This window comes from Lissotriton vulgaris, chromosome 3_1, assembly GCF_964263255.1.
Source record: "Lissotriton vulgaris chromosome 3_1, aLisVul1.2, whole genome shotgun sequence".
In the NCBI taxonomy this organism is placed as follows: domain Eukaryota; kingdom Metazoa; phylum Chordata; class Amphibia; order Caudata; family Salamandridae; genus Lissotriton; species Lissotriton vulgaris.
The window spans coordinates 1,794,891,879-1,794,963,967 of NC_141689.1; the positions used below are offsets into that span (position 1 = coordinate 1,794,891,879).

At 44.8% G+C, this 72,089-nt stretch overlaps 1 non-coding gene and 1 pseudogene across 1 annotated transcript; both read left to right on the forward strand.

The window, feature by feature from the left end:
- The first annotated feature begins 16,974 nt into the window (after positions 1-16,974).
- LOC147728455 (U6 spliceosomal RNA) lies at positions 16,975-17,046 on the forward strand (annotated as a pseudogene).
- Positions 17,047-19,169: 2,123 nt separating this feature from the next.
- On the forward strand, positions 19,170-19,276 carry LOC147728456 (U6 spliceosomal RNA). The gene has a single exon (XR_015309671.1). It is a non-coding gene; the product is annotated as a U6 spliceosomal RNA (small nuclear RNA).
- The last annotated feature ends 52,813 nt before the right edge of the window (positions 19,277-72,089 follow it).

The following is a 72,089-nucleotide window of genomic DNA, read 5'->3' on the forward strand; positions in this document are numbered from 1 at the left end:
TTTTCAAGGTTTTGTAAATGCAAATTCCTAACTATATATGGTCTATAACCTACGTTTTTTTCAGTGAATATATATATATATATATATATATTACCTACTGGCGGTCGCCAGTCTATACTACTATTATAAAGGAAGAACTTTGAACCTTTGAGGCGGGTAAACTCGGGAACCACAGCGCCGATCCACACACCCCATACATCGTTGTAATCGTCACGGTGTGCAGATGGACATAGGCTATATAAACTTAATAAATATACGTTATTTAAAAAACTTTACCGAAAAAAAAGTAGTCCCTTGGAAGAAGTGCCGGCCGCGACGTGCGTGCCCGACGTGAGGAGCGCGGGGAGGAGCGGCGTCCAGGAGCGCGAGGAGGACCGGCGGACAAGGAGCGGTGAGGAGCGGTGGACAGGCGGTGAGGAGCGGCAAACAGGTGGTGAGGAGCGGCGGACAGGCGGGGAGGATCAGTGAGCGGCGGATGAGGTAGGTTATGTATTTATTTATTTAGGAGCGGTGAGCGGCGGAAAAATGAAGCAAAAATGAAAATCGTGAGCAAGAGGAAACAAAACGGAGCATTACAAAAGTGAGCCAAACGGTGCATTACTGAAGGAAAAAGTTACGTGTGCAGGTTACAAAAGAGTACATCGTGAGCAAGAGGAAGCAAACGGAGCATTACAAAAGTGAGCAAACGGTGCATTACAGGAGGAAAAAGTTACATGTGCAAGTTACAAAAGCGTAGAAAGTAAACAGAGGTATAGGAGGAAAAAGTGACGTGTGCAGGTAGCAAGAGGAAGCAAACAGAGCATTAAAAAAGTGAGCCAAACGGTGCATTACAGGAGGAAAAAGTTACGTGTGCAGGTTACAAAAGCGTGCAAAGTAAACATAGAGGTATAATACTGCAATATATGGAGGAAGGCTCCGGGGGACCCACGGACAACGTCGGGGCGGGCGGAGGCCCTGAAGCCTAATTGCTCCCGGACAACGTCGGGACGGGGTGCTAGTAGGTATATATAGTTAGGATTTTTTTGAATAGAGATTTCTGAAAATTCTATGTTGAATAACTTTGGCGTTGAAGGACGAAATTGGCTGAAATGTTCAGGGAAATGGCACATTTTGTTTCTGAGCGTCCCCTGAAAGTTTGGGGGGGGATTCGTCAAGCGGGGGCCGAGATAAAAGGGGGGTCCCAAAACGTGTTTTCCCCATGTTAATTTCCATAGGGCGGTTGGACTCACTTTTAGCTCGAACGGCTGAATGGATTTTTATGAAACTTGGCAAAATTGTAGGGACTGGTAGCCCGATGTGCCTTTGCTAGGTCTCAAGATATGTGCTCCAGTGGATTTTGAGAAATTAACGTTCAAAAAAATATATATATCTGTGACAGCGTCCCGGTTAGCGTCCCGGTTCGCGTACCAGGCGCGTAACGGAACTTTGCGTGGAGAATCGGATTGGTTCTCTGGTGACTGTGAACATTCTAAACAGTTCGGAGCGGCCGCCATTTTGTCTCTCGGTAGGACCGAGAGACAAGAGGTGGAAATAATCAAAGGGGGAAATGAATGAAAGGGTGCAAGGTAGACCCCTCTTGACCCCCTAGGATTGATGTGGGGGCTATTGAAGGGCCACGCGGGCAAAAAAAAAAAAAATGATTTTTCGAGGTGGAAGCGCTACCCGGTACGGGAACCGGGTAGCTTACCGGTAGCGTAACGGGAGTCCGCCATCTTGCGTTAAGGTTTAATTTGGACACAAGATGGATGATAAACAATGCTGAGTTTGTGTAAAAGGGGGCAAGGGAGACATATCTTGACCCCCTAGGTTTTGTGAGGGTGGATGAAGAGGCCTATATATGCCTAAAAAAGAAAAGAAAAAATTCAAATTTTTGCGTGGTTAGCGTACAATGCGCGAACCGGGTAGCGCTCCGGAAAGCGTAAATCGTGAAAATTAGTAAAAAAAAAGTTACATTTAAAATGTATATAGAGTAATCATAGTTAGGGTAGCTCTGAAAAGAGGTTTTGGGTCTGTGGAAGATTTAGGTACTTATAAGTAGGTTCCAATACACAGTCTAAAATTCTGGATGAAAACTCTGTTCCCCTCATCTGTGAAGTGCACACCATCTCCTCCGTAGATATCTTGCATATAGTAACGCAAGTTATTGTTGTAGATGGCGCCCATTCCATGGTCTCTCATGTAAGCTGAAACAGACTTATTTACATGCTTCCTCGCTTTCTCAATTTGTGGACAAAATTGATTGGACCACCTCCATTTCTGTCTTTGGAATATATCGGAATATACCAAGGCAGTTTAAGGAAAAAGTGCCATCAATTGCTCAAAGGTGTCCTTTAAAAACATTTCCAGACCAACCCCAGTCAAAGTGCCCAAATCATTTCCTCCACAGTGCACTATTATGACGTCAGGGTTTGGCAGATGCAAAAAGGTTTTTACCAATGGTATCAATTGGTGACATTTCAATCCTCTTTGGCCAATCCATTTGATTTCCACATTTTGTAAATTGAGGTTGTGTAAATTTCTGTTATCAGCATACCTGTGAGCCCAGTGGATGTAGCTATGTCCAAGAATCCAGACATAAAACATGGTGAAAGGAGGTTCTGCTGCAGTCAGATGAAGTGTGGGAATGAAATGGCAGTTGGAACAGTAGGAGTTTGTAATGAAAAAAATTGTGGAGTTTTAGTGCTAATGATTCAGTAGCAGTGATTGGTGGTTTTAGTTTGCTGAAAACAGAAAGTTAGGGTGCATGGATGTGTTCTTTGAAAGATGTAATTCGAATGGTTAAGAAAAAATCATTTTAAGAAACATTGCACTGGATAAGCAGGTGTACTGAGAGTTCAGAGTTCATTTGAAACATTGTTGTGTGAACTTGTAAACATGAGAGGTCTTTCAGGAGGTAGTTGCTATGGAAAAAAGGCAGAAAGGGCAGAGGGGGGAAGGGTGTTGATTTGAAAAAAGTGAGGGAAGAGTTTTGATTGGGTGACATGAGAGATATGTCTGATGAATAACAGCATTTCTGTGCCATTGTTGGTTGCAGCCTCTGGAGTGCATACCCTTTGCTCTGCTAAAGAAAAATTGGTGTGTGTCAGAGACTGTTTTGAAATTCAAAAAGCATTTGCTAAGGTGAGAAAAGATTCATTTAATTTAGATAGAGACTAGTATGCTTTAGGGAGAAAATTAGGAAGAAAGTTGTGTATTTAAAATGTTGCTTTGTGTCAAATGTTTTACAACAAGATTTTGTTTCTTTGAGAAATTGTAATTGGAGATAATGTGAAGTATTAGTACTCTCAGGGTGTGCTTGTACATAGGAGCTGTGCTGTGTTTAGAAATTATGACTTGAAAATCGTTTTTATGGAAAAACAATGCTTTTTAAATTTAAGAGAAGGAAAAAATGGTGCCTGCTTCTTTAAACAAATATTTCACTTGTCCCATGATTCAGGGAGAATAATTTGCTTTGGGTGTAGAATGTAAACATCACAGTCGGACGTCCAGAAACAAGGAAAAGCAATTGTTTCCAGTTATATGAGGGTAAAAATGAACCCGGATTAAGGTTCAAGGACCCTGCGGAGTAAAACATTAAAAAAAGACACACAGTGGACATAGACATACATATACAGTGGGAAGAACGCCAGGATTCCTTTCCTACCACAGACTGTGAAGGAGAGGAAAGAGTTTAAATGGAGGCTTACTTATAGTTCAAGGGCCTAAGCATATAACTGGAAACAATTGCTTTTCCTTGTTCCTGGACGTCCGACTGTGATGTTTACTATGTTTTTTACCCAACAGGTTCTTCCAATGCCAATTGGGCGCAACGGAGCTTATTTACAACTAACACTGATAGGTACATTTCACCTAGTTTTTTTGGTAGAATATACTTTGACATTCTACACCCATGTGAGTAAGGTGAGGATAACGTGCATATCCTTGTCCTGAAGAAGGAGTCGCTGTACTCCGAAACATGTTGACTTTTTAGAGGTTGATATACCCTAATACGTATATTTGTCAACCTCACTTTGCACCTTTTTAACAATACCAGCCGAGGACATAATAAATAATTTTTTCCTACGAGCCAGGTATTTTTTAATTAAACCTTCACTTTTTTCACCTCACCTCACTACTCACACTCCTTCCCTAAACACACACCTACACATAGTTCACTATCAAGTGCTCCTATGTATCCGTGAGTCATAGCACGCCGCACCCCGTAGAGGGGTGCGAAGGCCCCGATGATGAAGCATGACACCAAGGGGCCTGTTGGTGTGTGAGGGGCATTTAAACAACACTGTGTGCTCCCCATCACTTTAGGGATCACTACCACTTTTTGAGTGGATTCCATTTTGTTATAAAAAAAATCATATACATAAAAATATATATATAAATACATATACATATATAAAAAGACGCAATCCAGTTACAAAAGGAAGAATATATGGTGTAGGAGGACAGATGCAGTGTAATAGACAGCCAGCTCACTAGCTCAACCTCGAAATAGGAACCCTAACTAGGAGGAAGTCAATAGAAAATGTAGTGCACAAGTCTGATCTAGGGAAAGAATAACAGAAAGTTTCTCCACTTCTATAAAAAGTGGTGCATTTCCTCAAAGTTATTCAATCCGTTAGGCCAACGGCTGTCGAGTTCAAGAATCATTCTGGTTTCAAGCTATCTCAATAATAATTACTGGTCTCCACCTCTTTTGAGATGGGGAATAGCACCAACCACAAAATATTTGAGACAAGATAGGTCGTTGTTTTGGACTCTCTTGAAATGGCGGGAAACCGGGTAGGCCGGATCATTATGCAAAATTGCACTTAAGTGCTGTAAAATCCTGACGTGCACCTGGAGCTTGGTGCTACCCGCATATCTTAACCCACAGGTGCACGTCAGGACATAAACAGCGTGATCAGTTTTGCAATTATAGTTAACATAGATCGGCCTAGGATCCGCAGCAAAAGGAGTGGAATAGTGCGAAGTATTGATGCCAAATTTAAAAGCACGGCAGCTTGAACACTTGAAAAAACCCCTAGACTGTTTTAGCCAAGGAATTTTGGATTTGAGTTCTGGGGCAGCTTTATCCAAAGTCATGCCCATACTCCTGGCTTGTCTAAAGGTGATGATAGGGTTGGCTGGTAATCTAGTGTTCAGAACATGATCACTTAGAACAATAGGCCAATTCTTTTTTAGTGTGGCTTTAAGTTTCCTGTTCTCACTACTGAATGCAGTAATCATACGTGGACACTCATCCAGCGGTCCAGTACTGATTTCCACATCAGAATCAGAAATAGCCTCCAGAAAGAGACTCTGCCTAGACCTAGACTTAGACTTCACAACAGCCTGGCTCAGGATGGTGTCAGAATATTCTCTGACCTCTGTATATATACACACACACACACACGAACATATGTAGTAGGGATTTACATTCGTCTTCTTTATTCATTGGTATGCTGTAGCGTCATTCACATTTTGCTTCCACCAACCACATCATATAGCATTGGCAATGGGTCATACCAATTCATGAATTGGCTCACTTCAGTGTGTGTGAGACTGTATTATGTCTGTTTGCATGTGTACAGTTGCCAAAAACGTAATCAACTTTGGAGCCAGGACTAGTGGGCAAATATCTTGAATTTCAGGCGATCGTGTTTTGTCTCTACATCTATGAACGTGTCTGGTTATATTTTCATTTATGTCACTGCTGCCATTCCTGTTTCAGCATTCAACAGGGGGCACAGTGACATTTTTTAAATCGCAGTCACAATGGCCATCAAACAGATGTCATGAAGGAGTATAATGAATGATTTTCCTGAGGCTATCTTTCTGCGCTTTGACTCTTCACGCACACACAAACATGAATTTCCCACAATTAAGACATCTAATTTAAAGTTTACATTTTAATCTCTGAATAAGTTTCGGTTTCATTGTAGGAAATTGAATGCACTTGTCTCATAGTTGTGGCTGCCGGCAGTTCTGCAATGCGCTCATGTGTACAGTACTGCATCTTTACAATTACTTTGACTGAGGACATTGTCACCATCCCGCAGCACATACCATATTTACAGAGCGACGTTGTCACTGCGGTGAAATCTTGCACATATTTGTAATGCAGATGCTGGCTAGATATCACAATGTCTTTTGCTTTCTTTCTTCCAAATCAGTGTTCACAGGCTATTTATTATTTTGCTGACAATGTACCATGTTAATGATAAATAGGGAAGAGCACTGAAAGAAAAGTGTGACATCCAACGTCCTTCTGGAAGTAGTCAAAGACTTTTCAGACATTGAAAGGTACACACTTCTTATCATTACAGTGACATTTAATTGTAAAGTAAACTGGCAGTTTGGCTAAGTTCCCTTCCTGATGACTGCCTTACTTTAGTTAAATATAGGGCAAACGGTCAAAATTAAGGGATGTTTGTGCCTTAATTTCTCTCTGACTGATTATTAGTATTTAGGTTTTCGAGATCTGGATTTACTTGATGTGAAAGATCTTGACCCACTTTTTTTTAACCAGAAAAATCATACAATGCATTACCCCCCAAAACACCCAAACCCTTTCTCACCCCTTACCCTATACACAGGTCCCCTTATAAATGTTCAACCTACTTACAACAGGTGGTAAATGTATGTGGCAAATCCACATGGAATATGGGGTTCCTTGTGATTTCATGGCTGGAAAAATCGACCTCACGCACTGAGGAGCATATTATCTAGGAACTGAGTTAAAATTATCGCCGCTTTAGCGGCAGAAAACTGCCCCTAAATCGGCAATAATGGGCTTGATAATACGCCCTTGATAATTCCAATAGAAGCCCATGTTCACAGCAGAACATGGGCTTCTATTGGAATTCTCAAGGGCGTATTATCAAGCCTCTTATCGCCACTTTAGTTTTCTGAATTTGGAATGGCCTAATTGCGGTGCCCTTTTGTTTAGATTTCTTTTTTGGGTGGACAGTGGTGCAACCTGGGGTTGGTGCATTAATCTGAGCCGGGGCAGAGACATGCTGTGGAAGCTGTACTGACCTTGGGTCAGTAAAACCACCCAGGGGATACTCCTGTAAGGCCACAGGTACTACTGCTAGTGTCACTGGGTAGTGGGCTTTGTCACTGTAACAGCCGCTTTTTTATTGCCTCAGTATACATTATCTCATTGTTTAAGGCTCCCATTGCCACCGTCCTCTGTCGTGGTGTGTTTCTTTTTACCTATTCCCACTGCGACCAGGGACCATGATCTTAGTTGACAAGAAAAGTGTATGCCCCCCCCCCCCAGGTAAAACAAGTCTTATTTACTCGTCTCTTCATTGGTCAAGGTCTCGAAAACAGTGACGAATAGTCAGGATCAGCCACAGCTACCAAGGGGGTTGACCACCCTGGCCTCCTCCAGTCACTGTCACGGTCTGCAAAGGAGAGAGCGTGGAGCTATGTAGTGCCCTAATGTCGGCGCTCCTCCCCTTCTTCCCCCTCTTCTGACACCTCCTAGTGCGGGATGTCCCAGGGACCTTGATTCCTGATGGGTGTCAGGGCAAAGTCGTTGGCAAAACAGCATCCTGTGTTGTGAGAGAGAGCACCACGCTATGCAGCGACCCGATGTCTGCGCTCCTCCCCTTCCCCTAAGGCCTCCTGGCGCAGGTGTCCCTGGGACCTGGGGTCCTGTTAGGCATGAGGACAAAGTCCTTGACAAAATAGTATCCCACGTTGTAGGAGAGAGCCCAATGCCAGGTAGCGCCAAGATGTCAGCGCTCCTTCTCTTCCTCTGGCGCCTCCTGGAGTGGGTGTCCTTTGGACCTGGGGTCCTGATGGGCCTGAGGGCAAGGTCCTTGGCAAAACAATGTTGTAGAAGAGAGCACAGCACTATTTATTTATTTATTTATTTATTTTTACCATTTGTTGAGCGCGCTGTTACCGGGCGGTGTCCTGGCGCTGAAACGATACATTATCTCCAAGAGGCAAAGAAAGTTACTGGAGGTTAAAAAGCCATGTTTTGATATTTTTCCTGAAGGTCAGGAGATCATTGCTTTGTTTTAGGGCGAGAGGCAATTCATTCCAGATGTTAGATGCTCCGTGGAAGAAGCTACGGCCTCCCCAACGGGCTTTCCTAATACGGTTAGTCATGACCAGGCTTTTATTAGCAGATCTTAGTTGTCGCCCTGGTTTGTACAGTTGGAGGTGTTCTTGAAGGAAGGATGGACCTATTCCATTTACTGCCTTAAATACCATACAAAGAGCCTTAAACATTATACGTTTCCGTATTGGAAGCCAGTGTAGATTTTTTAATTCCTGAGCTACCGATGCAAACTTAGGTAGACCGGTAATCAGTCGGGCAGCAGCATTTTGTAGCGTTTGCAATTTGTTCAGAACTCCCTGCTGGGCCTCCAGATACATGCTATTGCAGTAGTCAAGGCGAGACAGCACAAGTGCTGTCACCACCGTTTTCCTGCTATCACTGGAGAGGAAAGGAAGAATTTTCCTAATAGTTTTTATTATCCAGTGAATGGAGGATGATAAGGCATTAGCCTGTGCTTTAAAGGAGAGTTGGGAGTCAATAATTGCCCCCAGGTTTTTTACTGTAGTGGCTGGAATGGGTAGGGCTCCCATTTCGTGAGGCCACCAGTCAGGGGTCCAGAGATTGGTCACATTTCCAAAGAGAAGAACCTCAGTTTTAGAGGAATTCAATTTAAGGCAGTTCTTAGCCATCCATGAACTTACTGCCGTCATGCAATCCTGGAATCTGGCCGCAATTCCTTCCTCTCGCCCCGGGAGCAGAGATACCACAATTTGAGTATCATCTGCATACGATGTTAATTCGAAGCCAAAAGAACGAATCACCGGGGCGAGGGAGGTAACATAAACATTAAATAGGGTAGGGCTCAGGGAGGAGCCCTGAGGAACCCCTCCTGGAAGGGTAAAAGGGCTCGATTCAAAATCTCCCATGGCCACCACTTGTATCCTGTCTGCTAGGAAGGATTTCAGCATGGTCAATGCGACTCCTTGGATTCCGCAGCCCTCAAGACGGTCCAATAGAATGTCATGGTGGACCGTATCAAAGGCTGCGGATAGGTCCAGGAGCACCAGGACTGCCCGTCCTCCAGCATCCATCACCTTCCTGATTTCCTCAGTGGATGTAATGAGGGCGGACTCGGTGCTGTGACCTTCCCTAAACCCATGTTGAGCAGGGTCCAAGCCCCCAGAGGATCGGAGGAAGTCACAGAGCTGAACGTTCATGATCCTTTCAATAAGCTTGGCCGGTAGAGGGAGTCTGGATATAGGCCGATAGCTACTAGGGTCATAAATGTCTAGATTAGATTTTTTCAGCAGAGGAGCTATTGAAACTTGTTTCCAACATAGTGGATATGCTCCCTCTTTGAACATTTTATTGAACAAATCTGCTAGCAAGACAGATATAGGGGCGGCTGCCAGATGAGCCACTGAGACTGGGCAGGGATCCCGGGGGGAGCCAGATTTGGTTCTCAGAAGTAGTTTCTTTACTACTTCTGTTGTAACTGGCCCAAATTCCCTGAATTCCAATCTATGTGGATTTGTTGGCGTAGTCGTATGTGCTCCCTCGGTAAGAGTGAGCCCCACATGAGGTTCAAGGGCTGCGAAGATTTGCTCCACTTTATTAAAAAAGTACTTGGCAAGGGTCTCGCAAAGCTCCAGACTGGGAGGGACAGTGACAGAATTTGGACTGGACAAAGTGGTCACCGTCTGGAAAAGTTCTTTGGAGGAGTTTTTAGCTCCCTCAATTCTAGCAGAGAAATATTCAATTTTTGCTTTTTTGATCATTTCTTTGTATATCTTTTGGCTTGATTTGAGTTTTTGTTTATCTGCCTGTGAATATTCAGTACGCCATTGGCGTTCGAGTTTTTTGCAAGATACTTTGTAATCTCTTAATTCCAAGGTGAACCAAGGGGCAGATGGTATTGTACGTGTTGGACGAGATAGTTTGGGCTTAATTAGAGATGTGCATGCATCTTTTATCCAGTTGGTGTATCTCTCCGTAGCTTCGTTTACATCACTCGAAGGGGTAAAGGTGGAGGCTGCCAGACGTTCCTCCAATGCTTTCCCATCCAATTCCCTCCATGGCATATAGAGCTTGGCAGGTTTCCTTTCCTTCCTTGCTCTGACTGACTCAGACGGTTGAATTTTAAAAAGGACTGCTGAATGGTCTGTCCACGCTAAAGGCTCCGCATGGCTAAACTTCAGGTCAGGGTTATTTGTAAAAATCCCATCCAACGTATGTCCCTTTATATGTGTGGAACCCCTTACCATCTGAGTTAGTCCTGCTGTCAGCATGGAGTCTACCAGAATTGCCGTCTGAGGGTCTGAGTTTTCCTCTAGGTGAAAGTTGAAGTCACCAAGAATGGTGAATGATTTGGTGCAGAGGGCTTCTTCCAAGTAAGTACCTATTTCTACGAGAAATGAGGCTTTAGGACCAGGAGGTCTGTATAAAAGGCTATTTTACGCCCTGATGTCAGCACTCCTTCTCCTTCCTCTGGTGCCTCCTGGAGTGGGTGTCCTTTGGACCTGGAGTCCTGATGGGCGTGAGGGCAAGGTCCTTGGCCAAACAGTGTTGCGGTAGAGAGGGCGACGATATGTAGCGCCGTGATGTCAGTGCCCCTCCCCTTCATCTGGTGCTTCCTGGCACGGGCATCCTTGCGACATGGATTCCTGATGGGCGTGAGGGTAAAGTCCTTGGCAATACAGCGTCATATTTTGTTAAAAACACTGACCTGTTAAGAGTAGCTTTGCCATTGTCTATAACATTTTTATAAAAATACTATTAGCAAGGCTGATAGGTCTAGCCTTAATATGGAACGCAGTCAAACATAGGCTCGGACAAATTCTATTTATTTGTGTTAGCACAATAAAGATGAACATACTGGCTTTGCCACCTGTATTTGAATTATGAAAAGACAATGGCGAAACTACACTATAATCTGTGTCAACTTTTTATCATTACGTGTTTGTAAAGTGCATGTTCACCTCTTGGGGCATTTGAATTAGAGAAGTTTGTTGCTATCCAACTCAATGATACTCATCTTATCAACCTCAACAAGATTAAAGGTTGAATGGGCCCATCAGGACTAGCTGATGAAAATAATTTTATGACGCACATGAGTTTTTGCCTGAAGTATAACAAAGCTCAATGTCAGGTGGTGTATGAATCCATACACGTGCACACGTGGGTTTTAACATTTATATTTTTTATAGTACCATGGTCACAGCTCTTGCCCACTGGCTATTTTTTAACAACGATCTAATAATAACAATATTTACTCTTCAATTATTTTCTTCCCTTCACTCTTCGTTGCTAAAAGGACATAATTCTATAGCTGTACAATGGCTCTGTGGCCGTCACAGGTGCAGCAGTTGTGCCTCCAACAGCTGTTTGTAAAGCTATACAGTTTCACAATAGCTATCTATAAGTGCTAACATACTTGAAAACCCCATTCTGTAGCTTGTGCTTTGTTCCCCCCAACTTGAAAAGCACTTAGTATTGCCATTTGCAGTGACCCCTTCAGAGCTTGTATGCAATACTGTGTCCCTATGAAGATGAAATTTGTATTAGGTAGTTCAGTAGATCCTAAGCATTCCTCATCTTTTGTCAAAGTGGTTTAGCCCTGTTAACGTAAATACCTTACTTCTGATATCTGAATGCATCAATCTTAAGATTTTTAATGTCTTGTGTCACCACTTAATCTGCCACACACTTGAATTTTTTCTAACTGGTCATTTAGGCTGTACATTAACCCTTCAAACAAAGTAGTCTTGCACTTTTATTGCAACCAAAACTCTATGCTAGAGCTCCAAAGTCTTAATATGCAAAGTTTTGCTGTTGCTAAGGCCATTGTAAGCCTTACCATCCGCTTGGTACAGTGCAAAATCATGTAACAAGACTGCTTGTTTTGACAAAAGCCTTGCAATGGTTTCTTTCATTGTGCTCTACACTAACATCCGATAACAATTTAAAGTGGGGCAACACCAGAGTAGTTGTACAATAATATTGTACAATATCACTTTTATGGTACTTGAATTTCCAGCACATTTTCCCGGGGAGTACACTAACATCACTCCATTATTTTGGGGACCAGAGCCATTTATGTAGTATCTTGTAGTAACTCAGATGCAGCCATGCCTCCCTGAGTGTTCCGTCATGATGTGCCATGAGGTCTGACCACACTTTATCTGATGTATCAAGCTGCAGCCAGAGCGATCACCATTTTTTAGTTGTTAGGATACTGGATGTGAAGAAGCTGCCTGTCAAAGTTTTATAGATATGAGTTATAGATTTGGGAGTGCACTCCTGTTGAAACAGTATAATCCTGCTGTCCTGTTTTTTTCGTTTTCAAAGAAGTGGTGCAGCAGCGAGACACACGCTGTCAATTTGTGTGTAAGAATTCAGTCAGTTAAGCCGAGTACGTATACCCGGATGCTCCGCACACAATCACTGAAGGACACCATCCTTGTTTTAAAACTCATTTTTTATGTTAACTTGAAACTAATTACCTCCTCGTAAGTCTTCCTCGCCACATGAGTTACAAAGTGAGCTTTAGCTCCACAACAGAACCCTCCAAAGGAAAAAGAAACCACCTCCCACCCCCTCCCAACATGGCCGACCAGTCCCACCTGACCTCTATAAGAGGCGGACCGGCCCAACCAACAGCCTGTTTTTTTTGTTCTGCGCGATACTCTCCAGAGGCGCTGTTCAGGTAAGATGGGCCGGCGTGGGCTGGCCCTTGGGGTTTAGGGTGGAGGACCTGCTCTAGCGGTCCCTGGTGCCTTAGGCCTACTAATCCCCCCCCCTCTTCCTTCCCCCGGTCCTGTGGGGCCGGTTAGGTGCTGCTATAGCGTGCCAAGGGTCTACAGGGGGGGGGGGCGGCAGGGGAGATGGGGTGTTGGTACATTCCCGTGTTCTTCCCAGGTCGTTACTAATGGGACCGGGCCACTAAGTGGGCTTTGGGTCCGGCGCTGGGGGTTCTCCTGTATGTATGCTGGGGCCCCGGTTACCTTTGAAACGCCTGGCGTGGGTCCCTGGGGCTCACGCTGTCTAGCAGTGGACTATAACAAACGGACATATTCCGATGATAGAGTCACTCTTTACGATCCACTTTATCCCTGCACGCGTTAGTGTGGCGCGTTTCCCTGGTATTCCTGTCTGCTGAAGAATTGCTCAGTGGTGGTGCGCATACTTTGCATGTAGGGGGCGCCGGGTTCAATCCCCGGCGTCCCCAGTCTTTTGCCATTTACGCGTCGCGGTGGGTGGCCCCGGGCCATGCCCCCGTGATTTGGCCTGCCTGTGTGCACCGTGCCTCGCGGTACAGAGCAGGAATATCGCCGCAAAAATATCGCCTAACATAAATATCGCCGCAAAAATATCTACAGGAAGAAATATCGATGACAAAAATATCGTCTGACCAAAATATCGACAGACAGGTAAGTAATATCGTTAACATTAATATAGTTGTAATAAATATCGTTTACAAAAACATAGTTTACAATAATATCGTTTTTTAAATAATTATAAGTAATGTAGTGTTTTTAATGATTATTTTTAGTCAAAGTACTATTTTTAGTAGTATATTATTATTTAATAATGTATTTTCAGTTGAATTTAGTATTAATAGTTCCGTAGCGGGTTGTGGGTTTATAGGGGAGTAGGGTGGGAAGTAATTTAAATATAATGAAATAATACATTAATTAATGTTTTAAATGAATATAAATAGTGTAATAAATAATAGTTAATTAATTTCGAATAGTTAATTGAATAATAATTATGTAATTAATTATGTTAATTTTTTAATTATTTTTAGGTGTGTGTACAGGATTTTTTTAGTGAAAATGTTTTTGGGTAAAGGGGTATTTTTAGGGTTCAGGGTCAGTTTTCAGTTTTTGGGTAAAGGGGTATTTTTAGGGTTCAGGGTCAGTTTTCAGTTTTTGGGTAAAGGGGTATTTTTAGGGTTCAGGGTCAGTTTTTAGTTTTTGGGTAAAGGGGTATTTTTAGGGTTCAGGGTCAGTTTTCAGTTTTTGGGTAAAGGGGTATTTTTAGGGTTCAGGGTCAGTTTTCAGTTTTTGTGTAAAGGGGTATTTTTAGGGTTCAGGGTCAGTTTTCAGTTTTTGGGTAAAGGGGTATTTTTAGAGTTCAGGGTCAGTTTTTAGTTTTTGGGTAAAGGGGTATTTTTAGGGTTCAGGGTCAGTTTTTAGTTTTTGGGTAAAGGGGTATTTTTTGGGTTCAGGGTCAGTTTTCAGTTTTTGGGTAAAGGGGTATTTTTAGGGTTCAGGGTCAGTTTTCAGTTTTTGGGTAAAGGGGTATTTTTAGGGTTCAGGGTCAGTTTTCAGTTTTTGGGTAAAGGGGTATTTTTAGGGTTCAGGGTCAGTTTTTAGTTTTTGGGTAAAGGGGTATTTTTAGGGTTCAGGGTCAGTTTTTAGTTTTTGGGTAAAGGGGTATTTTTTGGGTTCAGGGTCAGTTTTCAGTTTTTGGGTAAAGAGGTTTTTAAATATAATGAAATAATAGATTAATTAATGTTTTAAATAAATATAAATAGTGTAATAAATAATAGTTAATTAATTTTAATTAGTTAATTGAATAATAATTATGTCATTAATAATGTTAATTTTTTAATTAATTTTAGGTGTGTGTACAGGATTTTTTTAGTGAAAATGTTTTTGGGTAAAGGGGTATTTTTAGTGTTCAGGGTCAGTTTTGGGTTTTTGGGTAAAGGGGTATTTTAATTATATATATGTATTATTGTTGTTATATAAAGTAATGTGTAAAATTAATTTATATGTCCACATTTATTAATTTTATAATTAAAAAGTGTAGTAAATTTGTTTGAAATAGTTAAAAAATAAAAGTAATGTAATGTATTTTGTTAATAGTACTTATATTTATTTATTATTTAATGTAATTTTAATTATTTTAAAAAGTCGATATTTTTTACATCTATATTAATTACAACGATATTTTGGAGTCGATATTTATGTACTTACCTGTTTAAGTATAGGGTGTCGATATTTTTGTAAACGATATTTTTGCAACGATATTTATGTCAGCTATATTTTTGTTATCGATATTTTAACACCCTACCGTGCCTCGCACGGGGTTTGGCGCTTGCAGAAGTATGAGACTCTTCCTTTGAGGGTCGTGGGTTCGAACCCCACGTGGGGCGAAATTGAGTAGTTTTTGCCTGCGTAGTTGACTCTCATAATATGGATGTTTGGTCTTGCATTGGACATACATTTACTCCCTAAAAAGCCTTGCTGCTGACTGCACCTACCTCGTCGGTCGGCGGGTCCTCGGGGCTCGGCTGGTACGGGTCCGGGTGTTTGGTCTGCAGCCTCGAATCACGGCGCTGGTCGCTTCCGCCTCCTGACGGGGTTTTCTTGCAACGGGTGCCTCCCGCCTCTTGGGGGCGGGGCATCGCTCAGCCAGGTGCGGCCTCTGTATCGACCAGGGCGGCTGGTTCACTTGCAGGCGGCAGGCGCGGCGGCACGCGGAGCGGTGCTGACGCCCTTAGGAGGGTCCGAGGCGCTGGAACGCGCAGGTGAGGCTTTTGCCGTTGGTGGGTCTGCCCCCACGAAGGGTCCGTCCCTGCAGGGGCGGTGATGTGTGTTGGTTGGCGGTCCACCCAATCCGCTAGTGGCTGCCGTCCTCGGGCGGCTCTGCTGATGCGAGGTATTATCCCCGGCGCCTGGGGCGCGCTCAGGGGGACACGGCTGGTCCGGTTGTCATCCGGGGGGCCCGTGTTTCCCCCGTGGACTGTGCGGTCTGGGGCGTGTAGCCAGATTGAGGGCTCAATGGACTGATGCGTCCACTACAGGGGGCCGTAATCGACCTCATTCAGTCCTGGCCTCTCTTCCGTCACCAGCGACGGAGCCTCCCCTTTCCGGAGGGGCTCGCTGCGGCTGCATTTTTTTGATCCGTGGACTTGTGCCTTCGGTGCGGACAGCCCTCACAGGCCAGGGTTCGAATCCGGCCATGGCTGTAGTGCTATTCCAGGGTGGTTTGGCCCGGGTACCGGGGTCGGTTCCCGGCCACGGCGGGTCTTCTGTGCATGGGGTGCCATGGCCCGGTTTTTCCTCGCCTCGGTGCCTTTCCCACTCGTAGCCTCCCGTTCTGCTTCTCTGGGCAATGGCGTGTTTTTGTCGCATACACGGCCCCCACGAGGCTTAGGTTGCCTTGCCTCCACCTGAGGGGTGTCCGGGGGGGGTCGTCTCTCTGGGGGTGCCAGAGGGTACCCCTGCGGCATTGGGCCGTTCCGCCCTGTAGGCGCCTGGTCTCGTTCGCTCTCAGTGAATGAGCTGGGTCGGGCCTGGTTGGTCCACGGATGGGGGTCGGCCTGGGCATCCCGGGTGTGGTGGGCTTTAGGCATTCATACCGGCGCCTTGGGACCCTTAGGGGGTGTTGTACGCTTTTCTTGGGTCGCTTACGCGACTGACGTTTTGGCGTGGCCCCTGTGCTGCGTGGTCACGCGCCAGGTTGTGGAGAAGTGTGGCTCAATGGTTTGTGCAGCAGACCCTGATGCAGAGGTCTTGCCCGGGTCCAGGGTTCAATTCCCCGCCTCGCCGGGTCTTGGGCTCAAATATTCCACCGACCTGTTTATCCTCGCCTCGGTGCCTATTCCTACCATGGAGTCCCACTCTGCAATATTCTCCATGACGGCCCCCACTACGCTAAGGATGCCTGGCCTCCACCTTGTGGGTGCCCAGGAGTGGTCGCCTCACAGGGAAAGCCTGGAGGGTTCCACAGCGGTATTTTACGTCCCTAGGGGTGGGGGCGTCTCGCCTTCTCTTGGGTGGGGCCCTTCGACATTCCCCCCGGAGTTCGGGGTGTCAGCCTTCACGTGGGGCGTTCTGGGCTCCCGGGCCCGGGTTTTCGGGTGCTCGCTTCGGCGGCACGTTTACGAAAATTGGGCTCCTTGAGCTAACTGGCCGGTGTCCTGTCTTGCGGTTTTCCGCGGGATCCGCCTTCTCGGAAGGTTAGAGGTGCTCGCTTCGGCAGCACATATACTAAAATTGGAACGATACTGAGGAGATTAGCATGGCCCCTGCGCTAGGCGTGGGCGGAGAATCCGTTCCGCTCGCGGATTTTGCGGATTTTCGGGAAATCCGCAATCCGCGAGATTTGCGAATTTCCCGCAAAATCCGCAAATCCGCGAGCAGCGGATTTTGCTCGCACTGCTCGCACTGTTCGCGTGAGTTCGCGCCCCGCGAATAAGTGCAAAATTGCAGAAATACGATCTTAGCAAAACTGAAAGTAACTACTTACCAGGTTCAAAAGTTCAGGCTCATCATTAGTAGCCATTTCCTGGAGTGCTTCCTGAGGGGCCCCTCCAGAGTTCAGTTGCCAGTTGAAACTATTATGTGACCCTGCTCTGAACCTCAGAATAGTTACACATATGCCACAAAGGTCCTGAATTACAGCTAAGGGAGACAAGCAGGAGCCAGGCTGGAAGTTAAAATCCATTAATCAGCCCCTAATTCATTATTGTCAGTTGGGGCAGGGCAGGTGTTGTAACTAATTTTGCAACAATGAAAGCAATTAGCAAGTGCAAAAGATCACTAATCAGGGCGCACTAAGGAAGCAGGTGCCAGCTAAAAAAATATTCTGTGACACATGAATCAGCCCCAAATTAATTCAGGTCACTTGAGGCAGGGAAGGTGTGCTTTGCTTTTCCGAAAATAATGTACACTGGACAACCAGAGGGTGTGGTGATGAAACAGAGGGTGGCATGGGTGGGCCAGAGGGTGGCATGAGTAGTCAGAGAGTGGCAGTGGTGACAGAGAGTGGCAGTGATGAAGAAGAGTGTCCCAAACAGGCTGGACACGTAGAAACAACAAGTTCGCGAAACTTGCGACCCGACAGGTAAGTTCGCAATTTGCGAAAGTGTACAAAACCCTCGCGAACTGGCAGAAACACGGGCGAACACAAAAAAAAAAAAACCGCAAATTCGCGGGAATTCGCGGATTTTGCGGATTGCGAATCCGCAAATCCGCAAAATTCGCGAACGCGAGATCCGCAAAATTCGCTCATGCTTACCCTGCGCAAGGTTGTCACGCACATTCGTGAAGCGTTCCATTTGCCTTCTCCTTCCCTTGTCTCGCCTGTGGATCTTTTCTGGGCCCATGGGTGGGGACTGGGCTCCTGGCCCGCCTGGTGGAGCTTCTTCGCCGGGTGGGGGTCTGGGTGTTCCCTGTAGGGACGTATGGTCCTTCTCTGCCTCGTCGTTTTCGTGGGTGAGGCGTCTCGTCAGCGGTGTCTCTCCTCCGTCGGCTCCCTGCACTATGTGCGGTGGGCCCTTCGGCCCCCGTCTCGGGCTTGTCCTCCTTCGGGGGTCGTGTGCCTGGTCCCGGTTCTTCCCTCTGGTTCTTTCGGGGGGGTTTGGCCGGGGCGTTTGGGGGTCGTTGGGATCTCCTGCTGTCTCGCAGCTCCTCGTGCTTCGGGGGTTGCTGGCTGTCCTCCTGGCCTGCCGTCTTTTTCGCCAGTGCTTCGATGGTCGGTCGACCTGGCGCATGTCCTGTCCCTTCGGGCTGTCTTCCCCCGGGGTCCGACTTGGTGGAGGCGGTTCGACTGTGTCGGTCCTGGCCTCCGTAGCCTGGTCTCGCCCTGACCCCGGTGGTGTTTCGGCGCCTGAGGCATCGACTCGGTCGGCCTCCGGTGGCTCTGTTCACGGAGGGGGTCTCGGCCCTCCTGCCCAGGTTCTGGTCTGTCCACCCGGGTCCTGGTGGTTGCCCTCTCTTTCGCTTGACCTTTTGGTCTACTGTACGCGTTTCCCCCGTGCCCTCGGTTATCGCGGGTCCTCGGCTGGATTCGCTTGGGCAGGGCCGGGGTGCTCCTGGGTGCTCGACCCGGCTGCGCATGGACTTATTTTGGGACGTTGCAGAGGTGATGTGCCTGGCACCCGCGCGTGGTTGCCACGCATGTCTTGGTGCGTTCCTGTTTTTGGTTCCCGGCGGGGTCCACCGCCCCGGGTTCCCTCTCCTTTGGCGAGCTGGCGGTTCGAGCCTCCTGGCCGATCCCGGATCTTCCCGTACCGTGGTTGGGTCCCCCGCTCTCGGCGTCGGTGTTGAGCCGGCTCTTGTCGGCTGGCCTGCCTCCTTGTGCAGGCCTGGTTCTGGAGCGGATGACGCTGCTTGCTCGGGAGTTGTGGCTTTGCTGCTGGGTTCCCGCAGGTCTTCCAGTGCTCGCTTCGGCTGCACAGGTACAAAATTTGGAACGGTACAGAGAAGATTGGCACGGCTCCTGCGCAAGGATGACACGCCAATTCGTGAAACGTTCCATATTAGCATGACCCGGTAGCTGAGATTGGTCCTGGACCGGGGTTCAGTTCCCCGCCTCGGTGGGTCTTGGGCTTAAAAACTTCCATGGACTCGATGATTCTCATTCCGGTGCCTACTCATCTCACGTGTTCACACTCTGCAACTCTGGGCAATTGCTTGCTTGATCTCCGCTAGGGCCCCTTGCGGCGGGATGCCTGACTTCACCTTGTATCCTGCTGGGGTTCGCTCACAGGGGACTACCAGGAGGGGATCCCAAGGCAAGCACCTTGATGCCGTTGGGTGAGACGTGCGCTATGTAATTCGCAATACGTTTGCATACTCCCTCTCTCGTTCTACGAGCTCTTCGGGGTCCGCCCCTTTGGGCCCCGGCCCTCGGTGGCTTGGCGGTTCCTCACCTTTTGGGTGGTTTTTCCCTGGTGGCAGTGGTGTCTGCTGGGCGAAGGGGCGTGCGGGGGTCGTTCCTCCGCTCCCCTCCCTTCTTGCGGGTTTCGCCGGACGTGGTTGTTCCTCCGGCATGTCCCCCGTATCCATCCCGGGGTTCCTTCCCTGGGGTCCCGGACTCGGGTGGTATCTTTACCACTTTTCCCTGCCGACGAGGTTCCTCTCTTGTCCGTGCTGGTTGTTCGGCGTGCTGTTTTGGCTTCTCTTGGCCGCACGTCTTCCCTTTCCCGGTGGGCTGGCCTGTTTTGTGTCTTTTGGCCCGGTTCATTCGGGCCCCTAGCCCTCTTTCCACCTTGGTTCGCTGGCTTCCGCTGGCTGTCATCCTCTCCTACGCTTCGCTGGGTTCGGTGGATCCGGCGGGGGTCCAGGGTCGGTCCACGGGGAGTGGCTCGGTGTCCTGGGCCCCCTTCGGGGTGTCTCCTCTGTGGAGATTGGTCGGGCGTCGACGTTGTCGTCCCCCGCCTTGTTCGTGGGTCTCTAGCAGTCCCGGGGGGACTTCGCTGGGGCCGTTCTAAGTGCTGGAGCTGCGACTCCTGGTTGGCCTTCTTTTCCTGGAGGTCTTGTTTTCAGGTTTCCTGTGATCCCTGTTTTCTTGTCATTTATTCTACATCAACCTTGTGTTGGTTTCTCTGCATCACCGTGTGGTGTGGTTCTTCTGGTGGTCAATGAAGCCTTGTTGGCTTGGGTATTTGCTCACTTTGTAACTCAGGGGGCGAGGAAGACTTACGAGGAGGTAATGCCCCGGTTACTTACCGGTAATCTTCATTACTCCGAGTATAGTCTTCCTCGCCACATGAGTTCCCTCCCCCCCTCCCTGTCTGGCTATCGGCTTCATTGTTTGCTTGGTAGATCAGGCTGTTGGTTGGGCCGGTCCGCCTCTTATAGAGGTCAGGTGGGACTGGTCGGCCATGTTGGGAGGGGGTGGGAGGTGGTTTCTTTTTGCTTTGGAGGGTTCTGTTGTGGAGCTAAAGCTCACTTTGTAACTCATGTGGCGAGGAAGACTATACTCGGAGTAATGAAGATTACCGGTAAGTAACCGGGGCATTATCAATGTACTTCATATGCGGAAATGCAAAAAATAACATAATGTATACATAATGATTTATCAATCTCATATGTACAATTTACAATAGCTTATTTTTTTTGTTAACTATTAACAAATGTTCAAAATTCCAACAGCTTGTTTGCAGTGGAGCCCAATGCATTACAGGGCTAGCCAGTCCCTTCGTCAGGGGCCAATCTAAAACAAAGAAATACACATTTCGGTATGCGGATACATCTCCGTAAGTCCAATGGCTATCTGTAATGTCCTCTTTCTGTGGAAGTTCATGCTCTCAATTTGCTAAACTACTCACTCTGTTTAGGAGCAAAAACAGAAAGCGCCACCTCACCCAGGTGAAAAAGAGATCACTCACACTGCTCATCTGGGTCCTTATTTATGAAGGCCTAGCGTCAGTTTTGCGCCGCCGGGGCCTCATTTATGAGGCCTTGCGTCAGTTTTGCGCTGCTGATGCGTCACTTTTTGTGACGCATCGGCGGCGTAAAACATGCGCCTAGTTGCGCCATATTTAAAAAGTGACGCATCTAGGTAGATGCGACACTTTTTAAACCCCTGCGCCACATTATACCTGCGTCAGGTATAATGTATGCAGAGGGGGCGTTCCCCTGCAAAAAGCATCGTAATAGTGACGCTGTGAAATCTATGAAATTTCACTGCGTCACTTTTAGGACGCTGTTGCGTCAAAATCTTGCGCCTGCCTCACAGTGGGCGTAAGACTGACGAAAGCCCTTTCACATGGGGCTTTCCCCATGTGAAAGGACGCATTGCTGGAGTTGCGTCACTTTTGTGACACACTCCAGCAATGCGTCACTTTTGCGCTTACAGATACGTCAGAAATACTGACGTATCTGTAACTCCTTGCGACATGATGCGTCATACATTAAATATGACGCATCAGGAATGTTGTAAGGAGTGCGCAGTGAAAAGTGACACATCGCTGTTTTCACGCAGCGATGCGTCACTTTTCATAAATGAGGCCCAAGGTCTATAACATCTATCCCAGACCTGTCAGATGTTGTGCATGTTCAATGAAAATACCTTTGCACAAGTCCTAGGCAGATGTACGTCTCTGATACCTAACGAGAAAAAGAGCCTATGTAATCCCTCTGAGGCTATGTAACACAAACCAAACACCGAAACCTTGTGTTTTAAACAATATTGACCTTACTCACATGAGATGTGACATATGCCTTTACTCGTCCACCATTCCCCTTTATACCCAACAATGCACAACAGCACCAGATATAATCATCCTGAAAAAATTACCACATGGCGACCGGGGCGAAAAATGTCTAATATGGTGGCGGTGTGTAATAGACACCGCCAGCCATATTAGGATGTGCTTGCTTAGATGCCTTTCCGCGGTGGCGATGCCGCCACGGAAAGGCATGCGGTCTTCACTCTGGGGGCCCCCTGCGGGCCCCCAGAGTGAAGGAGAGGTGGGGGGTGCACACTGAGAGCACCGCCCGCCACAATATTAAATAATATCCCCGACTGGACCCCGCCTTTATGGCGGGAGGTCCCTTTTTCCGATGGGATGCCTAAGTCTTCTGTGAGCTGTTCATCTGGAAGAAGTCCTAATCTGAAGTGTAATATTGCTTGCCCTGGATCAAGTAAAGCTTATTCATTCTCTGCATTTTACAACCTTTAAAACGCTACCCATTTTCTACATTTATTTCGTAACATTTTTATTTTTACTTCGATTCATACATGTTCTGATTTGTTTTTCCCGCGGTAGTAATTAAAGAGATGATGCATGGGTAAAGTATACTTGCCAAAAATGTTTTCTAACCAAAACACTAACTTCTTTTAAATAGGTTGTCAATATTTCATCAGTAAAAATCCTCAGCTGCTCCAGCGGCGACAGCACTATTTCAACGCAGTATTCCGATTCTGAAGTGTTGACATTAACCAAATGTTATATGTAGATTCAGAAAGCTAGGCATGGAGAGCAGAGCTAGATAAATGCTGCTACAGGTCGAGAATGTGTTATGACAATATTTACATTCACCATCTTAGAATGTGTCAGAGTAACATGCAAATAAGGTGCCAAGCTTCAGCACAGTAAAATGACAATCTAATTATATGTCAATTCATATGTTTCACTAAGCCTCAAACATGAATCGATACATTATTAAACTGTGACAATGTTTGACTGCACAAATCCGAAATCATTCAAGAAGAGACGTTGACAGAGATTACCCATAATTAGTTTATGCTCTGTGTACTGAATTATTAACAGTCACTTTCAAGTCATTTGTGAACCACTTTTAAGAATTCACCTATCAATTGACAGCTTACATTGTCTTAATACCATTCAGTTGTTTTGATAATTTCTTTATTTCATAATAAGGCGTATGCTAAACAGAAGCGTTTATAAATTAATTCCTTAGTTATGCCAATTTAAACGAGAAACAAAGTTTCTTTTCGTTGTGCGATAGATGAAATAGAATTATATATTGGTTATTAGTAAAACCTGGTGCAAAAGCACAGAGAGCAGGGGCATCCAAACAGCCAATATTAAACTCTTAGCACTTGGCTAACTGCTCAGGGGCCGTTAGTGGCCGAATAGAAGAGCAACCTACACATAACACGTCAGTGGTCACAAAGATCGTGCCATTTTTCATTGACAGAAACTTGTGTCCTGCATTTGGAGCAAATAGCTAAAAAATGCTAAAAAACAAAACAAAACAAAAACGATAGACAAAAAGAGGGCATTACATATAGTCCAGCAATTGGCACACAATAGCCCAGCTGGCATTTTGGAACCCTGGTCAAAAGAAAAGGAAACCAGGAAAGACGTAATTGAAGCATGCTAATGAACGAACTGCTGCAATAGACCTTAAAAAACTTAGTGGGAGTCAAAGTAAACAAGTATTGCCAAAGCCAATAGGTCTTGTAAACCTCTTTGGCTTAGCCAATGTTGTTTTTATACTTTTTTCTGAAAATTAGAAAATGCATAAAAAGACAGCTACCACAGACACATGCGCATGTCCATGGTGGCCATCTTTTAACTCATTTTCTAATACTGGAAGAAACTCCTTCCTAATATGGCCACCACAAACACATGCACACCTTTGAGAGCCATCTTTAAATGCATTTTCGAATATCAACAGCTCTTGGGAAATGGCAGGAATCGAGGGCAGCATTTGAAGGCGATTTGGCACACCCTGAATAGATTAAAAGGAGCATTCAAGGACTCTGCACTGTGTAGGAGAAGTATGAAAGGATTCACTTGTCTGTCTTTGCCCTGACAACCAGAATAGAAGCGAAAGATATTGTTTAAGTCAACGCAGTGTCTTCACTCCCATTAAGGATCTCAGATGGGTTGGGAATAACACAAGTACAGCTCCAACTTGGGCACCTGCCATTTGCATACTGCAATTGTTTCTTGTTGAGGTTTAATTTCTGCGAACTGCAGTGATGCAACTGCACTTGAGAACTAGTTTTAAAAAGAGGACAGAGCTTGCAGATGAATTGCTGCCCTTAAATCTTCTGAAGTGATTAAAAGGGGGACCATTGGCTGTGCAATCAGAGCAGGACAAGAGTTAAGAGTACACACTTCTCTTTGTCTTGACAGCAAGAGCAGAAGTGATTACCCTCCTTTAAATCATTGGTGAGCCTTTACTCTAGTAAAGGATTTCAGATGTTTTGGGAACTTACAGTAGTGCAGCTTCAACTGGGACACCTGCTATGCTGAGAAAAGATAGGGAAAGAGATGGAGGAACATCTACAGCAGCCACTTTTGAATAAGATAAAATATAACAAACTCTTAAAACATACACACCTCGTATTTATGCAGAGACACATTTGGACTTTTTGACAAAGTTATGAAGCCATTTTAGAATGGCTGTCCACCAATAGCACAGCAGGATGGGGGAAATGAAATATTTTTGACAACGATATTTTTGACAAGGATATTTTTTTTCTCGATATGTTTGTACTTACCTTAATATAGATAGGACTACTCTGTCTGCTCCACTAAAACCAAAGGCACTATGAGTAAAATCAACTGTTTACCCTTTACTTAAGCTCGGGGAGAACCTGTTAACTCTCTAGGGATACTCTTGTGAGTGAGGCCTAATTTCCACAGCCGAGCCCTCTTCTATCTCTCACACCTTACTTTTATATGATATAGTCCCTAATATAATACTGCCAGCCCTGTGCAGATTCTCAATATTATGACAACAGACAAGTAACCTGCAGTGTGATTTCCTTACCACACTCTTCTAAATTCCGTTCCCAGGATTCCCAGGTATCTCTGTACTTGTGCTTCCAGACAACATAAAATGCAACACTAACTTTTATTGTTAAACATATAGTTAATAATCAATAACAATAATCACTAATCAATAATCATGACCAAATTAATCGATAATAACCATTGCTTTGCTACCAGAAAAACTGATACAGCAGAAGGCCAGGGTTTAACACTTCACAGTCAACAATAAATTCAATTTGGGCCCATATACACATTCAAGTCTCCTGGCTGTTCTGCTGGGGGTCAAGTTTATATTCACTTTGATCTTGATTAGTCAATTCCTAACTAATCTTCACAGATCAACACTCTTCCTTTCGTCAATGAACCATTAGTCGATTATTTGATGGTGATATTAACAAATTAACTAATTATAACCTACAACTTGCAATAAAATATTTACAGACTCTGGGTAAGATTCATTACATTTTATCTAATAACTCAGTCAAAATGAACGCTCATCTGTACAGATTCACAGTGCAAATTCCATCAACTTTCATGCGAGAGAAAATATCATCTATTAAATACATTCAATTCATAGACTCATTCAACAATTCAATGCATTAGGAGTGGATAAATAAAGACACAAAAGGCATAATAACTAACACATTTGCAAAGGATATGCAAATATAAGACAGAATAATAGTTACCAACTGGTGAAATAGGAAACCCAACTGTCTGGCCAAAGGACTGGTGGAGGTCTCCTGATTAGGAATAAGGAGACAAAGACTATAGGACAGGATCAGGATAGGATAATACTTACCTAACTTCTCTAGAACCCCGAAGCACCGGAGCGCAACCCTCTCTTACTCTCTCTCCCTCCTCGATATTCTTCCGCAGTCTTCAATCTATTCAGGCTGTCTTTCATAAATGATTCTTCCCAGTCTGTTATTCTTCTTTGCAGCAGGTCTCGCCCACACCTCACTCAACATTGAGGTCACCCCTTTCATTGAGGTCACTCTAGTTATACTCTTACTTCTGCATGTCCCACCCTCAAAAGTTCCAAATCTCAGTAAAATATCAAATACGATTGGTTGAGAGTAGGGGAGTTTACATCATACTGTGCTGACACAGCCAATTTATTAAGACCCTTTGGTTGGGTAAACCCTTCACCCTTAGCTCATCGATGTCTTTCTTTCCCATACACATTTTGTAACTTATTAAATAACATTTTATTCAAGCTCCATTGACAAATATCACACGTTCCTATGTTCACACAGCTCCTGTCCTTGATCTTTGTCAGTTGTTCAACATTCCAGGCAGTAGTCCACATTCCGTCTCTTTCCGGACATGCGCGGTACAATCTTTATTCCAACTTTATTTTCTTTCATTGTCAGGGTATACCGGCCCAAATGTGCATTGGGCCGGAATAAAGAATCATAAACAGATGTTAATTTCTCAAATATGTGATTATCACTGTTCACCACCCACTCCTACTCTATCCCATGTTAAATTCTATTTCTTTAAGCAAAAGCATTACCAGCAACATCTTCTTATAAAGTTCAGGCAAGCATATGCTAGGCACGCGAGATACCTCAAGACCTAAAGTTAGTATTTCTTGCGCATGCATGAGAGTTTCCCTCTCAAACAAGTTAATGACATGATCATTTACGTAGGTTTTGGTTTACACATGCGCAGAAGCATTTTTGTTTTAAAGTGGGATTTGATTGCGCTGCAAATTATTCTTTGTTATTTAAGCATTGCAACAGCTTTCTTCCCCACATGTGAATGTTATGCGTATGTTAATTTTCACTTTTCTATATCTAAAGATTAGTACTTGTTAATGAGGAAATGATCTGAGCACGTTTTGTTTTCTTGAATCCATGCTCCTTCACTTGTTTATGTCAGCTGGCAACACACAAAAATATTGAACACGTCATTAAAAAATGTAAACTCAAAGCAAAAGAAAGTAACACCGCTACAGTCTAAATACATTACTACAGTCTAATTGAGTGCTTCAGATTGCACTCTGCACTCTGCCTACTTACATCCTAAACTTTGCTGTTTTCTCTTTTCTTGTTTGCTATGGTTTCACAACCCTCATTATTCTTGAGAATTGCTTTTGTTCTGCTTTGTTACTTCGGTCTTGCTTCTACCGTGCTTCCTCCTAGTTCATACTTCAGCTTTTGAGCAGGAGTCCAGATTTACTTGGGGGATACAGTCTGCCAGCACTCTTCACCATGGTGCTTGGACAAAATATTAGATACAAAATATCACGATAGAAAACTATTGTGTCCAAAATATTGGGATGTCAGAAATATTGTTGACAGGGAAATCGTAGTTAAGAATATATATTTTTTAATGTTTTTGATATCTTTGTAAAGTTTTGATTTAGAAAATGTATTTAATATTGTTTGTAAGCGCTATTTTGCTTGCAATTTATTGCAGTGCACACTACAATAAATTACATACAAAATAGCACTAACAAACAATATTACAAACATATTTTTTGAATCAATAGTTTTTATTAATGATGTCAGTATTTTTGCAAGATTATTGTAGTTGATATTTTGTGAACCAATCTATAGAGCAAGATCTATCCAAAGGTCTGAAGGATCTGAGCGCTGCGCATCTTCCCAGATCTAATAATCTAGGAGCCAGCCTTTTCCAACTCGTAGTTGATGAGACATGTAATGGTGGCCACCACTAGTCTCACCAACTCATTGAGATTTGTCTTAATCCTTGGCTTAGGAAGATATCGGCAACCCAGAGGTAGTGTAATTTCAGATTGCCCCAAAAAGGAGGTGGGTGTAGAAATATCAGAAGCCAAATAAGGTAAATCAATCAATCAATCAATCAATCAATCAATCAATCAGTGAATTTGTAAAGTGCACTGCTTACCCGCTAGGGTCTCAAGGAGCTGGGGGGGGGGCGGAGCTGCAGCTAGTGGTCGAAGAGCCAGGTCTTAAGCAGTCTTCTGAATGCTGGGAGATCTGCGGTCTGTCGTAGGGGGAGAGGGAGGGCGTTCCAGCACTTGGCAGCGCGGTGGGAGAAGGATCTGCCCCCGGCTGGTGGGTTTGTGGATGTGCAGGACGGCGGCCTGGGACCGGTCGGCGGAGCTGAGTTTCCTGTTGGGTAGATAGAAGGAGAGCCTGTCGTTGAGGTAAGCTGGACCGGTGTTGTGGAGTGCCTTGTGTGCGAGGATTATGAGTTTGAATGTGATTTTTTTGTCGACGGGGAGCCAGTGCACTTCTCTCAGATGCGGGGTGATGTGGTCCAGGCGTGGGACATTGAGGATCAGGCGTGCGGAGGCGTTCTGGATTCTTTGGAGTCTGTTGATGAGTTTGGACGGGGCTCCGGCGTAGAGGGCGTTTCCGTAGTCAAATCGGCTGCTGACAAGGGCGTGGATGATGGTTTTCCGAGTGTCTGTCGGGATTAATCTGTAGATCTTGCGGAGCATGCGGAGGGTGTGGAAGCAGGAGGAGGAGACTGCGTTGACTTGGTTGGTCATGCTGAGCTTGGAGTCGAGGATGACCCCTAGGTTGCGTGCATGGTTGGTTGGTGCTGGGGGGGTTCCCAGTGATGCTGGCTACCAGGAGTCGTCCCACGCTGAGGGATTGGGACCAAGGATGAGGACCTCCGTCTTATCCGTGTTCAGTTTGAATCGGGTTGCCTCCATCCACTCGGCGACAGCCTTCATGCCCTGGTGTAGGTTGGATTTGGCGGTGAGGGGGTCTTTGGTGAGGGAGAGGATCAGTTGGGTGTCGTCGGTGTAGGAAATTATGTTGAGGTCGTGTAGTCTGGCGATGCGAGCGAGGGGGCCATGTAGACGTTGAACAGAGTTGGGCTGAGTGAGGATCCCTGGGGGACGGCGCAGATGGTAGAGGTGGTTCCGGAGTGGAATGGGGGCAGTGGTCTCTCTGGGTTCTGTCGGTGAGGAAGGAGGTGGTCCAGTCCAGGGCCATGTCTCGGATCCCTGCATCGTAGAGGCGTGTGCGCAGTTTGTGGTGGCAGACTGTGTCGAAGGCGGCAGAGAGGTCCAGGAGGATGAGGGCCGCTGTCTCGCCGTTGTCGAGTAGGATTCTGATGTCATCTGTGGTGGCGATAAGGGCGGTCTCGGTGCTGTAGTTGCTGCGGAAGCCTGACTGGGAGGGGTCCAGGATGCTGTTGTCTTCTAGGTAGTGGGTGAGCTGGGTGTTGACGATCTTTCCCTTGACTTTCGCAGGGAGCGGAAGCAGGGAGATGGGCCGAAAGTTCTTGAGGTCGCTCGGGTCAGCCTTGGGTTTCTTCAGGAGGGCGTTGATCTCGGCGTGTTTCCAGCTCTTCGGGAAGGTAGCAGTCTCGAAGGAGAGGTTGATGATGTTAGGGAGCCTGAGCGGATGGTGCTCATGGTCCTAGTTATGTCCTCGGTTCTCACGTTGGTCCAGGTGGTCAGGGGGTTGTGGTCGGTGGGGTACGGGGTGTTCATCGTGGCGGGGTCCGTGGGGTGCGTCCGGGGGGGTGAAGCGTTGTTGTCGAGGCGGTCTTTGAATAAGGCTTTTTTGGTGGTACTGATGAGTTGGTGATGTTTGCGGATGGCGTCTTTGTGGGCTGTGCGGTTGGCGGGTGTTCTGTTGTTAAACCAGATATTCTCCAGTTTCCAGCAGGTGCGCTTTGAGGCTAGGAGCTCCGGGGTGAACCAGCTGGCACTCTGGCTGGTGTCTCTGTCGGTGCGTGTGCGTGGGCCCCCTCCTCGGGGTCGGTGGGACTGGTCGGTTGGTGGAGTGCGAGGTGTGTTTCTAGTCGTTCCTTGGTGACTTTTCCCCAGCGTCTGCGGGAAATCTGTAGAGTGCGGTGGTGGGAGACGGGTTTCTGGAAGGTGAAGTGGACGCAGTGGTGGTCGGTCCAGGTGAGCTCGGAAGTGTGGCTGAAGGCAACGTACGGGCTGGTGGTGAAGATGGCGTCAAGCGTATGACCGGCGATGTGGGTTGGGGTAGTGACGATCTGTCTTAGTCCGAGGGTGGCGAGGTTGTCGATCAGGGTGAAGGAATTGCTGTCATTGTTGTTTTCTAAGTGGTAGTTCAGGTCGCCAAGCAGGGTGTAGTTGGAAGAGGTCAGGGCGTGCATGCTGATGAAGTCGGCGATGGAGTTGCAGAATTGGGGACGTGGGCCTGGTGGTCTGTAGATGAGGGTGGTCTTCGGGTCGGTGTGGATCCTGAAGTGCATGTGTACGGCGGTGGCGAGGGTGTCGTCGGTGTTTGTGGAGACTTTGATGGTGTTCTTGTGGATTATGGCGATGCCTCCCCCGGCTCCATTGGTGCGGTCTCTGCGCGAGATCTTGTATCCGTCGGTGAAGGCCACTGCGATGTCAGGGATTTAGGCATCATTCATCCAGGTCTCGGTCAAGAAGGTGATGTCTGGTGAAGTGGTGGTGAGTAGGTCCCAGACCTTGACGGCGTGCTTGCGTGCGGAGCGGGTGTTGAGCAGGATGCATCGTAGTTGGTTGGGTTCCGCTGCTGTGGTGGTCTCGGCGTTATTGATGCAGGAGAAGTTGCAGTTCTGGCAGGTGAAGGGGCCGTGGGTGCGCTTGGCTTTTTAGCAGTTGGGGGTGCGTCCGTGGTTGAGTGCGATGAGGGTGCTGGCATCGTAGCGGTGGCGTGCGTTGCGGGTGTTGTGAGGGCCTGGGGTCTGGCCCTGGGCGCGATTCAGGCGCGGATGGGCGCCAACAGGCTTGCCTTAGGTGCGCCTTCGGCGCTCCAGTGGTAAGGGGAGGAGGGGAGGGATGACCAGCTAGGAGGCGGGAGGCGGGAATGCAGGCAGCGAATGGGCACGGAGGGGTGGGGCTGCAGGGGGGCAGCGGTGGAAAAAACTTGTCAGGAAAAGGGCACGAAGCAGTCCCAAAAATAAAGGGCAGGGGCACAGGCACACACAGGGTACAAAGATAAGAGAGGGCAGGGGCGCAGGCACACAGCAGAGGAGAGAGCAGGCAGGAGGCGGCAGCAGGAAGGCAGAGTCACTGGTGGTGCTGCAGCGGAGGGGGAGCGACCTACCAGAAGGTCTTAGTAGAGCTTTTCTGGCAGTCTAGTCTAGCTGCGTGCCTTGAAAAACTTAACCATCCTGCATAGGTGGGGGAGAGTTGAGAGACCCATTTTAGACAGACTTCCCTGCATGCAATGGTTATTAGAGTAAAAAGAAGAGATATGATATTTATCCCCAGAACTGTTTTATCTACCTCCAGTACTCCAAAAATAACCAAATGAAGGCTTACTTCAAAGTCAAAACATAGGATTTTTTTTTTATATTTCCCCCACTACTCGCCAGAAGAGCTGAATAGCTGGACACTGCCAAAATAATTGTATATCAAATGCATTTTCCCGTTGGCACTTCGGGCAGCATCTTCTTTTACTTCCTCCCATCTTAGCGAGTTTCTTGAGAGACCAAAGAACCCTGTATATGGTAAACAAATGATTCCTGCTCAATGGTGCTGAAATCACTGAAGAGCATAGAGTAGCAGCCGATGCCCTGCCATAAGTTGTGGTTATCGCAGCCTGGCATGTCCAGCTTCCAGATTTCTTTGGCCAGAATCCCACAGCCATCATCTGCTTGTAGCAATGCCCTGTACCACTTTGAGACTTCCTTTCTGTAGATTTGTGTCTTTAATAAATCCTTCTCAACTTCCGACTCCACCCCGAGATTTGATTGTGATTGCGACCAACTGACCAACTGATATTATATGAATCTAGATAGATTGAAGTCTGTGCTTTGGCTTAGACCAGACCATGGTGCTGACGTGCTTTCCTCAGCAAGTAGACCCCATCTTTGAAAAACCTGGGTTTACCAGTGGAGAGGCTAAGCTGTCCTTCGGACACAGAGGGGTTCCTGGGGAATTCCAGATTGACACCATGCAGCTATAGTATGTGATCTCTAGAATTCCTTTGACCTGAATCAGGATTCTGCATGCTGCAATTAAAGTCTTAAATTTGATTTTTTTTAAAGAATTTGAAGTGCCCAAATTTTAATATGAAACCTTTGCTTTCTTCTCCTAAATCACTTATTAAAACTCTGTATCTCATTGGTTTGTCCTATGGGTCCATCAACAATCGCCTGGTATTTTTTAAAAAGAAGACCCAATAGTACAATTGAAAATCAGGAAGTGCTATTACCCCCTCCAGCTTTTTCTTCCTAAGTTATGTCCAGGAGATTCTCTTGCTCTTTCTCCTTCTTATAAAACTACTTAGATGAACATAAGGTTTTTAAACCAGGCTGGTTTAAAGTACAAATGGAGAGTGTTAAAAATAAAAATAAATTTAGGGAGAATTGTCATTTAACTAATTTAGCCCTTTCTAAAATAGAGATCGGGAGAGAGGCCCAGTTATGGGAAAGTGTTTAAGTCTCTTACATAAGTCGAGTGAAGTTGATATACGCCATGTTGTCCAGATCCTTTGTCACTCGTACTCCTAGATATCTGAACTCTGTCTTATCCAGGTGTTTTAGGTGAATGGGGATGGGGTTGTTCAATGTCATAGTCTCAGTCTTATCTTCATTGACTAGATAGCCCGAAATGTGTCAAAAATTGTCAGCTAGTTCCATGACTACTGGCAAAGATATCTCCAGATTACTTGTATAGACAACTGAGTCATCTACGTATAGGGCCTCTTTTTTATACCATTTCCCATCCTGAAATGGGGGGATTCTTTGCTCTGCTCCTATTCTCCTTGCAAGAGGTTCTAAACAAAAATTAAACAATAGAGGTGAAAGTGGAAAGCCTTGGCAGGTCCCCCTATCTATCTGGAGGCTAGTAGTTAGAGAGCCATTGATAATAATCTTCCTGTGGGAGCAACATACATACATAGAAGAGCATAACGGAAATTGCCACTCAGACCATTTTGTTCTATCATGTCATATAGATAAGGCCAGCTAACTCTGTCGAAGGACTCGGCGGCATCAACCATTATGATAGATAAGGGGGACCCCACCATAGAGACCAAGTCTATTGCGCATACCAGATTTTGTGTCAGATCAGAAATCTGCCTTCCCTTCATGAAGCCCTTCTGGTTTGTAACCTCCATACCTGATATACCATGTTCCTTTCCTGAAGAGCTTGCACCCTCTATACTCTGATCCCCCCACCATCCCCCAGATTTTCAGTATTCATGGGAACACGTCCTAGTCCTACTCCTATCTAAGGAGTTGGTGCCAGGCTGTCCATGGAGGGACTATTGAGCAGCTCATCATTCACAAGGGGAGAAAAATTGTTATTCGAGAGTAACGCAGGTTCCTCTACAGAGGCGGGTTTGGGAGGCTCCATTGTGTAGGTCTTGATCTGGTTAGACTGAGACCCTTCGGTATTCTTAATCTTAAAGAATGATCTCAGTGAAGGGGTAATTTTAACTCTCTCTCCTGAACTGCTGGTAAATGGTACCATAGGTTTAGTACCCCTTTTAGTGGTCTTGCAGGCAGCTACTTGTGAGGGTATTTGGGTTGTGCACCTCCCAGACTAACCCCTGGAGCGATTATCGAGCTACAGAGATTCTGGGTTACACTATTATCCTGTGGCTCTCCCCCTCAAACTTTGCATTTCTTAAAGTGTATCTATTTTTACCTACACTATGGGAGGAATCATTGGTGGAGGAGTCAACTAAATTCCCTTTTATCACTGCTACTGTCTCCCTTTTTTTAGATGAGCAAATAGCCTGATCAATTACCTTTTTAGAAGCAGGAGACTTTATGTTCCTGGTGGAGTGGAGATTTTAACCTTTTTTGGGGGGGTCATAGGTGTAATAAACAACCTCTCTTTCGCCACTTCTCCCTTCTAGGTGCCTGTAGAAGCATTTGCTCCTGGGGACAGGTGCTGACTCTTCCCCCAATGCCCTGGGAACTGATCCGAGCTGCCGCACTATGATCCCTTCGGAGCTCAGAGGCTACATGGAAACACTGTAAACCCATGTCACTGCCGCTCATTCCTCCCCCGCACCGCTGCCGGGGTAGGCTCAAAAACTGTGCCGCATTGAGAGATGCGTGGAAGTCAGCAAGGGTTGCATCTGAGGAACGCCGTGTGGTAAGAAAGTCTCAGCTTTGCATGGCAGAGGTACTGAAGCTCACGACCGGTGCATTAACAGACCACCATGTTTCACCTACCCTGCAAAGAATACCAACCAAGTATTGATTTAGAAAATGTATGTAAGATTGTTTGTAAGTGCTATTTCGCTTGCTATTTATTGCAGTGTACACTACAATATATTACATACAAAATAGCACTAACAAACAATATTACATTCAACAATATTTTCTAAATCAATATTTTTGTATACATGATGCAATATTATTGAAGTCAATATTTTGTGACCCAATATTTTTTATATAATATACGGTGACAATATTTTTGTTTCCGATATTTGTGTTTTTGATAAGTAAAAATCGATATTTTTTACAACAATGTGTGTGTTTTTATCATTTATGTATATGAAGGCAATATTTTTGTTATCGATCTTTATTTTCTGATATTTTTGTGTTTTGAGATTGTATACATCGATATTATGTCAGTGATCTCTGTGACACTTACACTTGTTTTCCTCCTAGGGTGGGAAATTTGCTGACCCCATTCATAAAGATCAATAAAGCTGTACCATCATCTTCCAGGTTTCCCATCAACTTACCTGCAGGAGTGTGTCTCTCTTTTACCCTCCGATACCCCCTTCATCACCTATTTTCCTGTCTTTTTCACAGACCTTAAAGATAATTACAGGGGGTGAATAGATCTGTAAGCGTAAGAGCAGATAATTATTTTAACATTCTCAATGCTATCCAAGCACTGGTTGTGGGATATTGTCAAGCCAACAAGCAACTCTCCTTTTCATGTACATGCTCATACAGAGTTGATATCACTTCTGGTTAAACTTGGATCTGGTTAATCAAACAATAGGATTCTATCAAATGGTATTTTTTTTTTGTAGTATATAATGTGAAATAAATCCAGTGTATGTTTACTGGTCTTTGTGGATGACAAAGGCAAGCCCTATGTGTCATCATTGGGGTCTTCCCGTCCCTCTACGGGGCGGGGCGTGCTGCAACCTACGAACTGCGTGGGAGCACTTTTTCTACCACCGCCTTACTTTACTATGTGCAGCCATTTGAAGTAATACCGCCAAAAAAAGCATGTAAAAGTCTGGTATTATGGACAGTTATAATACTGAATATGGCAACAATTGGCAGAACTTGTATCGATTACTTTGCAACAACAACAATTACCGATTCCTTTTTTTGAAATTGTGGGCCCTCATTTGCCTTAGCTGAGCCTCCCCATGTGCAAGGGGCCATTTTGTAAAGTCTGTGTTCATATAGGCCTGCTTGAGTTCATTGTTTTCCAGGCTTCCTGCTTGTTGTTGTTGTGTTTTGACCATCTGGCTGGTGGCCATTTTGTGCAGGCAGTTAGTGTGCTTTTGCCATATAGGCCTGCATGTCTATCTTCCCTTTATTTCCCTTGGCTTGTTGCTTCCATTGTCATTTGTCAGCTACGGCTCCCTTAGTACTGCAACCCCGTGATGCATAATGCCAAACTGTTACATTTGTATTTATTTTGTTCTTCTTCTTCTTTCCTATCCTTTCTGAGTGTACTACAGTAGTGTACATAATACACCGTGAAAGCCCTTGTTGTTGTCAAAGTCTCACAAATGGTTACACTGTATTGTTAATTGTTTTAACTAAGCTAATAACACTAACAAGTATGACCACACACTAAATTATATTGTATTTCTTTGTGCTAGTAATTCAACCACAATATTGCCACGTTTCACTGATGTTCTTCTTGCTTCTTTGCTTTTAGGGGCGCAAAAGAGGAGGACACAACATCACTCATTGTACTGTCAGCTAGAAGGACTGCGCCCTCTGCACAACATCATGTGACGTTTACCACAGACAGACATCTCTTCAACTTGTGCCACTGCGTGCTAAGTGACATCTTCAAGATGGCCCCAAAGAAAGGTACCAGGTCCAGTATCAAGAACGTTGCCAGTGAGAAGAAGGCACTGTCACTTACTACCACCTGTATGTCACCCAAGACCTTTTTTGGGAAACCAAAAATTGTGCCTGCAGAAGTGGTGTCCAGGGAGCAAGCTGAGAGCAGAACCCTCTCATCAGTGGACCCACCCCAGCAACCTAAGCCCAAGCCCATTTCTGTCACAGAGGCAGCCAGTCTAATCACGAGAATGCCAATGAGCAGTGATGTTGAAATTGGCTTATCGTTATTGCAAAGTAATATCCAATCAATGCAGGAAACTCAAAGAAGTGGGCAACAACAGCCACAACCACCCCCAATAGTAATTGTCCCTCCCAAAGTATGGGCAGTTCAGGAGATCGATCTTCCTGCTGAAGAAGAAGAAGAGCAAGCCACTCTTTCAGAAGATCCATTGTCTTCCAGATCCCCAGCAAGTAAAAGAAGGTTAGCCCATCAACTTCTTCTCCAAGCCCCCCTTCTGATGATTTAGACGCCACTTGGATCCCACCTTAGTCTGAGACTGAGAGTGAGACACACCATGAGACAAGACTAGGGAAAAGGAAGGTTTCGGAAAGCCTTAGAGTTTTGGAGGTAGATGTAGAAGAGGAGGATGATGGCGAGCCAGTCACCATGGACATTAGCCCAGCCCCAGTAGAGACCTGATCCCAAATTGCTGTGAGGGATGTGGCATGGATACCGCCAACACCACCTCCAGCTGCCATATTTTCAAAGTTCAGGAAGTGACCTACATCCACCACAGCCACCTCAGTAGTAGTAGGTACAGCAGGGAGTCAAATGTCATGCCCACCTACCAGTTCATCTGACATTGCAAGTGGCACCAGCAGCATCAGAAAGGTGACCTCCCCAGTTTGGGACTTCTTTTCGGTTAGTAGGAAGGAGGTAAACATTGCTATATGCTCCATTTGAGGAGTAGGTGTTAGTTAGGGTAAGCTTGGTACAAACTATGGTACCAGAGGCCAAAGAACCCATCTGAGAAAATACCACTCGATCCAGTGGGAGGCGCAACTTTGTGGCCAAAAAACTGCAAGTGTTGGTGGAGGGGATGAAGAAGATCCGATCACAGTGGAAAATGAGCAAGAGGGAGACATTTTCTCAGCTACACATAGTATCCCTGTCCCCAGCAGTGCAGTGGTACCACCCACATCATCATCAGCAACATCGCAATGGCACAATAGTCAGGCTGAGACACCAAGGGGTTCAAGGCAAGAGAGTACAGCAACAAAAAAACGTGCATTGAGCCTAACATCTGGTGTCAAGAAGACACCTGCATAAGTAGCACTAGAAAAGAAAAAATCCCAGGCTACCATTCTCAGCTTGTTTAGGTCAGAGGGGCAGTACGAATGCAACCACCCAACAGCACATTTGTACAACGGGAAGATGGCTAAAATGTTAGCACTGGGCCGCCTCCCGTTTTCTTTTGTGGAAGGGGTGGGTTTTCTTGAATTTGTGGCAGCCATCTGCCCAAAATGGAGGGATCCTACCTGGTCCTATTTCGCCAGAGTGCTGTTCTAGCACTACATCATGTCGTGCTGGAATTGCTTGGACAAACTTTGCAGCAGAATGCTCTTCACACTATCCACCTGACAACAGACATGTGTACCAGTTGCTAAACCACTGATTACATGTGTATCACTGCACACTGGATCTCTTTTTTGGGGGTTAGAGAAAAGGTATCTGCAGGTGTTGACACTGCTGAGATTTTTAATGCTGCTCGGAAACCTGCAACAGTAGCCATGTTCGCCATAGAGAAATCTCCTACTGCTGCAAACATTTTGGAAGACTTTGGCAATAAGGTCTTTGAATGGCTGTGACCAAGAGGGCTTAGCATTGGCTTTGTTGCCACAGACAATGGCAGTAGTATAGTCAAGTCAGCGTAGTATACTTCTATCTTGTGTGATTTTTTACACACGTATTAAATATCATTCGAGTAATTATAAAAACATACCCATATAGAAACCCTCTCTCTGTTGTAAAGATTCAATTATTAAAATACTTGTTTATTTGAGAGTTTTTTCCAAATATAACATTGATTAAACTAGAAAAACGGGTAGTCTTTCCTCCCGTTCTATTACTTCCGCATTTGTCATCATTTTGAACTCGCGCGTTGTTGGTGTATAAATAATCTCTCGTCTCCCATCAAGCTTGGTAGCCGAGGTGATGAGCAGGACCACACGCGGGACGCATATCTATGTAACTCGGAAGGTGAGTGAGCATTACTCGAACGAGGTATTCGCGCCGTTTTAAATGAGGTCCTCGTGACAAAATCGTCTGATTTGTCATTCTCTGCAGGGCGCCAAAAGAGGGTATCCCACCGAGTAGACAGAGACCGGAACGCTAACCTCTCTGTCAAGCCGATATTAATTGCGGACATAAGGTGGTGTATAAAGGAATTTGGAACCGTATCCAGAAGTACTGCGTGTTTATGTGGCAGCGCTTTTATTTTGCTGTGTGAGTATCTGGAATTGAGGCAGAAATATTATTTTCCGCCAACGGCATGGAAACTGACTAGTGATGGAATGTTTTTTATTCTTTCAGCTTCCAGAAATCTATCTGGATGCGTGCTCGTTACCCTCATTTAAAGCACATACATTGATGTGTTGATAACTTTATGAGTAAGTACAGGGCATTGGAATTTATCTCTGGCCAGCGCTATTCTTTGAATTATCTGGCGCTTTTTTGGTATTGTTCTTGGCTTATCGAATTAGGAAACAAACTAGGTTGTGTCCTTATATATAAATAAGAGAATGTCTCTTGCTGCTCAAATAAATTAGAGCTTGAACAGCAACTCTCAAAAAAAAAAAATTTTTTGCTGGCAATGTTCCATACTCCTGGGGAAAGTATATTATAAATAATAGTTACTTGCCAGGTTGCATATTTGTCGCGTAGGGTTATTTTAAAATAAACCACGAGTTACTATTGGACACTTTTTAATTTTTGTCCTGTTAATAAATTTAAACCATTATTTTTCTCTACTATAAATAGATTTTAATCTGATACTCTAAAATCAGACAGAGGAATATTCGCTGGACGAAAAACCTCAAAGAAGGAGGCGAAATACCCCTTTTCACACATTGCTTTATCTATCATCCATTTCGAGGTAGGTTAAGTATCACTGCTTAATGGCTTTGTTCCCACCTCTCCTGTAACCAGAGCTAATTGAGTGTCACTGCTAGTAAATGGCAGACAATCTTTCCCTGGTTTCTCATCTGGTTATCTACAGATGGGCCTCCTAAAATGAGCGTATAGGCATTTATTTTATGAAATGCAAGAATATGGGATGATGCACTATGTTTGGATGCCAAATATTAATGTGATCAATAATGATTTTTATGTAATATGGAATTTACGTGTGATAACCATGTATGTCTCTTCTGTGTACTGGAAGCATTGTTAAAATATGTTTATTTGTAAAGTATGTAACATTACATTTTTTTAAATATTTGCTCATATAGTTTTTTGACCTTATGTCTGTTATTTTGATTGGATCCACTTTTGCCTAATTTCTATGTCTAAAGCCGATCTTGTTTAAATTTCAGAATTTTACTGGGAAACAGTATTTGTTTAATGTCCTGATGAAGGCGGATCTGATTGATTGTACCGCCGAAACGCGTCGACGCCCTAGGAGCTAATCAGGGACTATAAGTCAAGGAGAAATTCAAAATCAATATTTGTGTTTGGGTTTAATCCTTTTCCCTGTGCACTCCTTTTTAACTGATTTGGTGTTTTTATTATTAAATGTACCGTCCTCTATATATGTTTCCCTATTTTTTAATTGATGTAATGTGTACATAATAAATTGTTTTATACTTTACTTTTTTGCCAGAGTGTTTTCACATATATTGTAATGTTTACATTGCTTCCATGTCAGTAGTTTGTTTGTTTGTTCTGTGAGTATTTACGTACCTTTGCGAATTTACCCAAAGGGAATTTCTTTTTGACTTGAGTAGTATAGTCAAGGCCATGGCCGTTGGTGGCTATTTCATGGTCCTTTGTTTGGAGCACTGCATTAACATCATTGTTCGAGACTTTCTGAAAAAAGAAGACAGAGTCAGCAACTTACTGACCACCTGTAGAATAATCTGCACACAATTCAGCCATTCTTTTAAAGCCCAGAAGCAGCTGAGGATTATTCAATGTGATATTAGAATGCCAGTTAAAGCACTCATCCAGAAGGCGCCAACATGCTTGAATGTCTGTTTGAGCAGTACAGACCGATCGATGAATATGTCATGCAAAGAGTGGATGCTACTGTGAAAGGCATGATCATTGAGATGGACCAATGGGGCTTTGTTAATTGCCTGACAGAGATGCTACTTCCTTTTGAGGTCTTCACACGTGAAGTCAGCAAGGACGATTGTACCATGGGCGGAGCTATCCTATTGTTGCACATTTTACAGGAAAGGCTCAAGGAGGTGCCTGCAATGTATGCAGGTGTGGAGAAAAAAAAAAGAAGCATATGAGTTGGTGGAGAACTTAACCTTTCGCTTATCTGAAAATACAAGGGTGCAAAGAGGCCTTGTGGCATCCGACCATTACATTTGTGCCACAATTCTTGATCCGCTGTACAAACCATTACTGAACACATTTACTCATTTTTCAGGTGGGGATGTTGCCAGCTACAAAATTTGGATAGTAGTGCAAGCCAGTCAGCTAGAAAAAGAACAGCTGGGAATTAGAGGCCTATTCCTCTAAGGCACAACAATTACTGTAGGGCAGCCAGAAGTTCAACTTCAGAACCTGAGGACAGTGCATTTGCCAAAACTACCAACAACACCAAGAACATCAACAAGAACAGAAGCAACAGCCCCATAATTGGCACAGAAATGGTTTCTACAGGCAGGACTTAAGTCCAGTGCTGAAGCAAAGACAAAAGAGGCTGAGCAAAGCGGAGCACCCATGACCATTTAACGGATTTTCCAGGCCTATCTGGATGACCTGACAGAGGTCTACTTTGACCAAAACCCATTGCGGTATTGGTATGGGCAAAGGAGCCAATGGCCAGTGCCCAGCAATCTGGCAATAAACTATCTGGCTTGCCCCTAGCAAGTGTCTCTGCTGAGTGTGTTTTCAGAGCTGCTGGTGCAGTTCTGATAGGTAGAAGGACCCGTCTCTTGCCCCAAAGCAAGGAGAAGTTAACCATGATCAAAATGAATCAGCACTTTATACTACCGGATTACACCATACCTGAAGTAGCACAGCAGGAAGATGATGACGGTGACTGATGTCATGGAAGTAGTGTGTAAGGTGGCCTACTTCTGGGCAAACCATCAGAGTTTGAGGACAAGCTCTACTTCCCTGACAACTAGGCTCTTTCATTTTCCAGTTACTTTCTTTCTTTGACGGCCCAAAAAAAAACTGATCTAGATAAGAAACATTATTTACTTTATATTTGTGTGTGTCACTGCCTTTCTGGTTCACAAATCCATCCCCACCGTCTTACAGTGTGCAGTCAGTGAAGAAGTAAAATCCACTCCTGACTCACCCAAAAGCCATTTCCCTCAAGTCAGACATTGGATGAGAATTCAAACAAAGGTGTGCCTGGGCCCTGCCTATCTATCTATCCTTCCTAACTGTGAAGATAACATGTCCTTATAATAATGGAATCACACCAGTAAAAAGGCTTGAATGTATAAGGACGTTTATTCTTGTAGATTGCAGCATAAGCACTGGAGCACGTCTGAGCAAAGTGAAGTCCAGCTGCTGAATGCTTGATTCAGCAGTTGGCATACACAAAGAAACAAACACCACGAGCGATGCATCTTTGAAGGAAAACATTCCTTCAAAGATGCGCGCTGTGGAATGCCATTAACACATAAGCAATAAACATAGAAGAAATACAACAGCAATATCTGAATCTTAAAAGCAGAACATTACATGTACTTCACATCAGCTCCCTTTTTTACAAACCAAAAGGATGAAGGAAAATGACTGAAACACAAAAATAAATTGAGATAAATATTAGTCCTTAAATCGTGAAGGAAAGGAGCAATTTCTGTGTACTCTAGTTGAAGAGCCAGGAGAAGAAATAGTTGGGCTGGAAACCACAAGGAATTCAGCATTTTGATCAAAACAAGAAGAATGTAAATCATTTTCACTATGTGAAACCTGTGGCACAGGTAGGGAAACATCATCAGAAGAGGATCCCAAAGGAAAATAGGAACAAGAAGAACTGTTGTCAATGTGTTTAGTTTTAAACACCTTGACAGCCTTATCAGGAGTAAGCTTGACAATTACACGCTTGTTCCACCACCCCTTTTTATCCAGAGAAAGAGAACCCTTTGAAATTTTGAGAACTTGTGTGGGCAGTGAAAACCTAGGCATACCTTTTATAACCTTGTCATGAGTTTTAACCATCACCCAATCACTAACTCTAAATGTTTGTAAAGAAGGAATAACTTTAGAATTAAAATTCCGTTTTTGAACTTCATGTTGAATGGACACATTTTCCTTGACTATGTCTGTATCATGACAAGCTAAGCATCACTTACTGTTGGTAGTTAAATCCTTAATCCAAGACAGGCATATGTTCCCATTAGGATTCCTTTTTTAATAATCTAAAGGGAGAGATACCCGTAGTGGAGTGAGGGGTAACTAAATACTACCATACTTTTATTTTTAAAGAAAATGTTCAACATCCTCATTACAAGCAAAAGCAGATTGAATACCCTCTTAGAGAAACTTATTAATTCTTTCAATTAAACCATTAGATTAAGGAGAATAAAGTGCCACTCTGAGATGTTTAACGTCATGTAGTTTTAAAAATTCTTGTACAATTGAAGAGCAAAAATGAGAACCATTGTCGCTAACAATTTCCTTAGGGGGACCCTCGGAAAGAAAACCTTTTTCTAGAAAACAAACAACTGCAGAAGAATTGGGACTTGCACAAAACTCAAACTCAACCCATTTTGAGTGATAATCAATGAGCGATATAATATAGCGCTTATCATGAGATAACATTTTGAACGGACCTGCAAAATCTATGGCCAGTTTGTCCTAAGCCTCTTCTGGAAAAGGAACACAATGCAGAGGAGGATGAGAAGTCTTCCAGTGTTTGTCTGACACCATACAAGTGTCACACGAATTTATCCACTGTGTAACATCTTTGCCAAGGGCAGGCCACCAAAAATGTTCTTTCAATTTTCTCGAAGTGCCTCCAACATCCAAGTGACCTTGATGACCTGCTTGAAACAGTTTTTTCCTAAAAATCAAAGGGAGAATACACTGGTCACCTTCAATGTTCCCTCTAATTATTTTCCTCTCTGTGCGGCAGAGTAAGGTCTCTGTGCGCTGCAGCCAAGGCTCTGTGCGCCAAGAACCTGACCGTGCGTGTAGACCAGGGCTTTGAGTGGGATGAAAATACTCGGGGATCTTTCAAGGTGCGTAACCAATGCAATTAAGGGTGTGGCTTAAAAGTAATTAAGCTATAAATATGTGCATCGCATAGTGTGCCACCCTACTGATATTTTGCTGCCTCTCTCAGTACATCAAGATATATAATACAAGTAACATTACACCTACAAGAAGCCAAGACTATTGGCTTTGTCAATGGTTGTTTTTAGCATCAAGTTGTATATAATAATAGGAGGATTTGAACTGACCAATATTAACTCTCTATGTGGGAAATTCCACAAGGTGTGATTCAACTAAGTGGAAAATCACCACCAGTAAGGCAGGCAGAAATGTGATTTGGACCTTAAACTAGTTTGTTTTCTTTTATAGGCAAAACAGAAACTCAAAAAGTGGAGTTGTCTGAGAAGCATTCTCACAGTATTAAATGTAACCCTACAACTAGGCATTCTGGTCCATTTGCCCAGGGCGGCAGAAGTTACGGGGGCTGAAACCCTGTTATTACAGTCTGTTGTCAAGCTGCCTAGTTAAATATGGTACCAATGAGGTATTACCTAGAGAGAAAGCGGAATTCTTTGAACTTAACTGGTCCCAGAAACCGCAGTGATGAACACATGGATGTATAGAGGTAGAAAAAAGGGGGGGGGGGGGAGAAAATGACATGACATAAACCTGCCAAAACAGTAGAGTTAACCTTACACTGGGTGCATCGAGAATATGGGATAATAAGAATATGCTAAGTTACCTTAATATCGGTACATCTAATTCAGGCTCGAGGGGATTGCATAGCGATGGACTGTGTCCGTTGTTAACACTGCTGAGCTCATCGAATGAACATGATGTAATCAGGCAAACAATCTAGGGAGAAACACGGGGCCATAAACTGTTAGAAACGAGGAAAGAACAGCTGATGAAAAAGTGATGTGACACAGATATTTAATAAATCTCCCACGCGGTTGTGTCATAACCTATAAGGCTCTCTGCAATTGCCTTGCCCATAAAAGATCGAGTGTCAGAGGCCACAGTTCAAGGAGCAGACCCAAATACATACACATGAAAGAACAGTTGTGTACACAATGAATATAAACGTAATGTGCCAGACCTTGACAAAAGAACAGCCTATTTCTATAAAGTATCTCAACAAAAAATATTAGAGAAAACGTCACTTCTAATCACGGACTTACCGATAATAATTAAACTCCAGCTCCAGTGTAGCGCCGGCACTTCTTGGAAGTTGTCCGCTTAAATATTAGAAATGTACAACAGAAGCAAAACGGACTTTAAAGCATTGGCATAATCATACCATTTTTGCACGCACAGGGCTAAATCGAGCACAAAGCATACTGCACAAATATCTGCCCTAAAGCATTTGCAACCGGAATCTGCATGACGTGTGCTTTACACGTCGTGCTTTTGCACTTGCTGCATTTTTAATGGATCACGGCTGGGGCTGATTGTGGGCCATTGTGAAAATTTTCCTGTTAATGCGCTGCAATTAACAGGAATATTTTCACAATGGCCACCATCAGCCCCTGCTGTGATCCATTAAAAATGCAGCAAGTGCAAAAGCACGACATGTAAAGCACACGTCATGCTTTCAGACTTGCTGCATTTCTTTTCTCATTAGAGCATGGCTGGGTGCCAATTGTGGGCCATTGTGAAAATATTCCTGTTAATTGCAGCACATGACGGGCGCTGTGATTAACAGGAATACTTTCACAATGGCCTCAGGCAACCAGTTAAATTGCCGTTTTTTACCGCTCGCGTTTTAAAAGTGGGCGGCGGCGAGAACGTGTGCGCGCTCCACAAGTAGCACTGTGCGCTCGGTACCTTAAAGGTGCACGGGAGCGCAGCCGTGCACGTTAGAGGGAACACTGGTCACCTCTGAAAATTACATCATTGATAATGGAAAGTTCCTCAGAAATCTGTGCATAAGATTTCAAAGAAGCGGGAAGTGAGTGTATCTTTGGCCAACCTGAAATAATCATGTTTTTAACAGCCATCAAAACTGAATCATCAGAATAACTTCTGATCCAATCAGATTCTGAAATGGAAAAAGATGAGAGAACCTACTCCTCTACAGAAGCTACAGCACATTCTATGTCGTCAAAATTGTCATCACTATCATTTTCTAGAGGCAATCTAGAAAGAGCATCAGCCCTTAAGTTGCTACTTCCTGAAATGTGTTGTATGGTGAAGTTGTATTCGAGAAGTCTAGATAGAATTCTTACAAGTCTAGCAGACGCCTTCCCAGTACCATTTCCGTTAAGAAGGTGTAACAAAGGTTTATGATCACTTAAAAGTGTAAAGTCAGATCCCCAAATGTACGTTTTAAACTTTTCAACAGCCCAGGAACAGGCAAGGGCCTCCCCCTCAATGGTGCTATAATTGGATTCCGTACCACTGAGAGATCTAGACGCAAAGTCAATGGTGTTTTCTTTAGCACCGTTCCATTTGCAAAGCACAGCTCTCAAACCCTTCTGGCTGGCATCTACAGAAATGGTACATTTCAATCCTGGAGTAAAAGAAGATAAAGATGGTGCCTCCACGATAACCTTTTTTATAAGATTGAATGCTAAATCTGAATCTTGAGACCACAAAAACTTCACATCTTTTTTGAGAAGCATTCGAAGGGGTTGTACAAGATGAGAATAATTTTGAACAAATCTGGAATAGTATTCCGTCAGTCCTAAAAAAGATTTCAAGGAATCTTTATCTTTGGGGATAGAAACATTTAAAATAGCTTGGGTAAGAGAATGCTTGGGTTTAATCCCCTCAGCGGAAATTGAATTCCCAAGATAATCTAATTCTTTTCCCAAAAATGTACATTTCTTTTCACCCAAAGTTATTCCAACAACCCTTGAATCGTGACAGAACTTTCCTAAAAATTTGGAAATGTTCATGTTGTGTTTTAGAATGTATTAAGACATTGTCCTGATATGCCTGAACGCATTCAATATCATTTAAAATGGTGTCCATACATTTTTGGAAGACACTGGCTGCAGATGCCAATCCAAAAGGAAGCCTTAAATACTTGAAAGCTCTCAAAGGAGTAATGAACGTGGTAAGTTCTGATGAATGTTTCGTTAGTGGAATTTGATGATAGGCACTTCTGAGGTCAAGAAGTGTAAAAAATCTAGACTCAGAAATGCCAGTAAGGAGGTCCTGAATTTTCGGCAATGGGTGACAGTCAATTAATATGTTTTGATTTAAAGAGCGGAGATCCACACATAGGCATACTCGAGTCTTTCTTTTTAACGACTACAATGGGACTGACCCACAATGATGAATCTGTTGACCCAATAATGCCTTCAGAGACCTTTTTTTCCATAACCTTTTTTAAGTCATCTCTAACATTAAGTGGAATTTTCCTTAATTTATGAATGACTGGAACAGCATTGGGTTTGAGTCTAATGAGGTGTTCAAAATTTCTGATTTTCCCAACAGAATCATTGAAGACTTCTGGAAATTCAGAAATTATATCATGAATTACTGTCTCCTCAATATTATGTACAGTAGAGATAGGGGTATCCTTGATTTGGACAGGAAAATCCGAACCCAGAACTAATTTGAGTCCCATTTTGGCAAGGTCTTGCCAACCAACTATACATTTACCATCGATGGCTACGTAAACTTTTGTATATACACATCTACCCAAACATGAGATTTGTGTTAAAAAATACCCTAACATGTCAATGTCCTTACCACCATATGCCTTAGGAATGATGTCTAAGGTGTGTAAGTGCTCATTTGAGGACCAGTGAGTTTTAAATAACACATCAGATATGATAGTCACAGGTGCACCTGAATCCGCCATCATGTCTAAAAGAAGATGATCAACAACAACCTTGCAAGTAGGATCCTTAACACGACTAACTTCAGTCGAAGTTTCAACCAAATCAATAGAAAGTATCTCTTTCTTTTGTTTAACATTTGAAAATGTATCAATAGTATTAACATCAACAGTATTAATATTAGTGTTTTCCAAAGGACTCCATATATGAAGTATCAATTTCATCATTTTCTAAAGAAGATATAGCACAAACATGAATTGTTTTTTTGTTTCTACAAACAGTGTAAAAGGGTCCACTTTTATGGTAAAATGTGTATCTTTTGCCCAATGCAGGACAAATTGGGCTATTTCCAAGATGCGTTTTAGAGCCACATCTATAGCAAAAGGAATTAGTTTTTTCCTGGAAAGGTTTAGTGACCCTGTTTCTGGAAGAAACAGCATTAACATTTATCTCATTATGTAAGGATGAAGTGTTACCTTCAGAAATGCATTTTGATGAGATGATAGACTGTTCTATACTTTTTGCCATGTATATCACTTCTGAGAGGGAAGGATCACGGCAACTCAAAATTCGTTCTTGTATTTTTTTATGAAAGCACTTGTAGACGAACTGATCCCTGAGAACAGTATCTAGATATAATCCAAAGTTGCAGTCTGCGGCAAGATTTCTAAGTGCAGAAATAAATTCTTCCCCAGATTCTTGTTGTTCCTGTTTCCTCTTCATGAAATTGAAACGTTCCAACATGATACTGGGTTGTTCTAAAAATGTTCGATTGAGTCTTAATACAGCATCATTGAATTCATTCCATCCATCCCCATTTCCTGGAGGGGGTAATGAAGGAGGTAGGTTATCAAAGATTTGTCGTCCTGAACTCCCTTAGTGACTATATAAAATAGCTAATTTCCTTTTTGGAGAATACTCATCAGCACCTATTGCAATTAAATAGCTTTCAAAGCTTTTATACCACAACGTCCATGTTTCTTTAGGTTTGCCAGGAGTAGAAAGGAAGTGATTCAAATAGACAATTTGCTGATTGCTTGCCATGTCACACAAGAGTTTATAAATTGTAGGTTGTTATGAGTTTAAATATTTTAAAAGAAATATAAATATAATAAATAAATGTACCTTAAATCTTCATATTTCAATGTAAAAGGTTGCACCTCAGAATACCTCCTTAAATTGCTTCGTTGCAGAGAAGAAAGCGCTGAAATATGTATATTTTATTAAATAAACTTGAAAATATGGAAAATATAGTATCTTAAAATGAAGCGCTTTGTTTATTGAAGAAGAGAAACACACTGACGTGTGAATCGTCGAAGAAAACGGCTGATCTCGAAGAAAGATCCGATTGGAGAGCTGTTGTCATGGAAACAGCTTGTTGTGGGGAATTAAAGATGGCCGCCTGAACGTAATCATGTAAGGAAACGTAATGACGTGGCACGTCTCAATTCTTTGGCATTCCAAGCTTGTCGTTGTGACGTAGGCCTGAACGTTGTAAATGACAGCAATACAGACCAATGGATTTCCAAAACAAGAAAAAAGGTAATTATATCACCTTTAACTCGTACAATTTCTGTTTTGGTTCGGAGTTTCAATGTAGATCCAACTACGCTTCAGTGAAGGTGAGGAGCTCTTCTTCTTAAGAGAGATCTCGCAAAAATTGGTGCAAAGCTGCTTTTTCTTTAAAATCGTCGCCAAATGTGAAGATAACATGTCCTTATAATAATGGAATCACACCAGTAGAAAGGCTTGAATGTATGAGGACGTTTATTCTTGTAGATTGCAGCATAAGCACTGGAGCACGTCTGAGCGAAGTGAAGTCCAACTGCTGAATGCTTGATTCTGCAGTGGTTATACAAAGAAACAAACACCACGAGCGATGCATCTTTGAAGGAAAACATTCCTTCAAAGATGCGCGCCGTGGAATGCCATTAACACATAAGCAATAAGCATAGAAGTAATACAAGAGCAATATCTGAATCTTAAAAGCAGAACATTACATGTACTTCACACTAACCTAGAGGAACTGCCAAGGAAGAACAGGTAAATGATGGCATGCAATGCACGCTGCGTGATTGTTGTGGTTGTGAATGTCTACTATTCTACAGAGTGACTCAATTCAATCTTTCCCTTCATGTTGTTTAATAACAAATTTGTATGCCAATCCATTGCATTTTGAGTCAGGACGAGTCTGGAGGACTTACTCGGTAGTTGGACACTGTTTGTACGGACTCGGAGTTGACACCATACTCACAGTCAGAGTCAGGTCAGGAGGATCAGAGAATATTGATGGAATAACTCAGGGCGTGATCGTGACTACTTCGAGAAATGCCACCAGAAGTTGACACCATACTCACAGTCAGAGTCAGGTCAGGAGGATCAGAGAATATTGATGGAATAACTCAGGGCGTGATCGTGACTACTTCGAGAAATGCCACCAGAAGAAGATGGGAGCTTTCAAATTCACTGAAACTAACTGATTTGGATGATGATAACTTTGAGTGACTTAAAGAGAAACAACAACACAGACAGACCTACATATCTGTGTAGTAGTGGTGGGCAGCGAGTGTGGTGTGGCTGACAGCGGTACATTGATTATTTACTTCATTTGGAAAAGGCTATGTTGAGGTGTGTATGTATGTGTGCTTAGTGCTGTCTGGTTCAAATTCGAAGCTAAGTGGAGTTTGGGTGGGGGTGGCCTGTTGTTGGAGGTAACTGCCAGAAACAGACATGATTTAGCCATGGTGCCTCTGAAAGTTTTCTTGTTTACCTCTTATGCAGCTCAACTTTGTTTCCTCCTTGATTTCTCAATATCCTTTTTGTTTTTCCATAAACAAGCCATTTACCCTGCCCCATACTGGAAAAACAACTTACACTTACCTTACCAAACTGCATCCGCCAGGCACCCAAGATTGATTGGGCTGACAGTTCAAGAGGAATGCCGAAATTCAACTCCTAATTTATACAGTATTTTTTTTTGCTCTTCAATCATTACGACTGTGTGTGTTGTTGTTTATGTCTGCTTATTTTACTCCTACAGATATTTTAATTGTATTTGCTATCTTTGTAAGCATGGTACAACAGAACATAAATAATGTATGTAACTTGTGTCTCTCTGGGGGCAGACAGACAATTGCATAATTATTATACTGCCTTGTACTCGTCAAGTACCACTCATCATCATGCATGCATTTACTTTTCCTCCCATAACAGATTTCTGATGGTCGGCTGCCAAGATGAGTGTTGTCCATGTGTAATGTTTATTTTTGTCAAACCTTTCCCTCAAAGTCCCCTTCCCAATAATTCATCAAACCCCTAACCCTCTTTCTACAGTCTGTGTGATTTATTTAATTGATGTGTGACTTAACAATTTAGACCATAATTGATCACACACTTGGTGGGGTGGATGTGGGGAAAGCAACACCAACTCTGTGCAGGGTGAGGAGGATCTTATTCTTAAGCTCATATAGCCTTCACTGGCAATTTATACTATATTATCCACCCCAGCAAAGTGTAGGATATTTTTTTCAGTGGAACATCTCATCGCCAGCATCATCATTCAGGCACTGTATTAATTTGCATCTAAGGTTAAGCTTGGCCACTTCGTATGTTTGTAGTAGCTCAACTTTGTTCTGATTGATTCAAATTTTCATTGCTTATCATACTCTCCCCTTGTGCCTGAGACTGAGACTGTTCTAGTAGTCTAATATCTGGTGACTGTCATTAAGCTTTCATATAATAAAAGAATTAACCTAGTTTTTTGTTATGATTTGTTAACTTCTCTTTTGATGAATAGTCCCCACTGTCCGAGTCTTTATCCTACAATTCTAGTTTGTCTGGGAAGAGTGGGACCTTGCTTCAGTTCTGATGAGTTTGCCTTCATTATCAAAAGAAACGCTAGCAATGCATGCTGCTACTACTACCACCACCACCATGATGGCACCTTGGGAAACCATGGAGCCCTCGCTTCATCTAATCAGGTTAGAGAAGTGAACTGTGATTGATTGATCATTGCTGAACGACTATCATTCTATTCAATGGTAATTCTCCCCCCACCCTCTCCAAGTCCTTAGGGGTTCACTTAATAAAGATATATAGGAGCAGAGTAGACTACAGAGACTCGGAGGAGAGAGTAGTAGGACTCGGGAGGGTACTGCATCAGTATTTTGCTTAGAATATCAGCAGATTAATAAAACTGGCTGTGGCAAAGGCAGCAGTGCGATGTAAAGCAAACAATAACCCCACCAATGTTTTTTTAAATCAATCATCATCATAAAATGTAAAAGTATGAAAAGTTTATTGCCTGAACAAATCTAAATCAAACCCACAACTGGCACACTCCTCTCCCTAACCCCAACCGATTTGCAAGTAGCATTCAAGAAATGTCCATACATAAAGAAAAACACTACAATCCCCCAAATACCACCAACCCACCCAAATACAGCTTTAAAAAGGGGCTGATGAGAGTCCTAACAATATGTTAGAGGTTTTTTGAGGTGCCTGTCCATCCATTCCTGCCTGGCTTCAATATTTTAAAGCTTTCGCAGTGCTCGTGGAATGGTAGCAGGTGCTCATTCGACCACGGCGACGGTGTTGTGCGGTGGTTGTTGTGGCCTGGCTGGGGCCGGGGGCATCTGCAGCAGCTCCTGCCTGCTCAGTCTTTTTGGAGCAGCAGGATTAGCTACATATCAAGAAAGAAAAAAGACAAATTGTAAACAATGCTCTTAGCAAACCCAAAGAAAATTATGCCATGGTTATAGAGGCAGGTGATTGATGATGGGTGGGAGGAACTTAGAAGGATACATAATGTGGTGCTTGAAACTACTGTGAGCCCAAGGAGGGGTACGAAATACCACCTCTTCAAAACTTTAAATCAAAAAAATCTCACAAAACCATGCCTGGCAAGTAAAGGTGAGAAGACCACCACTACAGAGGAATACCCTAGACCCTTATGCTCCTTCCCAAGGATTTGTCCATTCATCATTGCATTGTTTTTCTAGTATTTTATTTTTTATTCTTCAGCCTTGGCTTTGCCACTCACCACCATTTAAGTTTTACATTCTCCCAATCCACTCCTTGTCATTGAGACTACTCATCCATCTAAACATGGCTTTCTGTCTCATTCAATCCTCATGATCTCAAGTACAAACCTTTTAGCAACATACATTTTTCGTTTGACATCTACCCACCCATGCATCCTTAGGTTTATTTCAATCAAAAGAAACCACCACAGGATTCCAATCACCCACCCAGGCAGGCATCCTTTCACACATACACTTTCACCCAGCCAGGCCAGCTTTTCTTCCGGTATACCTTTTATCCATCCTTCACCCCACCCATGCATCCTAGGTATCAGCCGCTTTATGCATCTGGTGCTATCACCCATGCATCCTTCTCTTGTAGTCATATATATTACATTTCATCCATCCTTTTTTCTACTTCCATCCTTCCCTTTTCAATCAACCTTTAGTTAAAGGTCTTGTTCATGAACGTTCTATGCTGACATGAAGATAGGAGCGACCATTAGTTACTCAGCTCAACTCCTGCTGTGTTCACCTGTTGTTTACAAGTCAACAAGACTACACCTTTACAGTGAGTTCATAATTATAATTGATTGTCAATAAGCAAGCAATATGACTTACCACCACCCACCACTGCCGCTGGCTCACCACCTTCTGGTGCCGCATCTGCAGACTGGCGCCGTCACTGTTGAAGGCAAATGAAGGCACATTGTTCACGTTCAATGGCATCAGCTGGAAACATGAAGCTTTTACTAATTGCCAGACTAGAAATGTAGTGTATGGGATTATTTGTCCCTGCCCGAAACGATAATAAGCTTCATTGCTTCCTCCAAAACAACGCCCCCTTCCAGTGCAGTGTCCAAAACCTAACGGGCCGCTTCTTTTACAGATTTAATCCCGAGGTGCCCATAACTGCAAACGCACGATCAATCTGAAACTTGATTTCCATAGGTAAGCCACATAAATGCTTAATCTCTCCGCCTCATAAAGCCCTTATTTTAGGCAAAGTACACACTGGACTAATGTTCTCCTCCCTCCCTGTTTTAGTTACTTCACCAACACACCTAAATAGGTGAGTGAATTTAAAAGGTTACAGATTTTTAGAATAATTGCGCAATTTAAAAGCTACCCTGATTAGGATTTGTGTTATGTCTCCCTTATGTCCAGAGTGTCTATTGTGACCAGTGCTATCGTTAACTAGTGATTGTGTTGCACTACAATAAAGGTATGGCAGCGGAATGGGAACTGGTGGTATCAGCATTTTGTGTTAAATATATGGAAAATGTGTGGTAGTAAATCAGTTTTTTGCTTTATGTTTTGTAGATTGTTGGTCCTGAGGAGAACCCCGCAATTGGGGATTTGAAACACGTCGACCCGGTTTTTGCTGCCTATTGTCAAACAGATTTATAGATAAATAGGGAGAGATTGTTGTCAGGCAGGGTCACAGCTCCTTCAGTTGGATAGCAGGATAGGTCAGCCCTTAAAGCACACAGCAAGGCAATCTTCCATCAGCTCCTTCAGCAGTCCTTCTTCTGGCAGAGGTTCCTCTTGATTGTAGAATCTGATTTACTGTAGTCAGGGGTCCTTCTCTTATACCCCAAAAAGTCTTTGAAGTCCTTTGAAGTCTTTTGAAGTCTTTGTGCAAAGGTGGCCCGGAGCCCGGTCCAAACCAGTTCTGGTTTCCTTCTTCCTCCCAGTCCCAGGGACAGAGGTGACAGTCGCCCAGCAGGAGGTGGAGCCAGCTTTGAGGTTAGGCAGGCACAGCCCTTCACTATCAGGTGCTATCTCCTCCCACTTCCCTGGCAGCAGATGCTGCCTTTCATCCACGGGGCTGGCTCAGATAACCCCCTGGGGCTCTGCAGACCCTGTCATCCTCAACCCAGACAGTCAATCCACAAACAGTCCCAGGCACACAGAAAGGTTTAGACAAGAGAACAGCCACTTTCTAAAAGTACCATTCTCAAACACAGAATTTAAAAACAACCTTTACTAAAAGATGTGTTATTAAATTCAGAGTTCAGGGATATCTTTCACGTATGTCCCATCTTGTTCCTATGGGAAGATAGGCTGGGATCCAATGGGACCAGCCTCCCCCATGTTACTCTATGGAGCAAGATAGCCTTACAGCAGTGAGCACACAAAATGGCTGTTGCTCACTACCAGAGCATGTTACCTGCACTAGTACATGCTCTACCTTATCCATGTACTGCACCCTGCCCAGGGGGGAACCTTGAGCCTTCCATAGGGGTAACTGGTGTGCACAGACAGGGAAGGGTTAGGCCCAGCCAGTGGGGACACTGGCCAGGCGGACATGGCAGTCCACTGACTGCACACAGGCCCTGCGCTGGCAGGCCTGAGACATCATTTTAGGGCTACTCATGTGGGTGGCGCAATCTGCGCTGCAGGCCCGCTAGTAGCATCTGTCATCACCAGCCCTGGCACACACAGTGCACTTTACTAGGGACTTCATGGTGATACAAATATGCCAATCAGGTATACCCAATCAATACGACAATTTACAAAGGGAGCACTTACCCTCTGACACTGATCAGCAGTGACAGAGGGTCCAAAGCATCTAAACCAAAAAAAACGAAATCCAGCACAGCATCAAAAATACATGAGTCAGAGGCCAAAAGATGGGGGAAAAGCCACGCCAAGGATGTCAGGTCTAACAGTCCTGAGGAGAACCCCGCAATTGGGGATTTGAAACGCGTCGACCCGGTTTTTGCTGCCTATTGTCAAACAGATTTATAGATAAATAGGGAGAGATTGTAGTTAATAAGAAGGACTGTTCCCAGGAAGTTGTCCCTAAATAAGATTGTTCTTGACAAAATAATCAAATATACCACCATCAATATGGATGTTTAACCAACTTGTTGACATTAGGCTCAAAATAATGTTTTATGTTGTTTATTTGTATGTATGAGTGAGGTATGGTTGTGTAATTGAGTGTATGGTGGATGTGTTGACAATTTGTAAATTTAATGTATATTTAAATTATGTTGTATTGAAATGTATTATCATATATTTGTTTGCACATGCACAAAAAATTGAGTGCCATCTTGAGTTCAATTCTGAAAAGATGATTTAAAAAATAAAATGACGGAAATTTAAAAAACCGGACCGGTATGTTTCACTCATAAAGGTCAGTTTAGATACTAGAAAGCAAAATCCAGTATTGACAGTTTTGTCGTTATGGTGTCACTGTTGGCCCCGGCACTGGTGGTCGCTGCAGCTAGAAAAAAAAGATTCCACATTTCTGTGATGCCAGATACACCTCTCTCTATTAATTGTTTTATAGCAAAAAAAAAAACCACAGCACACATCACTCACTACAATTTGGATACATTACAGACAGTATCTTCTATCTAAAATATCAAGTAGGGCATTTTGTTAGTGGCAATTTAAAAAAAGTCTGAAGTCAAGACAGGAGACAAGCTGTTAAGGAGTGGCTGGAGCTATTGATTGATGAAACTGATGTTTTGAGAAAAAGATAGCCTATGGCCTTGTCTGGCAAATGTAATGGGGCCGTCCTTCTCGTACTTCCTCCAAGACATGATGCACAGTCATCAGTACACCAACTGCTGCTAATAATTCTAGGCATAGTTAATAAGAACACACAACTTAGGGGTGTCCAACGTGACCATTGCCACTCTCTTATTTTAGTGATGGAGCCTTCTCATCTCAACAAACATGAGTGGAATACTGGCAATGGGCATGTAATGTGCATGGCAGAGGAGTAGAAGTTGTATGTGACCAAAGGGTTCTCTGAGTCTTAGAGTACCACCATTAGGTAGTCCACAAAAAGGGGAAGAGGGGAAGCTGACTGAATAAGCAGAAGAAAGAAAGCTACAGACAGACTAGTAGCTAGAGACAGTTTGAGGTAAAGTAGAGAAACTTAAAATATAGAAAATATGTAAATTGGATAATGCAGGGAAAACAAAACTTTAGAAATGGATAGATCAAAAAGGATTTGGAAAAATAATATAAAACAGGTAGACACCACATTATTCAAAAAGGAGCAGAAAAATTAGGGGAATAAATATATTAATGTTAACACCAGGAAGACTTACTGAGGTCAGCACAGTCATCGGCTGAGGAACTCTGGGAGGCACCACCGCCTCAGCCCTATTCTTGCCCCTGGATGCTAATGTAAAACATAAAGACAAAAAAGATAAGTGGTAAATAATATCTCTCCAAAATATTTTTGGACAGGCAAAGGCAATCGTAATAACAATGAACTTTTCTAAATCAGATCTACTAGCAGTAGTATATTGTGGACCGTCCTATCCTATTCAAAATTTCCAAAACCTACCTACCTAGTCCACTCTTATTCCAAATTTAATAAACTGTATTTTGGAATTAATTATGTTTGCTTCTTCTCAAATCTCATTCACAATTTCTCAGTCTAAATTCAACCCCCTCTGACGGGCCAATGCACTAATCACTAAGGGCCTTATTTTAATGATTACAACAATGTTGGCTGGACGCCATTACTGTTCTGGAACTGCCCGACCTCAGATCGGTGCAGCGGTCATGACGACCGCACTCTTCTATTACAAATCTATGCAATCGCCCATAGGCCATAGGATGATCACAAACCACCATTCGTCAAAGGAAGCTTGTGTGGCAAGCGAAAAAGGCCTGTAGCACAAGCTTCTATCGAAAAATGGATATTGTTGTTCACAAACATCCCTGCGCCGTCTGCGTGGCATGCCCCATGTCGTTACAACATTACGCATAACTAATTACAGAACATCTTCTTTGGTTAAAATGTTGGTATGGTTTCCTGAGTGGAACTCGGGGGCAAATGCGGGCGGTGCGGGGTTCGGGGATGGCAGTTACTGCTGGGGGCATAACGAATAAAGAAGTCTACTTACCACCATTTCCAGTTCCTCTTCAGTGGTGACGATTGGCGGTCTGATCCTGCGTGACGACCTCCTGACGTTTTTAGTTCATCCCGTCTGTGGCCAGCGATCACAGCACTTGTGGGTGAAGTGTGTTCCTGGGGCCCCGCGGCAAGTTCTGAAACAGCACAGTGACTCCTTAAGTGGCACAGCACTAGTGAGCTCATTGACTGCTTTAATGAGGCGATGTTTTGTTTTTGTCTGGGCTCCTGTGAGTAGAGAAGTTTAATTTGAGCATTGCGCATGTCGCGAGGGTCACGTGGTGCATGCTCAGCGGCCATCTTTGATCGGGACGGATTTTCAGGGAAACAAGCTCAAATTTCCCTAGAAACACATGCATGTGTGTTCAACGTAACAGCCATCTTGGGTGAGGATGAATCACCCGTTTTGCCTACATCATCGGTGACGGGCACACCAATAAGATTTCTTAAGGGCCATTTGGCATTAAACATCATTATTTTGTCAAGAACTTCCTATTTATTGTATCTCACAACTTCACTTCTGAGATATACAATATATTCATATTTTGACATTTATCTTACCTTTTCACTTACTTCATGGAGAGAATCTTAGTACCCGCTCCTTTTCTTCAAATACCACGGTACTCCTCCATTGAATTGGCAACAATGGAAAGAAACTATTGAAGCCTACTCAGAGGCAATCGATGGTGACACTTTCGCTTCTGAGGAAAAAAAGCACTTTTGGTTTACAATCTTGGTACTGAAAAACGTAATATTTTGAAAAAACTACCATTGGGAATCGTACGTTTTTTTAAATCGAGTGGAGAGAACTGTGGCTCTTCAACAGCCATTTATGAGTATGCCTCCATCATTAGTACCCTAGATAAACATTTTAATCCTAAGAAGAATACTGTACTGGAACGCCACAAGTTTCTTCAGCTTTCTCAACTTCCGGGGGAGTCTATAAATGACTTTGCGGCATGTCTCAGAACCCTAGCTGCAACATGCAACTATAGAGAGTTCATGGAAGAAATCATCAGAGATCAATTGATAGAAAGAACTAACATTAGGAAAATCCAAGAGAAGCTCTTATTAACAGAAGATCCCGATCTTGAGTCTGCATTAAAAATAGCACGTAGCCTCAAACATTCACAAACGTGCATGAAGGAAATGAAGAGTGAGAAAACAGAGAGGAATGCAAAACGCATGTTTCCGCTGTGGGAGGAAATCCCATCTGGGTAATGCCAGATATTGTTCAGCATTGAATTAGATGTGCTTCAAGTGTGGAAATAGAGGTCATTTTCACGAGTGTGCAAAGCAAACATAATTCAATTATCTGCTTCGCAGTTGATCAAGAACATTGGTGAGGATCTCGACAGCTCTGACGACGAGAACAACACCCTTTTGATGCTATCCTCAACGGATCAAACTGAAAGTACTGTGGTAGAGATATTGTCCATCGCAAGTGTACGTAAAAGGAAACCCCTTTCTTGTGTAATTTCTATCAACATGAAAGACATACAATTCATGGCAGATTCAGACTCTTACTTTGCTTAATAAAAAAGACTTTAGTGTAGTTGAGAATACTGTTGTACATGAAACTAGCACCAAAATAGTTGCCTATGGGGTCAAAAGAGTAGAAGTTGTGGGAACATTTGATGCAAACTTTCTTTTTGATGGTCCTGTAGGACCTGTATACATCGTTAAGGAGGGCAGTAACTTGTTGGGTTGGGATGAACAAGTCCCTCCCTCAGAGGCCAGATCCTCCCCTTCAGTTTTAGATTCTTCCTGTGCCTCTGGAGTTCCCTGGGCTGGCACACCAGGCCCAGTACCCTTATGCCTAGATGCTTGGCCCTTTGTTCCGGGGTCCAAGTGTCCTGCCCCTCCATTATGGCTAGTCTGTGACCTAGTCACAGCACATAACCACTGAGGGAGCTCCAATACCTTCATATGGAGTCCCCTATCAACCTCTGATCACAGGCTTCAAGATCATTGCTAGGAAACACTGAACTCAGAGCACCTTATACACAGCTACCTTCATAGGGCCTGTCACAACTGCCCATTCCAAATCCACAACAGCCATAGGATGGAGTTTGGTAGTGCTGTCTGCATATGTAACCTGGTGAAACTCACCAGGTAGCAACCTTTCTGGAGGCACCAGCTCATCCAGGACCATAGTTACACTAGGCCCAGTGTCTCTGATAGCCTCAGCCTCAGTCCCATTCGCTTTAGGGCTCTGCCTGTACTTGTCCATGTTTGGAGGCAAAGCAACAAGTGTTGCAATATTCACCCCACCCAGGGACACTAAGGCTGCTTCCACCACTTGACCACCCCTCTCTGGGGAACCACTTCCTACCCCTACACTTACACTGGCAATTCCTGTGGATTATTAGGAGGGGCTTCTTGGTGCAGACAGCATCTCCCTGTGTGTTGAGTCAAAGCACTTACCCACTTTTGAGGGATCAAAGAACCTACCATTCTTTTTCTGATTCCACCTCCTTTTGAATTTGGGTTGGCTTGGGGCCCCCCTCCTTGTGCAGGTTTTGGTGGGTCTTTTGGGGACTCCTTATGTTTTTGACTTTCTTGTCTCTGGGCTTTCCCTTGGGAAGGGACCTGTCCCCCTTTCTTCTGTTCCCCCCTGGTGCTGAATGGAAACCCGGGATCTTACCCACTCATCAGCTGCTTCCCCGGGCTCTCTGGGGTCTGTCAGCTTAGAGTCCACTAGATACTGGAGTAACTTCTATTCTGCACAATGAGTCAAATATGTTCTTTCAAAAACAAATCATACAACCCTCATATATGTCAACTTTGTTACCAACAATCCAGCCTTCCAGTGCCTTTACTTAAATGTCCACAAAGTCTACCCAAGACTTTGAACTCAATTTCTGGGTGCCTCTAAACTTCACCCTGTACTGCTCTGGAGTCAGACCAAATCTTTTGACTAACATCAAGAATTAGATGCTGGGGGGCGTGGCTAGCGGCCGAGCATGGCGGCAGCGTGAATTGGGAGCTCCTCTAGGCGTAACGGCCTTCTGTAAAATCCGATACCCTGATCCGTCACAACGCCTACCCGAAGCGGCGGCACCGACTCAGGAACCGACACTGCACCTCTTGATCCAACCCTGGTGAAAATCGGTGGTCGAGAACGGCACTTTCCACCTAGTGCGTAGTGAGGCCTAAAGCAAGGGAGAATCCCCAGCCTGGATTATCCGTCCTCGCCGGAAACGGTGCGACTCGCCTGGGCGTGGCGCAGTATCGGCGCCCGGCCCCACCCGTCCGCCAGTACAAGACTTGGAACCCGGACCAGCGCCATTCTGGAGAGAGACCCTGTCCGCATCGAGCGCCCGGGACCTGGAACGGGCGCCTCCGAGACTCAGACCCGGACAGCGCCACTCTTGTCGGAGTAACCCTGACACTCTCGCTTGCCGACAGACCCCACACAGCAGCGAACGCCTGGCGTATACCCCGGGACGGCACTGTTACACCACCATCTTGGGAACTGCGGCCTCGCACCATGGCGGGCAAAGGCACCAGAAGCTCGGCAACACAGGCGAAACTGGACAAATTTGCTTATAGCCAACAGGGACACTCGCAAGTAGGCGGCCGACACTCCACAGGGGCACCCCCGGACACAGAGGGTAACAAAAAAGTGACACTGGAGGACATTATGAGAACTCTTGCGGAGGTTAAAACAACGGTGGGCTCCATCTCCTCTGAAGTCACCCTACTGAGAGCGGACTTTTCAAAAATCACCGAGAGGGTAGCACAGGTGGAAGTGGTGACAAAATCACTTATCCAAGACACCTCGGACCTACAGGTGGCGCATGGAAAAAACCACAAAACTTTTACGCGACAGACTGGACGACCAGGAGGGACGTTCCCGCCGAAACAACGTGTGCATTCTTGGCCTGCCGGAATCAGAGGGGAAAGGGGCCATGGATCTCTACGTAGAGGACCTCATAAAGAACAATCTGCAACCTAAAGGTCTGTCCAACTTTTTCTCTGTCGAAAGAGCACACTGTGTCCCGGGGGGAGCGCCCAAGCCGGGTGCAGCTCCGCGACCTGTACTGGCCCGCCTATTTAACTTTAGGGACAGAGACGCCATCTTGCAGGCGGCGAGGGTCTCCCCGCCGATCAAGATCCAGAACTCTACTTTGGCCTTCTTTCCGGACTATACGGCGGAGGTAGCCAGGCGCAGGAAAACCTTCACGGAGGTCAAGAAAACACTACGGGACAGGGGCTTGCAATACTCCATGTTGTTCCCCGCCAAACTACGCGTTGTGGCTGAGGGAAAGGCATGGTTCTTCGATACACCCGAAGTGGCGCGAGAATGGCTCGACGGATGGAGGCAGGCAGGACAGCGTCAACGGCCACACAGAGAACGAACACATCCACACACCGATGGGCGAGCGGACAGCCAGCAGACTCGACCTTCGCAGCAAAAGACGGCTTCTGGACTAGACTCTGACCTGGAAAGGGACCCCCTCGACTCCGGACAGCCGGCCTCGATCTAGAGGTGAACTGTATTTGGGAACAATTATGTGTAACACTGGACTCCGGAGCGGCTAAGCTGAGTAGGGTGGACACTTGCCGATGCCTTCGGGAGACTCGCCGACCCCACAAGCAAGTAACATAGTTGGGACGGGGGATAAGCACTCTGCCAAGTTGGGGAAGCGGGCGGGGAATGGTCCGTGGAGCAGGGAAGCAGGGTGGGGGGAAGGGGGGATTGTTTCATTGTTAACTCGGTTATGTTTTGTCATCATGTTTATACTAAGGTACACCACACTTCTGCAGATCACACACTGCTGGTACACTAACGCAGGACGCCACCTTTGGGTCGGGGACGACGACCGTCGGTCCGCTGCCCTAACTTTCCGACCCAATGGCTAGAAGGGTACGTTCTATGCCCAATGAGGGTGCGACAGCGGTCACTGAGGTGCCCCCGTTCCAGGTCCTGACATGGAACGTTCGGGGATTGGGGGATAAAATTAAGCGAGGCCTCGTTTTACAGGTGGTTAAACGTCAGAAACCTGACCTGGTTTTACTTCAAGAAACGCACCTTGCAGGGTCCACGTGTAAAGCACTCAACAGACGGGGATATGTAATGGCTGTACACTCAGAGTTTACATCAGGCTCCAGGGGCACTGGGATACTCATGAAAAAGGCATCATCCTTTATTGTGAGAGGGCACAAAATTGATGATCAGGGTCGCTTCGCGGCACTACATGGGCAGTGGGAGGGTCGGGCCCTAAACGTAGTCTCCGCTTACATCCCGCCAGCACTTCACTCGACAGCTCTACCGGCCCTAGGTAAATTTCTCTTGGACCTCCCGGAGGGGGACACAATCATTGGGGGAGATTTCAATGCCATAATGAACCCGTCACTGGACTCCCTGCCTATACGTGCCCCCTCGGGTGCCACAAATGTACTTCCCGACTTTGTGGAGACAATGGGCCTTACGGATGTCTGGCGGCACCTCCACCCAGCAACCTCACATTTCACATACTACTCTGCTGTTCATAAAAGCCTTTCACGAATTGATTACTTCCTATTCCAGGGACTGGGTTTGGGATTAGTTGACAAAATTGAAATCCTACCAAGAGGAGTTTCCGACCATTCTCCAATTTCCCTATCGCTCGCCACCAGAGGGAAGAAGGGCATGAGGACCTACCCACTGTACCCCAACTACTTAAAAATCCCTGCAATACGGAAAAAGCTCAAACAAGCCACTGCCCAGTACTTTGTCGAGAATGAGGGAAACGTCTCCTCACCCTCTATCCTTTGGGAGGCCTACAAAACGGTTCTGAGGGGGGAGGCAATAGCAGCCATTACAGGTCACAAAAGGGACTCGAGACGGGAGCTCACGGAGTTGGAACTCACACTGCACGATGCAAATATCGCCCACATGTCCGACCCCACACCAGAGACCACGCACATGCTGCAACTCCGCCAGCAACAATACCATGATCACCTCAAGACGACCGTCCACACACAACACGAGAACACACTACACAGGGTGTATGACGTGGGAGATAAAGCCGGAAAAATGCTGGCATGGCTAGACAAGAGGGGAGGGAGCAATAAAGGCATACAAATGCTCTACACACGCGATGGGGTCCTGCAGAAACACCCAGAACACATCAGACTGCGACGTCACCGCACAGACTGCGATGCTCTCCCTGGACAATATTGACATCCCTACACTCACACTCGAAACGCAGCAAGACCTAGATGCTAACCTCTTGGAAGAGGAAATTCAGACGGCAATCCAGTGCTTGCAATCGGGTAAGGCGCTGGGCCCTAATGGCCTCCCTGTAGAATGGTACAAGGCGCTGGCTCCCACACTGAGTAAACCGCTGCTACACATGTATAACGAAAGTCTTGACAAGGCGGTCCTACCGCTCGACCAACGCAATGCCACGATTGTGGCGATCCCCAAACCGGGTAAGCCACCGACTGCCTGCACCTCCTACCGTCCCATTTCCCTTCTCAATGTGGAGGCTAAAATCCTCGCCAAGATCATGGCCAGTCGACTAACACACCACCTTCACACGTTAATCCATCCTGACCAGTCCGGCTTTATGCCACACCGGAGCACAGCTTTGAATTTGAGGAGAGTTCATGGGGTACTGGCACGCGCACACCTTCTTACTGAACCTACAGCAATCCTTTCCCTTGATGCCACTATGGCCTTTGACTAAGTGGAGTGGGAATACATGTTCATGGTGCTCACCCGAATGGGCTTCGGGCCAAAGTTTCAGGCGTGGATACGCCTGTTGTACACACAACCAATGGCCCAGGTGGTCGCCAATGGACACATCTCGGCGCCCTTCCCACTGAAGAGAGGGACGAGACAGGGATGCCCTTTATCCCCGTTGCTCTTCGCTCTGGTACTAGAGCCCCTAGCAATTCTACTCAGAACAACGCCACTGTTTAGGGGGATCGCATGGACGGAGGGGTGGGAGGACAAGGTCTCCCTCTATGCGGACGACATGCTTATTTACATGGCAGACCCCGAGGCAGGCATTCCTGCACTGTTGCAGCTTTGTAACACACACGGGGCAGCATCGGGCTACACGCTCAACTGGACCAAATCTGTGGTATACGTGCTCCGGGGCCCAGCGCCAGTACTGGGAGAAACCTGCCCCCTGACCTTAACGACATCCTCTTTTAAATACCTGGGTATCCACATTACAAGAGACGCCACCGACTTCTATAATGCTAATTTAAAGCCCCCCCTGGAACGTCTGAAAGCTGACGTCAAACACTGGGCGACTCTTCCCTTGACCCTCCTGGGCAGGGCGGCCTTATATAAAATGATGGCACTTCCCAGATTTTTATATGTTCTAGAGAACACCCCACACTTGGTCGCGCCACACTACTTTAAACAAATTGCAGCGCTGGTTTCCGGCCTCCTCTGGAACAATGGTCCGGCACGAATTGCCCATGACAAGTTAGTAAGGAGCTGGTACGGAGGAGGGATAGCACTTCCCAACGTCCAACTGTACTACTGGGCGGCCCAACTTAAGGTGGTCAATTTCTGGGTGCATGCCTCGCGGAATGATCCAGCCTATCAGGCCGACTGGTCACAGTTGGGAACTGAAGGGATGCTTTCAGTTCTGTACAATAAAACCCAAGTCAGGCGACTGATTGGCCCGACGCACCACACGGCGACACTATGGCACAAAGCGCAGACCCGTCTAGGTTGGGCAGGCAAACTTACCAAACTAACGCCACTATGGGATACCAAACAACTGGGTAATCTCAGAGCATATAGAGGGTTTACACAATGGGACCACATAGGGATCTCCACTGTGGGGGACCTATGGGACAAGGGCACAGTGATTCCTTTCCCACAACTTCAGCAGCAATATGGTCTGGGCCACACGGAGACATTCAGATACATCCAGATCAGCCACGCACTACTAACGGCGATCCCGCAGGGCACTGATCTTCCTGAATCATCCCCGTTAGAGGATAGGCTCCTCACGGAATTTATGCCACAGAGCGCCACTTCCCTTACATACAAGAAATTAGTCAATAATCTGGTGGACCCCATGCTACAACTCCAGGAGAAGTGGGTAAGGGAGATAGGGGAGGTTGACGAAACGAAGTGGAACGAAGCATTGGCTTCGCCGAAGGAAGTGGGCATCTCAATGAAATTTAGGCTTGTACAACTTAAAATCTTACATCGAGTCTACTACACGAGGTCACTTTTACACAAGATCCACCGGGCTCCTCACCCGTTTTGCCTCAGGGATTGTGGGGAGGAAGGGACTCTGTTTCACACCCTGTGGGAATGTCCACTGGTACAGGAGTTCTGGAAACAGGTTCTACGTACAGTTTCTCAGGCACTTAATATATCAGTCCTGCCAGAACCCCGTAAATGCCTCTTGAACATTTGGGATCCCAATGACCTGGATCGCTATGGGCAATTGTGGGCCACCCTGGCCATTACGGTAGCGAAGAGAGACATTGCACAGAGGTGGGGTGCACAGGAAATGCCTACGGCGGCAAGGTGGGCCAGGAACATGGACATGTTAATGATAATAGAACGAGGCGTTTATGTACTTAGGGCGAGCCCTAAGAAGTGGAATAAGATATGGGCGCCTTGGAACAGTTACAGAGGGGACATCTGTGAACCTCTTCCGGAGGACGAGGAGTTGGACTCTGAGGAAGGGGAGGATTGAGGGGGGGATTGTCTTACCTTATGTGCATTGGGCTATCGAGCGCTCGCTTCAGCGGGGGTACCAGACTGTGCAAATTATTTCACGTACTGCTTTAAGTGACGGTGTACGAATGATTCAAACTGTTTGATGACAACTATGTTAATTTTTGTTTCTTTGTTCTTCTATCAGTCACTTTCTCTACTTTGATGCTATCCATCTACTTGTAACCGTAATTCATTTTCGTGAATAGCTTTGGGGGTGAGGTCTTGAACGATACTGGTAACACTTAATGAGACGAATGCAAAACTTGGACGCTGATTGCAGATAAAGCATCTGAATGCGAACAGGATCCCCAAATGATACAGCTTTCGACCACCAAAAGCCGTTTGACATTGATAACTTAACCTGTATTATGATTACCTGCATCCTTTTTACAGTATTGTGTATTTTAATGATGGCTTTCTATCAATAAAGATTTTCAAAAAAAAACAAAGAATTAGATGCTGAATCATACCTTCATCTGCTGGTATGATTCTGCATCCTCTCCCTTCAGGTTCAGGAGCCTATCCCTCCCAGCCACTGGAATCAACTACAACAAGAGTGTGCCACACTACCTAGAGTGGACCCTACTCATTTTAAGGGCCCTCTCAAAAGCAGCTAGCCACTTGTCAATGTCATGCCCCTCAGTTTCCATGGGCACTATACCCTTGGGACGTTTGAGATCTAATCCACCACCCCTGGACATCTCAAAATCCTCATAATGTTCACTGCCACCATTTCTTTTGAACGCCTCCTCACCTCTCCCATTTCTTCTTAGCCAATTCCAATGTCTTCTTCTCCAAGGCAATCAAAGCTAATTGAGCATCAAGCTATCTCTTTCCAAGGGACAGTGGTGGTTCATGAATACGGGTCGCTTCCCCACTCCCACCATCTGGAATCATATGGCCACTAGTAGAGATAATGAAAGAGGCGCCAACCCCACCCTTCGCTTGGGTGAGGTTGGGGGAAACACCCTCAATCCCCCCTTAAATATCCTCAGCTACCCCAGCCCAGGCTTTTAGAGCTTTAAGTAACCCTGCCTTCCTAAACCTGTTGGAAGCAGACAGCCCCTAAGCCTACACTGTACCCTAAGATCAGCTATCTTGAACTGGGACAGTTTAGCCAGGTCCAGCTCCATGGTTCCCTAGTTTTGTGTCACAACTACTAGGCAGACTTAGAACAATTTGGAAAAATCAAAACAATTGATTAAAAATAGTTAAGTCCAAATTCCAAAAATCAAACTCAAAAGTTTTCTTCTAAGGCAATTGAGAGGATTTTCATAATCTTAATTTACTATACTGAAAGATGTACTTTTAAACACAAGTCCTCATCCACAACGCTGAGCACCAAATGTTGGAAAGTGGATTATTGGTAGTGGCAAATGTAAGTCTGCCACTGGCAATAAGGCCACTAACACATGATATGAAAATTATTCCTATGCTCAACCCTTGGTAGCTTGGCTGCGAGTAGGCAGGCTTTACTGCAAAGACAGGTATGTAAAGCATTTAAAAACACCAATTTAGTAAAGAATTAAGACGCAACACATAATAAAAATCCAACACCAATTGGATGACACCAAAATGAAAAAAATCCAATGTAGGTAACCGGAGATAAGAATTTGCAAAGATTTAGCATTATATAGCACTTAGAAACATATGCCCTTTATTGGGATATTTGGTCACAATAGACAAGTTCAAAGTCAAAGTTTCAGGCCGATGCGATGGAGCCCTGAGCTGCTACAACTCGCGGTGGGTCCCGCTCACAGTTTTTACCTTTGGACTTAGAAACCTTTCTGGAGCTTTTCTTCCTGGGGTCCCTCGAACTTCTCAGCTAGTCCAGATTCGGAGAGGGTTTGCCGGCTAGCCTTGCGATGAGCTCCTGGTCAAACTTATGGAAGTCCGACCTCCGGAGCGTTTCAGCAGGGCAAATCCAGGATCCAAGCCTACACGCGGTTGAAGGCAGGCGGCTTGGCTTTCGCAAATGCTACCGGTCACCTTTTCTTTGTAGGGACTCAGAAACTTTTACAGAGCTTTTTCTTGCGGGGTCCCTCAATGCTTTTGAGCAGACTGAATTGGGTGAGGTACACTGGATTCGGATTTCTTCTACTACTGGTCAAACTCTAGAAGTTGGACCCACCAAGCTTTTAGCGGGATGAACCTGGATGCTTGTCCAGCTCGCGTTTGAAGGCAGGTGGCTTGGCTGGCCAGGTTGAGTCTGTCCCTCCATGGGGCATTTTTTAAAAATTGCTCCAAAGTTCTACAAACTTTTTGAACTTCTTCTTGAAGTTCCTCAAAGGGTCCCAAAGTGTCTCAAACTCACTCCAAGGGTCTGGAAGCTCCAAGATGGTCCTTAAAAGTTGAGGATTTCAGTTCCCACAATCCACTTGGACAAAACCCTTACAAATCCACTGGTGTTCTCCAGGTTGAGGATCTTTGGTGGTGATGGTCCAGGTGAGCTCTGTTAACCTGTAGCTCGCAGGGAGTCCATTCTTTAGTTAATTTGCAGCACGGTAATCAACAGGGCTGTAGTTTCAGCTGGTGCAGTCTTCAGAGGAAAGGCCTTAGAACTTTGGACTCCAACTTTTCAGCATGGCAATGTCTTGCTTCCTTAAGTTTCAGGCAGCATATCTGAGAGGCTCTGCCCCGCTCAGATACTCCTTCCCAGTTCTCTGGGTCAAGAAGGAGGTCACTGCTGACCAATGGGAGCAGGCCAACTCCCCAAGAATATGACCACGTCCTGTAGAGTGTGACATTATTTTGTCCGAGAGTACATTAAATCCTCCAAATTCATAATGGCTGATTTTCCAGAAGGAAGTAAGAGCTGGCTAAACACACCCCTAGGATGGCTACTTTTCATAATATCTCCCCTTGCATCTGTGCATTCCTTCCATAATCCTAGCTCTGGCTGAGGTGAAATGCTCAGAGTTGTAAATGTTACTAAGGCCTCCTCTTCTCTTTGAAGACCATAGTTTACGACCCCTCCCTCTGCTCGGACATTACTGTGTAGCAGCACACTGCCCTTCCAGCAGAGCTGATTAACCCCAATTAACCCCATGGGCTCTTTATCACCTTTTCGAGGCAGCCTGGCTAATCCACTTAACTCTAGCCAATCAGGACAGACCACTGGAAGGCTGAATCTGTACTTAAAAACAAGAAAGTCGTATAACTTATTGCATGTATACTTTGGGAGAAATGTAACCAAATCATATTCTTGAGGTTATTAATACCATTCGGGAAAGTCTTTGAATGGCATTTCTAGCCCTCTCCTATCAAGAGTTATTAGGTAATAACTTCCTGCTATGTTAACCTATTTGGCAGGGGATTTGCAATGGGAAAAATGATTTGGCCATTTCTCCATGCAGAAGGACTTACAAAAACATATTGTATAAGTACTTTGCTTATATCTACAGGACCCACACCCCCTGGAACAACTAGGGGAGGCTTTGGGGGTTGTGAATATGTAGAAATAGTGCAGATTCTCCCTCCACAGTGCTCCTAGCACCAAAGTCAAATTTGGGCAGCACTTTAGCACAATGCTGGGAGTGAAATGTGAAATTTCACTTAACCCAGAGCATATAAGACTCGTTTTAATAAGTGTCTGCCTTATAAATACCTGGCCCCCACCCCTGGGACACCTAGGGAAGACCCTGGGGGTTCCTAACATGCCAATACATTGGAGGTAATCCATGTTTAAGTGCCCCAAACCCCAAAGTCGAGTTTGAGCACAATTTACTTTTTAAAAGCAGTCCCGCCACCTAGGGCTACTTTTAAATATTGGTCAGGCTTCAGCAGTGCACCCATGCAAGTGCAAAAGAGCTGCTGGCCTCTAAACTGCCATGACCTATTTATACTAGGGGCTGATAGGTTAGTTCCAATCTCCCTGCCCTAATATACACTAGGGCCCTAGGAGGTAGATCATGCCAATCACAGGGGTACCCAATACTATAGTCTACCCTTGTGTATGTAGGTGTTTTCGCTGTCTTCTAAATGTGTCTCTTTCAGCCTTGCACTAACCCTGGGCCTGGTTAGGCAGAGCCCAGGGTCAGTTAGAGTCAGTTACCACCAGTACCATTTAGCAAAAAGTTGGGGGTCCCCAGAGCACAGGATGACTTTGCAACAGTACCCCTAATTTTAAAGCGGGTATAAAAAGCGGAATTTGTCAAGTTATGCTCTGCCGGAATAATTGAACCCATTGAATGTTCTGAATGGTTACCACCCATTGTACTTGTGCGCAAGGCTGACAAGTCAATGAGGCTTTGTGTGGATCTTAGGGACCTCAATTCTAATATCTGGGTGGATCGGCAACCGCTACCCAACATTAATGAAATGTTGTCGACCTTGGGCAATCCTAAATATTTGACCTCTCTTGATGTATCTTTAGTTACCATCACATTTAGTTGAGCAGGGACTCCATGCATCTCATGTCATTTGTTATACCTGAGGGTGAATTTCGCTACATCCGAATGCCATTTGGATTAGCTTCAGCATACGATGTGTTCCAGCTGTTGATGAAGATTTTGCTCAAGGACATCAAGGAAGTCACGTTCTTCCAAGATGGCATCCTAATTTTTTGAGAATATTTGGGAGAACGTGACAGTAGAGTGAGGACATTACTTGACATCATCAGGGGTAGCGGGATGACTCTGAAAAATGAGAAATGCTAGTTTTCACAAGACGGTGTCGACTATTTGGGTCACCATGTATTCAGGAAAGGAACTGAACCCAAAGTTAACATTCTAGATGCGATTCAGTTTGCACCTAAACCCCCCACAAGGAACAGCTCTGTTCATTTTAAGTGCTAGTGGAGTTCTACTCCAAATTTGTTACGAATTTTTCTGACAGAACTGGAAGGTTATCCAGCCTCCTTAAGAAGAATGTTAACTATATGTGAAATTATGATTTTGAGCGGGATTTTGAAATTATGAAGAAGAAAATTGTAAGTGCTGGTCCTCTAAAAATGTTTGATATCAATGACTCATGCATTATAACCACTGAGGCCAGTAATGTGGGCCTGGGGGCAGTGTTTATGCAGAGAAGAGCAGATGGCACTGAAGAAACTACTGCATTTGCATCTAGGTCGCTTCATGGAGCAGAGTCATCTTACTCCACGAATGAAAAGAATCCTTGGCCTTGTGGTGGGGTGTTCAAAATTTCAAGAATTTTGTGTGGGGGAAAGAATTTTTTTAAAGAAATGACCACAAACCCCTTTCAGATCTGTTCATCACCAAGGGCGGGGGTAGGGTGACCCTGCGCATCGCAAAGTGGCAGTATAGATTGCAGGGATATCAATATAGATTGGAATATGTGCCTGATGCCAAAAATGTTGTTGCTGATTGCCTTTCCAGGTTGCCCTTAGTTGACGAAAATGTAGTACATGAGGACATTGATTATTTGGAGATTGTGTGTATGGTAAGATCCATCAGTGATAATACTAAAGGAGTGCTATCTGAATAGGAATGGTTAGCTGCAGCATCTAAAGACCAAACCCTACAAGAGGCGGTGAACTGTGTAGTGAATGGTTGGCCCTCTCCTAAGGAAACCCTTGAAGCATTAGTCCCTTTCAGGAGGGTTGAGGAAAAATTATCTATTATCAAGGGGATTATGTGTAGGAGCGGGCACTTGGTTGTTCCAGAGTGTCTTTGGGAAAAAATGTTGGGCCTGGCCCATGAAGGTCATCCTGGGATCCGAGCCATGTAAAGAAGGAAAAGGGAGGATATCTGGTGGCTTGGTGTTGATAGGGCAATTGAACATTATGTGAGGAATTGTTGTATGTGTGTCCCTATTGACAAGTCGCAAGTGACTTGTCCGTCATCAGTAAATCCTATTGTGGTTAAGAATACGCTTTGGAGTAAGGTGGCTTGTGATGTGGCTGGTCCTTTCGGTGTTATTGATAGTACTCCCAAATATGTGTTGTCATGATAGACTATATGTCTAAGTGGCCTGAGTTGAAATTTGTGGACGCCATGAATTCAGACACCATCATCAAGTTTTTCAAGGAGGTTTTTTTGAGGGAGGGATTTCCTGAAGAGCAAGTAACTGACAATGGAACACAGTTAACATCTAGGGAAATGAATAGTTTTCTTGCTGATTATGGTGTAAAGCACATTTTACCTTCTCTTTATCGCCCCCGTAGCAATGGACTTGTGTAGAGGAAAGGGGGGTGGGGTCGCACACCACTCACTCACCAGCGGGATCGCCCCTAAGGACTATGGTCAGTGTAGTCTTGTATTCCGCGATGTATCTTTCTTCGCCATCCCTGGACACGTGTTTCGGGGTATTTACCCCTCATCAGCAGGGAATAGGCCATCTTCTTATCTTCTGGGGTTGCCGGTGGCTGCCAAATATTGCCAGGTCTAGTACCACACGGGCGCGCGGGTGCGGGGTCCCAGGCT